Source organism: Ambystoma mexicanum, chromosome 7q (assembly GCF_040938575.1).
Source record: "Ambystoma mexicanum isolate Mex_15411 chromosome 7q, UKY_AmexF1_1, whole genome shotgun sequence".
In the NCBI taxonomy this organism is placed as follows: domain Eukaryota; kingdom Metazoa; phylum Chordata; class Amphibia; order Caudata; family Ambystomatidae; genus Ambystoma; species Ambystoma mexicanum.
Window position 1 is genome coordinate 437249518 of NC_090941.1, and position 72089 is coordinate 437321606.

The window sequence follows — 72089 nt, forward strand, 5'->3', positions numbered from 1 at the left end:
AGTAACAAAACCCCTACAACAAATTAATTTATATGAGAGCATCATAATTCAAACAGTACACCCATTTCTAGCAATTATAAGCCTTCAACCAAAAACAGCAAAATTACCTCCTTCTGAATTGGTAAAAGGCATTCGTGGAAAAGTAGTTTATTTACCATTAGATCTAAAAGAAAATGTGCATACTCTAGGAGTGCAACGTCCAATGCAGCAATCTTTAATTATCTTAGTAAATGGAGTACCTACAAAAGACAAAAAAATATGGCAACAGCTGGTAGATTTATATAAAGTTAGACAAGCCTTCCAATATCTTAAAGAGAATAATGCATATTACAAAGAAATTAATATTGAAGAAAACGTGAAAGATACAACTGAAATAATTCAAGAAACACAAGAAGCTGGTCAATTTGAGCTACTAGATGGTGCTACAATATCAAATACTTTAGACCATTATACAATTCATCCTTTGCACTGTAATGACACCGTAGAAGATGCACTGGAAACGTACCAAATGCGTCAAACAAAAAGATTGCCAATCAGCATATGGGAAAAAAGTATAGAAGCACCTGCTTTTCCCCTACTCATTCCTACTGGCAAAGGAGGAAGGTATGATGATAGAAATATTCAAATATCAGCTTCAGAATACCGCTCATTACGGATGTATTCTGAAGATCCCAGATTTAGACAAATGGGGTCATTACACCCCAGGCGGTAAGTACACCAACTTTACCACCATGGTGTAAACTATGTTTACACCATGGTAGATGGCGGATTTACCGCCCCATTCCAAGGTGAGTGGGGCGGTAAATCCCCATTTCCCATTTACCCTTCCCCATTCCCATTTTTGCCCCATAGGACATAATGGGAGTGGGGAAGGCGCTAATTACGGCACCGTAAATTGCGGTGCCGTAATTAGCACCAAGGCGGTTTAGCACCATGGATTTTAACGCCTTCTAAAAGCAGCCGTTAAAATTGGAATCAGGCGTTAAGGGTTAACGACGGCGTTAACCCTTAACGCCTGAGTTGTAATGAGGCCCACAATGTGGAATACATATTCCACCTACTCTTTGAAAGTGAACTAGCAACTTTATGTTACGGAGTTGCACACTTATTAAAATCAGGATCGCACTTTCAAAATATGACAGCTACACAATTATTAGAAAAAGTGCAACAAAAGGATGAGGTTTTACAATCAAATATTACAAATCTATTAGCAAATATGCGTGGAACTAAAGAGTACTGGTTTCAACGTCATGGAGATGTACGTTGTATGATCAGAAACCTTGGCCCACCCACTTGGTTTGTTACATTAAGTTGTGCAGAATATGCATGGGAAGATTTACATGATTTCCTACGCATATCAAATAAAAACAAAACAAACATAGATATACTAACACCTGGAGAACTTTGTTCTTTGGATCCTGTTAATGTTTCAAGATATTTTCACAATCGCTTCATTGCGATGCTACATTTTATTTGTAATAAAACTGTTCCTCCCCTTGGAGAAGTGCAACACTTCTTTTGGAGAAAAGAATACCAAGCCAGAGGAGCACCACATATCCACATGTTTTTATGGATTAAAGATGCTCCTAAATTTGGTCAAGACAGTGATGCCGCTGTTTTACAGTTTATTGAAAAATATGTCACTTGTGAAATTCCATCAGAAGCCACAAATAGTGATCTTCATGCACACATTTTACAATTTCAAAGACACAAATGTGGAAAATATTGTCGTCGTAAATACAAAAACAAAGGGAAATACTACACCAAATGCCGATTTGGTTTCCCTAGACCAGTTACAAATGCAGGTCAAGTGAGCAACCTCATGTCTTCAGTTAGACATAGTGTTAAAGGTAAGTCACCTAAAAATACATATTACATAAAAAGAAAAGAAGAAGAAAAATATATCAATGATTATAATGCAATCATTGCCCACTTATGGAATGCAAACATAGATGTGCAGTACATTGCAGACAATTCTACTGCAGTTGCACAATATGTCACAGCATACTTAACTAAAGCAGAAAAGACAGAGCTCCAAGACCTCTGGAATGACCTGTCATCAGATAAAACAGTATCTTAGAAATTATACAGCTTGGGCATAAAAATGCTCACCCATAGAGAATGTGGATCATATGAAGCAGCTGATCGTTTAACTAGTACTGCATTGTATGGTAAATCTGAAAATATAGTATGGCTAAGTCTTGGTCCAGCTAAATCTAGAAAAAGAGTTCTAAAATCATATGAAGATATAGACAACCTGCCAAGACATTTTAAAAAACAATTTATTGGAAACATACTACCCAAACAGAAGTAATACTTTGGAAAACATGTGTCTATACCACATAGCCCAAAACTACACATACAAAAATAATATGAAACCTGATGAAAAAAAAGGTAAATATAGAATAACAAACCGTGAAGGCAGCTTAGTTAAACTCACTAAACCAAATGTAATTAATCATATCAAATTGTCATTAAAGACTTCTCAACATAAAGAAGTATATTACATGTCCCTGCTACAACTCTTCAAACCATGGAGAAAAGAACAATTACTAGATAACTATGACTCATATGAGGATGCTTTCAAAGCAAATGAAAGCAATGTAACTGATGTAAACTTTACACAGTACAAAACAATGTTGCTCAATGAACAGCAACAAGAAGAAGAACTCTAAGCCCAACTAGATAAGGACACTCCTGACAGCAGTCAACCTTCTGTAACAGGAAGCCAAGAACCACTGGGAGAACCACTAATAATAAATGAGGCAGAATTAGCTATGATAGAAGTAGAAAACACCATGGGGGTAATTCATAGAATTTAGCGCACAAGTGGCGCACGCGGCTTGCGCACAGTGTGCGCGTGCGAATCCCTGCGCCAGCCGCATGCGCCAAAACCCATTTCCGCGCACCGCGTATTCATGGATTCCAGCTACCAAAACCAACCGTGGTGCACAGTGGCGCAGCGACCCTGCAGCTGCGCCAGTTACACCCCCAAGAACGCCTCTCGCGCAGGGAAAAAGGGGCTGCGCTAACCCTGTACCAGCACGGCAAGCGGGCTACGTGTATCACTGGGGTGCGTGGGAAGTACCTCACGTCATTTCAGCTGGGTACGTGTATTTCAAGGGTGCGCTTGAAGTTCCACACGCGATTCCATCAGGGTACGTGTGCATCAGGGGTGCGTGGGAATTTTCACACGTGAATTCAGCAGGGTATGTGTATATCAGGGGTGCGCAGGAAGTTCCACACACGAATGTCCTGGCTACGTGTATTTCGGGGTGCGCGGGAAGTTTCACACGCGATATCAGCAGGATACGTGTATTCCAGGGGTGCGCGGGAAGTTCCACACGCGAATGTCCTGGCTACGTGTATTTCGGGGTGCGCGGGAAGTTCCACACGCGAATGTCCTGGCTACGTGTATTTCGGGGTGCGCGGGAAGTTTCACATGCAAATCTCCTGGCTACGTGTATATTGGGGTGTGTGGGAAGTTTCACACACGAAGTCAGCAGGGTACATGTATTTCAGGGGCGCGCGGGAAGTTCCACACGCGAATGTCCTGGCTACGTGTATTTCAGGGTGCGCAGGAAGTTCCACACGCGAATCTCCTGGCTACGTGTATTTCGGGGTGCGCGGGAAGTTACACACGCAAATGTCCTGGCTACGTGTATCTTGGAGTGCGTGGGAAGTTTCACACGCAAAGTCAGCAGGGTATATGTATATCAGGGGTACGCGGGAAGTTCCACACGCGAATGTCCTGACTACGTGTATTTCGGGGTCCGCGGGAAGTTTCACACGCGATATCAGCAGGGTACGTGTATTCCAGTGGTGCGCGGGAAGTTCCAAACGCGAATGTCCTTGCTACGTTATCTTGGGGTGCGCGGGAAGTTTCACACGCGATATCAGCAGGGTACGTGTATTTCAGGGGTGCGCGGAAAGTATCACATGCAATTCCATCTGGGTACGTGTATTACAGGGGTGCGCGGGGAGCACCACACGTGAATTGCACGTGTGGGTCCTCCCAGGTGTTCCCTCTACACCCTCCACGGCCCCTGCAGGTGGCTCACACCACAGGGGCCTACCCTGCACATGTCCTGCAGGCACCCCATCCACCATGGCCATGCCCCCCAGCCAACCCACATGTCAACTTGCACTACTGCCCACCAACGTGTGTCCCCCTGCACCCCCAGCCACCAGGGGCAGCCTCCACTAGGCCCCCACCCATGTCTCCCACCTCCAGCAGTGCAGAAGCAGCCTCCACCAGGCCCCCACCCATGTCTCCCATCACCCCCACCCCCCAGCAGTGCAGGGGCAGCCGCAACCAGTCCCCCACCCATTTCTCCCACCACCCCTACCCTCCAGCCGTGCAGGGGCAGCCTCCACCAGGCCCCCACCCATGTCTCCCATCACCCCCACCCCCCAGCAGTGCAGGGGCAGCCTCCACCAGGCCCCCACCTATGTCCAACTCATGTTCCCCCACCACCCCCACCCCCCAGCACTGTGGGGCACCTGCCAGCAGGCCCCCACCCATGTCCAACTAATGTTCCCCACCACCCCCACCCCCCAGCACTGTGGGGCACCTGCCAGCAGGCCCCCACCCATGTCCAACTCATGTTCCCCACCACCCCCACACCCCAGCACTGTGGGGCACCTGCCAGCAGGCCCCCACCCATATCCAACTCATGTTCCCCACCACCCCCACCCCATAGCAGTGTGGGGCTCCTGCCAGCAGGCCCCCACCCATGTCCAACTCATGTTCCCCACCACCCACACCCCCCAACACTGTGGGGCACCTGCCAGCAGGCCCCCACCCAGGTCCAACTAATGTTCCCCACCACCCCCACCCCCCAGCAGTGCAGGGGCAACCTCCACCAGGCCCCCACCCATGTCTCCCCTGACCCCCACCCCCCAGCAGTGCAGCGGCAGCCTCCAGCAGGCCCCCACCCATGTCCAACTCATGTTCCCCACCACCCCCAACCCCCAGCACTGTGGGGCACCTGCCAGCAGGCCCCCACCCATGTCCAACTCATGTTCCCCACCACCCCCACCCCCCAGCACTGTGGGGCACCTGCCAGCAGGCCCCCACCCATGTCCAACTCATGTTCCCCACCACCCCCACCCACCTGCACTGTGGGGCACCTGCCAGCAGGCCCAACTCATGTTCCCCAGCCAACATGTCATCACAATCTAGATCCCTGGTCCCTATGGTCAGCCTCCAAATGCAAAACACCCACCCGAGTATTGCATCCACCCACTCAGAAATGGCAATTGCATGACAGAACACCAATTGCAAGTTTCGAAACAAACACATGTCCCTCACATACACCCAATGGGTGTCAGTGAATTTCAAAACCCATATCATGATATGCATGATATGCATGAAACCAATGAGATGATACTACACATGGACATTCAATCAAAAAATATGTGTTAAAGGAAACATAAATAGATTCAAAAATAAAGAAACAGAAATGGGAATGTACAAAAATGAAAAGAAACATGTCCGTGAAAAAAAGCAAAACCAAAAATCATAATCCAAAGGAATGGTGTCCAAAGTCACAGTCCACAAAAGAAAATCCAATGGAAAATTATAATTAAAAGCCATTGCTCCATGGGTAAATTGTGAACTATGTACAGACGAAGAAGCCAGGGTCCATTATCCCAACAAAAGAAATGAAACCTATCTAACAACACTAACTAATAAAAAAAAACTATATACAAAAATGTGGCCCATTGTCCAAAAGGTCCAAAATAAATTCAAAAACAAAGGAAACCTAACACTAACTACATAACTATGTACAAGGGCAGCGGGCTAGTCTGACGGCTCACTTTTGGATGTCCCGGGCCAGGGCATCATCGAACTCCTGCTCAATGTCCCGGAGGTGGTCCTCCTCCATGGCCCCGAGGGTCCGCAGGGCCGTCGACGTGTCCACCTCCAACCCCCTGCGGATTGCCTCGAGGCACTCGGCCTGCCTCAGGGCCCTTTGCATGGAGTTCTCCGCCCTGACCATTGTGAGCCATGCCTCTTCCACCCGCTGTCGCTCTGCATCTATGGTGTGGCCCAACCGCTGCCACACGGAAGACACTCTCTGTCCTGGGTCCTCCTGCCCTCTGGCCGATGCCTGCCCCTCCGATGTTGAAGGCCCCGAGCCTTCATGTCTCCCACCACGTTGCTGCTGCTGCTGTGCCTCTGCCCGTGCACTGCCTCCTGCTGCCTGCACATCCTCCGCCGGCTGGGGTGCAGTCGTTGATGTGGCCACCCCTGCTGGACGTCCGACTCCCGACTGCGGCAGGGATGCCTCCTCCACCAGCCTGGCCGCACCGTCAGAGGCAGCTCCACAAGGCACCCAGGTGACTTATGGGTGGGAAGATGGCACAGAGGACGACTGGCGCGTAGGGGGTTCAGTTGAGGAGGGGGTCGTAGCAAGCCCCATCAAACGGAGGAATCCGGCCTGGCTGACCTGTCCCAGTAGGCTGACGCGGTCAACGAGCCATTCGAGATGACATGCATTCTCCTCATGAAAAGACTGCAGGTCACCTCGCATGGCCTGTTAACGCAATGCCACACCAGTCAGGACAGGCTCAACCCGGACCTGGATAGCCACGTCCGCAGGCAGAGGAAGGCCAGTTGTCATTAGCTCATCCCCTGCCTGAAAACGGGTCTGGACGTAGGCATCCCTGCTGGTGCAAGATGATGCAGGGACAGGATCAGGGACAGGATTGCACACAGGCACCTCTGCGGCGGCCTGTGCTGCCTGCTGTCCATGGTCCTGCACTGCACCACTAGCACCAGTGGGATCCCCACCTCCAGACCCCGTCTCTGTTGCTTGCACGGCCTCCTCCTCCACCAAACCCCCCACCAACCTGGATGACTACGTGCCATCTTCCCCCGTTGGGCCCTGTGGGGTCCCAGCTGCCCCTTCTGCTGCCGAGGAGTCCAACTCCAACCTCCGCCTCTTGGACCTCCCCCCGAAAGCTGCGGCCTGGGATCCCTGCCGCTGTGCTCCACAGCACCTTCTCCGCCCTCTTCATCAGTTGACGCTGCAGACAGGGAGAAATAAAACACAGGCATCAGGGCACTGTACAATGGACACATACACACATGACAGTTGTACATGAGTGGCATTGGCAAACCTCAGACATGCCATCACAATCCCCAACACACATGTCATTTCAACTCGCACACATGAGCCATACCACAGCCATATCGCAACTGCCAGCACCATCCATACACATACAACAGCCTGAGCAGGCAAAGCTGAGCCAGACATCACATGCAACACAGGAAGTGCACTACACATGTACACACACCACCACACTTGCATGCATGTGTACACCTCTGCCAAGTGTCGCAGTGTTCAGATGGGCATCCATGTCACATCTGCCAATCAGGCTTCCACATCCCGCTGTCACATGCATCCATGTTGTATCACTGTTGCACCCTTGTCAAATACACACAAATGCACATGTACACAGTGCTGATACATGCAGCTGAAAACAACATGCATGCGTGACATCACGAACATGTCTACTTACATACACATTCATCCAAACATGTGTGCCCACACAACTGCATTTGGCATGCAAGCCTACACACACAAGCACCATCCATGTCTCACACATTACAGCCCTCACATGTGTTAGCCTCAAGGCCCTGTACACCCCCACCCATACTCGACCCCATACAAACAGATGTGCAACCTGCACACTACTGAAACATCACCACACGCACAGCTCACAATCATGATGCATGTACACTTACCGCTCGACTCCAGACGGGTCTGCCTCTCAAGGACCTGGACGTGGAGCGCTAGGCATATGCGTTCCAGGACCCTCATCTGATCTTCCGACAAGTGGCCCCGGTGCCCCTTTGCATCCGCTGCCTTCAAGCGGCGCCGGGCCTTGTTCAGGGTCCTGGACCTGAAGTTCTCCCAGCGCTTCTTGACATGTTGTAAGTCGCGGAATGCCACCCCCTCTGCGTTGATGGCAGTCACGATGTCAGTCCAGATCCGAGTCCGTCCTTCCTTGTCGGCGCAGGAACTTCCGAAGAGGGCACCATACTGCCCCAGGACTTGCTCCACCAGGACACCAACTTCCCTGGCACTGAAGCTGGTGCCCCTCTTCCTCTCTGGCCGGGGGTTGTCAGTGGTGCCAGATGTTGCAGTGCCCGACATGACAACCCCAGAGGCAGGAGTGGGTGGGCAACTGGGTCCTGGGGCTGGGCTGTGGAGCGATGGAATCCCAGTCAGGAGTCTTCGGTTCCAGCAGGGGTGGTCACGGCAACAGCACCCCTGGATGATGTGCAGGCAGCAAATGGCAGGGCACGTGGGCAGCAGGCAGTCAGGCAGCAGCAGATGGCAGATGGGAGCGTGCTCGGGGCTCTGGGGGGCAGTAATTCGGCTTTCTGGGCAGGAGCGTGGTCTTCCGTGTGCTTACACGTGGCCAGCTTGATACGGAGTGATTTGGCACATTAAAATTCTGCACGTCAGCGTGTAATTCGAGGAAAGGCCCTTAGCGCGTAAGCGCTTCTGCACGCATATGCAATTTCATTGGACAGAAGGCCCCTCAAGCGCAAGCGCCCCTGTGACGTGACGCGCACAGGCGTGCATGGACATTTCAGCGCGCGTGAAAAACTGCACGTCCGCGTGTAATACGAGGAAAGGGCCCATGCGCGTAAGTGACGTGACTCGCGCGGGCGTTTCCCTCTGCATGGGTTAAAGGTGAGCGGGCCCAGCAGTTCGCTGTACGTGCCTTTCGTGGAGACCGACGTGTGTTGGTGTTTCCTGTTGTTTCGCGCGCCATCACAACTTCACAGCTATCAAGGACGTATCTCTTCTTTTGGCGGGGGTATTGGCTACGCGTGTTTTTCTGCATCGCGCTAGTCAGACGGTGAGCACACACTCTTTTTCCCACTGCGGGTGCCCCTGTGTATCGCACCCATTTTCGATGTCATAGTAGCCTGCGTGTCCCACGCGTATGCGTTATTCATGTTACTGGGTGCCACCGTTACTGCGGGAAGTTGAATCCACGCACGTAGGCTGCAGGGTTGCGTGCACGGTTTTACTGCAGTTTTGGGGTGCCTGAGCATTGCGTGACCCGTCACTACATCACCGGGGTCACATACAGCCTTGCAGGTGCAGGGGGGCTGTTAACATCTTGCTTCCCACCCCCCTCACCCAAATTGCCCAGGTCAATTGTGGTGTACACCTCCCATTGGCACCACTCCATCTGTGCCGGCACTACTACATCTGTGCCATAGTTGGGAGGCCACCAAAGGTGAGGGGCGCCTCAGCTGGGCGTACTCCTTGTGGAGGGCGTGGTCGGGGACGTGGCCGTGGTGACCAGGGAGTAGGGGGACTCCAGGGTGTCCAGGGCGGCCACAGAGGGGGAAGAGGCAGGGGTGCGCCACTTGAGCACAATGTTGTGCCATGTGTCGGTGCAGTCATGCCACCACCCCCTGTGGTTCCGGGGGATGCAGCTTCTGCATCTGGCACTGGCGCCCGTGTGACCCGGCAGTCCGTTCCATCGACTGCCACGGGCCCAAGGGTAGTGGTAGCTGCAGGTGCAGCTGTGGACACCGCCACCCAGGCTCGGGGTCTGCCAGCGCAGGCTGCGTTGGCACTTGAGGAGCCCTTGGTAGATTTCCAACAGGCCAGGGGGGAAACCATAGGGGCAGGCCGGGCTGCTCAGACCAAGACATGTGTCCCTGGGGCAGTCTTGTCATCTGCTGCCACGAACAGCCGGGTGTTAGCAAGTGCAGGGGCAGATGCACCCAACAGCACCGTGGTTGTGAGTATGCCAACCAGGACCGTTGCGGTCAATGACCCTGTCACAGCTGATGCTGCTGCGCAGGGTCCATTAGTGGGCACCCAGCTGCCACTGACACAAGTCAGGCCTTTGGTCATCCCTCCACCTGCCACTCCCTTGGCTCAATCCACCGAACCCACTGGCCATACTGGTCAGAGCTGCATTAGCCAGCCAGGGTCTGTGCCACAGTCCAAGAGGAGGAAGGTTGCACCTGCAGCACAGGCTGGGACCCCACACACAGCCACGACCTCCTGCACGTCGAGGAAGAAGCCTTTCTGTAAGCAGGAACTGGACTTCCTCGTGGACTACGTGCGGGGCCACATCCGTGACATGCTAGTGGGTGCCAATAGTCAGACTACGACTGCCCAACGTGACACCCACTGGAAGCATGTTGCAGAACATGTCAATTCATTCAGCCATGAGGTGCGCACGGCGCAAGAGTGCAAAAAGCGTTGGAATGACATCAAACGCAGCACTAAGGCTAAGCGTGCCTCTAATTACAACTTGACTCTGGTGACTGGCGGTGGGCCTGCACCAGAGGAGGAAGAGCTCACTCCGCATGAGGCACTCGTTGCGGAGTTCATACCACCTGAATTGGTCGAAGGAGTGGGAGAGATGCTGGACTTTGATGCCCAGTCCAGTGAGTGTTGATGCGTGTTTGTTGAGGACGTGTGTGTTTCACTTATGGGATGTGTTGTGCATGATTGACGCTACATGTGAAGTGTACATGGTTCTGATGTGTAAGTATTGCAATGCTTCCGTCATGCATGTCTCCTCTGCCTGCATGCGGGGACTCCATGTAGGCATGCTCCCTTGCCCCTCCTCCACCACTATGCACCCCAGTTCCACCTTTGCACTGGTGTTCTTCAATCTTGCCAATGTGAACTTTCTTGTTCATGCGTCCTGTGTAGATGCTCACTTCCAGCGTAGAATCTGCCAAACATATGCCGTGTGGTACAGCCTTAGTACTTGATGCAGGGTATCTCACTTGTACTGTTCATAGGTCAGATGTCCCGCAGGGACATGAGTGCCCATTCATGCTCCATTTGCATTGCACGCATGCCCCTATGTGTCCTTGACTGGATGATCACTGTAATACAAGTCCTTGGTTACATACATTGCCTGCCATCTCATCAGCCTTCCCATGTCAACTGTGGCTCAGTCCTGCGTTGCACACATGTTTAGGGTCTGACAATCTGTGTGGCTCACAGGCCTCGGCCTGTTCAATGGCCAATGACTCAGTCCAACTGTTGTTGTGTCTTCTTCACACATCTGCGGAATCCAGATTTTTCATCATGTGTCCTGCTTACTGTCCCAGCATCATTTGCAGTGTTGTCACTTGAATCACATTAAGCTGTTGATGCCAGTTAACACTGCCTGTCAATACACAGGTGTATGGTCAGCCTTTTGATACCATGCTAGGCATCCCTGCTTTGGTACTGGGGTGGAGGGGTGCTTGGCTTCTAGATATGGTACACATTGGATGCACAATGCACGTGATGTCTGAATTTGACATTGCACTGCCTTCACATTTCCTGGCACACACCATGGAGTCCTTGTACATGTAGGTAGTGAGTGGCGTACACATTTTCTGCACTGCATAGACCCACTTCCATGGAAACTGCCACCTTTCAACAGGTCTGATCACAGAAGCAATTCAAAGTTGACCCAGCATGCATGCCATGTTATATGTTGTGTGTCACATGTCTGCCTGATGCGTTTGCTGTCGGTGTGTGTGTGTGTGTTGTGTGCTTCTGACATGTGTAGTGACCTTTTTTCTCTCTATTTTTCAGGTGATGACGCAATGGAGGCGGAGGATGGTGTTGTCATGCCAGAGACAGGGTTGTTACCACTACATCAACCCGGCACTAGTGGGGGTCGTGGGGTGGTAGGCCACGAAAACCCCCAAGTGCTACAGTCCATCTTGTCTCTGGCTGCCTATGAGTCCAGCCTTGATGACGACTCTGACGTCCATGTTGAGTTGGATGAGCATCCAGTCCATGTGTCAGGGGTGAAGGATTCTGATGTGGACACTCCTCTGTCTGCGACACCTGCACTGAGGGATCAGACAGTCTTGGTTCCTCCGCCCGTGGTGGATCGGGACGCAGGGTCACCCTCCACACCAGTCACTGATGTGCCTGGGACATCACGTCGACGGGGGCATGTAGTCGTGCCGCCGCGGGCGGTGCCAACACAGCGAGGACCCCTGGTCCTTGGGTCCCGCAGGGGTCAAGCCCAGCAATGCGGTCGCCGCGCGCAACCGCAGTATACTGAGTGGGAGCAAGACATGACTGCCAATTCAGAATGGCAGGGGGCAGCAATGGAGAACATCGCTGAGAGAATGGAGCGTGTGGCCCGATCTGTGCTCCCCCTGCTAGGCAGGTGCTTCTCCAGCAGCAGGCGGCACGGTCCACAGCCCGCTCGCTCAGGCTGGGCATGGCGGCTTCAGACAGGGCTCGTCAGGCTGAAATGTCGTCTCTGCGTCAAGCAATTGCTGCTCACGCAGAGGCGCACATGGATGCCCTGAGGGAGGAGTATGCTTCCCTCAGATCCACTCTGGGTGTCCTTATGATGTCCCAGAGGCAGCAGGCAGAGGAGAGGTTTGCACAGCTTGAGCGTACCATCTCGGCTGAGCTACAGGCTTGCCGAGAGGTGCAGCGGTTGTCAGGCCAGGCCTTGCAGGAGGAACTCTGTGTTACACGTGCTACCTTGCAAGAGGAAGCACGTGTATCACGTGAGGTTCTGCATGCAGACCTACGTCACATCGCCACACAGAACCAAGCTCACCCATCCGGCAGACTTGCTGCCGACGAGGGGCAAGCTGTGGCTAGGCATGGCCAGGCTACTGTGCCACGTCCTCCTTTCCAGGATGAGCCAGACTCGGACGACCATCTATCTCCCACATAGGTCGGGCTGTGCAGGCGTTGAGCCCATGGAGGTTTTTTTTTTTGGCTCAGCATCATCGCATGTGGATGTTGAGCAGCACCCTGTACCTCCCCCCTCCTCGGTGCCTCCCCTCCCCCCCGGGTCGTATGTGGCCATTTTTGATTTTCTTTTAGCTTAGTTAGTTAAGTTTCTGTTTGATAGTTAGTTTAATTAGGTAATGTAGGTTTTCCATAGTTAGTGTAATTAGTTAATATAGTTTAAAATTGCTTTTCTATTGTGCTTTCATGTGACGGTGCAGTGCTTTGTGGCTTTTGAAGGCATCCACTGTCTGTTCCAGCTGGTACCTTCAGGCTTGTCTTGTGTATGTGTTTGGTGCTTGGGGTCCTTGACTCACATATGCCACTCCTGCCTCCCTTATCCATGGGCTCGCAAGGATGGTTCGGTGTCACAAACTTTTACACAAGGGCTTTGGACTGTCATATCTGTGGCATGCCTGGTGCTGTGTGACTTGTGTTTACACCCCTAGTGGGGATGATTTTGGTGTTATTGTCCACTGTTAAGCTTTTGCTAGATGGGGTGTTTCATGATTAATGTGTACATTAATTTCTATGCATTGTGTAGTATGTTTCTTATCTTTACTGTACACGTGCTTGTTGCAATTCATGCTGTAGATAGTGTTCCACACTTTGGATGTGAAAGACAGACTGATGGTGTGATTTATGCTGTGACTCTCTGACATGGTCAAGTAATGAGATGCCTGAGGAGACACACACAGATGACTTTGAAGCATTAATCATGTGTTTCATGCCCTTTCTGCAGGGGGATGAGCCTCCAGAGCAACTTTGCCAGCAGCCATGGCCCATTGAACGACGGAATTCTGTACACGTTTGTTGGTGCCCACATGCACATGTGTGCACAAGCAGAGGCACAGGGATTGCAGACCTACATCCTAGAACTGCTGACGTGTTCCAAGGAACTCCAGGCAAGGTGAGCAGCACAGGGGGGCCACAACACAGCAAAGCTTGCACCAGGCGAGTTGCACATGCATGCTTAGTCACAGCACTGAGGGTGAGATTGGACGGATATTGGTGTTGAAGCACACAATGCAGCTCAGATGTGTTGGTGGACTGATGGCTGTTGATTGTAAGGTTGTCCGGGACACCTGCAGGGGCAGTGGCACATACCCTCCGGTACACCAAGGTCCATCGAGGCACTTGTATCAAGCATGTAGCCTTTCGAGACATGGAAAGGGGCAGCTCACATAGACATACAGCAAGGGACATACTCGGGTGCAGTGCATTTAATTTCCATGTACTTTATGATGAATGCACTGCCAACTTTGTTTTGGTCATGGTGGTACGCAACTTGCTCTGAAGTCATGGCTTGCTATATGGGTCTGTCTGCGTACCCAGGGAACATTGCATGTTGTGTGAATTGTGACACATTGGTGTTCCATTTGCCACGCACCCACCAGCAGCTGACTTACTGCATTGACTGTTTACGACCCGTCACAGGGGTAATGTTATATATGGGTACGAAGCATCTACACCAGATTGTCTGTTTGTAGAGTAGTTTGTTGCTATGGGGCATGTTTGGTGGTGTGTTTTTGTGTAATTGGCACATACAGGTTGTTGACTGTGGCTCTCTTTGCAGCATTGCAGTGCTCCTGTAACCGGACCTGCGAGTGCGCAGGCAGGAGGCCAGCACTCAAAACCAGAGCTAAGTGTCTTGTTGTTTTTCTTTCAAACTGCTCTGCATAGGCTTGCTGGGGGGTGCACTAATGCATGGGTGTATGTTTGATTCAATTTAGTATGTTTTTCCCCCCCTAACCACCCAGAATCCTATGCAATTTTGAACCCTCTACCCGGTGTTCCTGCTTCCCGTACCTATCCAAGCAACGTTCCCTACCCTCTTTCCCCGCTGGGGTTGCGGATGCCTGTGTAAGCCCCGAACTTGCAGGTGCCAAAACCCTAGAGGGGGTGGTTGGTTCGTACCACTCCTAAGCCTGGACTACAGAAGGCCATGACAATGATGTCCAAGTTTGTTTGGATTGTGTATGTGTTCATGCAGGTAGTACATTTCATGCATTCCCTACTTTCATGTGTCATTCCTCCTCCCCTCTCCTGCCACTCATTCCAGTTATCCAGTGTGCCAACACCTGTCCCGACTGCATATCCGTGACCCTCCTTCCGCACCAGGGTCTCAGGGGCCTGTGTGAGTTTGACCTTGCAGGCACCCGGGACACAGTGGGGATGGTTGTTTCGTGACACTCCCGCACCTGTACACGGGACCTGTGACAGTACACATCCGTTCATGGTGCATCATCCTATGTTATGTACCACAAATGGTTCACATCCTGTTGTGACATTGTTTTACTGTGCTACCTTGGTTGTTGCATCATTGTGGTAGTACTTGGCCTTTGTGAGGTACTGCTACGTCAAGTCATCTACTGGAGGGTGTTCTGGTTTGTTTTTATGCCTTGGATTTTGTGATTTTAGAAATGAGTGTGGATTCTGAGGGTGCAGGCACCTTTTTACACACAAGGTGGGAGATGGTGACGAAGGGTAAAGGTGATCCTTTTGCCAGGTGGAATTAAGGGTTGAAGGCTCCATGACCCAGGTGCAGTTGTTCAGTGGGTCATGGTCATTTGTGAGGGAGGGGGGGTTGTTGTTGATAGTTGCCTTGCCCTGCAGTGTGATGAGAACTCTGACATTGTAATGGTGGTATCCTATGTACATGTTGTGTTCTGCTGATCAATGCCTGTTCATGTGTTGTGTTTACCTTTCAGGTGCGAGGGGATAGTTGTGGTTTGACATGCTGGGGTGTACACATGGTGAATGTTCACATGTGCTGTGTAGAGAACACTGATGGTGACTTGATTGCACATGCATATGTTGAGTGCATGTCCTTGCAGACCCACACACTTGCACTCTGATGCACTACATGTACTCCCACCCTTGCATATCCATGTGTACACTGTTTGCCTTCTGGTGCCCACTGTGTCCCTGCAGCACATGTTCTGTGACCAATTATGGATCCTGTACATGCCTAATTTGCTTTTTGATGTGGTCTGTCGCTTAGATGTAATGCTCAGGGTGTGCATCACACACAATGGCTGTTCACTGTGCTGTGCGTTGAGCAGTTAGATGCAGGAGTAGGACACAGCACACAGAAGCTGCAGTGTTGATTTTGCAATGCACAATGTGCATGTAGACAGACATTCATTGTTATGTTACGTCTACAACTCTTGTAATGCATTTGGAAATGACTTATTTTGGGTGGGAGGTTGTTGGTCTGTCATTTCATCTGATTCCAGGTCGGGCATCAATGTCTGATGCCACTGTACATTTTGGACATGGCAATGTGTACCTTATTGTTACTGTGTTGGTGTATGGGTATTGCTTGCCATGTCATGTTGTGGTTTGGGAGGGTTTGAGTGACATAACAGTGATGGCCATGGTCTGTTTTGCAGGTGTGTGTGATGCACACCTTGCATGTCAGGGTCATCCGCTTATCAGAGCAACTAGCTGGGGGTAGATCTCTCTCCGCGGCAGGGCCCTCCTTCTGGAACAGCCTTCCTGCCTCACTTGAACTTGAGGGGAACCATCTCTGGTTCGGGAAGCACCTCAAAACCTTCCTCTTTTCTTCTGCTTTCTCTCTGCCTCTCCCTTGCGAAATTCTGCACTGGAACTGCACTGGATCTGCAACTGGGCCACTCTCACTGACCTCGGTCCCTGGCCCAGCCACTCTCCATTTGCACTGCCTCCCTGGCAACTTCTGCACTGCGGTACTGTCTCTCTATCCCTACAGCCCCCCCTTCCCAGCACGTGTCTGCACTTACCTTTGCAGTTGCCACCAGCTGACCTATGTATTTGTTTTTTGGTCTACTTCCCCTGTACTGCACTCCCCCCCTCCCCTTCCCCTTGCACTTTTCCCTTCCCCCTACCCCTGCACTTGCACAATCTAAATGACACCTGGCCTAGTAGTACCGTTGTCTGTCTTCCCTTGTTCTCCCCTCCCTGCCTCATCGCACCTTGAAGTACTTGTGTATAGGCCATGTCATGTCATATGTGTGCCTTTTGGTCACACAGGAGAGCTTGTGTTTAAATAGCTAGGGATGCAGACAATGTGGCACTTCCATGGCAACTATCTCAGGGTGGTAGGGTTGTGACAGTTGACTGTCTCTTTGTCATCATCGATTGTCACCTGGTATGTGCCAGGCCTGTGTGCACTCCGCAGGGGTGGGAGTTTAGGTGAAAAATGTGGCCACAAGATGGGTCTGGGCTCCCTCGCCACGTGCACTGTCCCCTCCCATGGGCAGCACCTGTGCCTGTGGTTGGGGATGTGGGGGCACCACCATGTCCACCGGGACGCCCTGCCGTGTTGCAACATTGTGCAGGACACATGATGCCACAATGATCCTGCACACTACTGGTGGTGCATAGAGTAGCTGCCCGCCAGAGCGGTCAAGGGAGCGGAAACGTGACTTGAGCACTCCGAATGTGCGCTCCACTATGGCCCTGGTTGCAATATGGGCGGCGTTGTATCTTACCTGGGGTGGTGTTGTGGGGTTCCGGATTGGCGTCATCATGTGGTTGCTCAGAGAGTAGGCACTGTCCCCTGGGGAGGTGATAATAGTTGAGATTATTAGGGTTTGGGTATTTGTCTGTGTGTGACTTGCATGCATGTGCAAGGGCATTTGTACTCACCTAGGAGCCAGGTGTCGCCATGCTGCCCAGCTTCCAGGGCCCGGCTCAGGGCGGACATTCTGTATATGAAACTGTCATGGGTGGAGCCAGGGTAGTTTTCATAGACAGAGGTGATGATTCCCTTTGCATCGCATACCACCTGTACATTGATGGAATGCCAGTGCTTGCGGTTTCGTTAGATGTGCTCAGTGGCCCTAGGTGGACGTAGGGCCACATGGCTGCAATCTATGGCACCGAGCACTTTGGGGAAGTGTGCCACCCTGAAAAAATCCAGGACAACGGCCTGCCTTTCTGCGGGTGTTCTGGGCATGTATATGTGCCTGCGGACTGAGGAGCGCGCTGTCATGATTGCCAGTACCTGGTGTAGGCAGCGTGACTGCGTGGCCTGTGAGACCCCCCCCACTATGGCAGTAGTCCGCTGAAATGACCCAGTGGCCAAAAAATGCAGGACATTGAGCAGCTTCTCCAAGGGGCTCAATGCATGGGAGCAAAGGGTTGGGGATGTAAGGTCATCTTCCCACTCCCTGACCAGGTCTAGGATGATGTGGGGTGGAAACCTATACCTGCCATAGACCTGGTCGTCAGGCATCCCAAAAAGGCTTGTCCGTGGTGCGAAAATGCGTGCCCTGGCTATTCTCCTCCTCCTGCGGTGTCCCACGATCAGTGCTGCGACAAATGGGGCATTCATCGTAGCTGTATATACGTGTTTGTTGTTTGCGCGCACTTTTGTACTGTGCGTGGGGACGCTTCTGCATGCCTTCGTGTGGCGGACGCGTTGACGCCTGTGTGCGTCATTTGCCGTGCGCAGGCTTCCCGTATTCGGATCCATGAATACGGGTTGTTCGCGTGCGTGTGGGCGTTCCGTGTAGTTCCCTGCAGTACTTCTCCAGTTACGCCTTCTTTTTCACGCGTTATTCCCCATTCCGTGTGATACGCCCACTGTTCCACCCACTTTGGTTGTGTGCGCCGCGCTATGTGTGCTTTTGCTGTGCGCGTAGCGCACGCCGTGTATGCCTGCGTGCGCCATGGCTGGACTGGGCGCACGGACAGCGGGAAACACGCGCAGCGTCTTCCTTGAATCGCAAACGTGCGCGTGCGCTGCGTTTCTCGCGCTTGCGCTACCTTGCGCCTGCTTGCGCATGGATTTTTGGCGCACGTTTGTTCCATGAATCGGCCCCCATGTGTCAGTATGAAGATAAGGAAGACTTAACTATAGTACAATCTAAACTAAACAATGAGCAAAGTAGCATTTTTCAAGAAGTAACAAAACAAATTGCACATGTAAAACATGAAAATAAAGAATGTTCCTGCCATAATTATAACCTATACTACTGAACATCAGTGGTGAAGCTGGTTCTGGCAAAACATTCCTAATCAAAATCGTTAGTAAGTTCCTTCAACAATTGACAAACAACAAACTGTCACCTGTTGTCACTGCCCCCACAGGTTTAGCTGCCTACAACATAGGTGGTGTTACATTACACCGATTACTACTATTACCAGTAGAACACCAGAACAAATTAGACTATTACAAACCATCTGCAGAAGCTGCAATGGTATTGAAGAGTATTGAAACAAATGAAAATGCTACTAATAGATGAAGTGAGCATGGTCTCCAACCTGATGTTAGCTTTGATTCACCTCAGATTACAAGAATTACTCAAAACAGACTATGAAGAGCTCTTTGCAGGAAAACACATTATTGTTTTTGGAGATCTGCTTCAATTAACACCAGTAAAAGGTGAGCCTATTTTTAAAACATTAGGACACAAACTCTGCCGTAAAACTATTGGCGGCATTGGAAATGTCAACCTTTGGCAACATTTCCAATACAGAGAATTAACAGAAAACATGCGGCAATCTGCAGATCTCACTTATGCCAACATTTTAAAAAGTATCAGAGTTGGTATACTTTCTAAAGAAGCAGAAGCAATATTGAAAACCCGGCACATTAATGCACTTTATGGTGATAATGCATGTGCTACAGATGTTATGGAACAATTAGCCTACAAAAATGTCAATTGTATGGCCTTAATGCCAACTCTTGCAAGCTGTTTCAAATTCAATGAAATCATGCTAAGTAAAGAAATGCAACCAATCATGGAAATTAGCACCACATACAAACTAGATGTACATGGTATCACACTACCCATGTGTGACCAAGCCACAACAAGACTGAATAGTTTATTAAAATCAATCTCAAACACAGCAGGCTTAGAAAAGATATTAAAATTATCCTTAAATTGCAGAGTAATGCTTAAACGTAACCTTGACATGGACCAAGGACTAGTTAATGGAGCACTGGGTACAGTTGTTGGCTTTCAAACATACCGACGTGACAACAAAATTCAGTTTGTCAATATACTCTTTGACAATCTTTCAGAAGTAAAAAGGATAGGACGCTCAACAGCTAGATTCCTTCTCTTCAAAGATATGTATGTGAGCAGAGAACAATTTTCTCTAACTCTTGCATACGCAGTCACGATTCATAAATCACAAGGTCTTACCCTAGACAAAGCAATGATAGATATTGGTAACACAGTCTTTAAAGAAGGCATGAGCTATGTAGCACTATCACGCTTACGTACACTTGACGGTCTATTTCTAATCAACTTTGATGTAAGTAAAATAAACGCTGATATTCCTTGCATTTTAGAATACAATAGACTTCGCTCACTATACACCCCCAACCTAAACACATACTCTGTTCCACAAAAAGTAAAACATTATAAAAGAAAAATAAATCAAACAGAAATGCAACAGGATGTCACTGCAAATCCTCCAAAAAGAGTAAAAGAAACAAATACTTCATCAAGTACCACAAGCAAAAAAGAATCAATTAGGGAAAGTAAACCAAGTACTTCTTTAAAGAAGGAAGGCAAAATCCAAAAAAAGCAGTTAGATACAGAACTACCTGAACCATTTAAATTCTCAAATATAGTTGGTGTAAGTTGCTACGCAAATGTAGCAATGAATATTCTATTTCAATTACCACCAATTGTTGACAACATTTACTTACACAGTACAGACCCATTGTGTTTGCAAACGTTAGTACTTCACAGAAATGCAGCAAACAATCCTGACAACACGTATAGTGTTTTTGGAATAAGACAACATTTGGACTACTGTGCTGGAATTGTGAAATTTACTATAAATTCACAGGAAGATCCACAAGAATTTCTAATGTACTTACTACAAGTACTGGAAATCAAAAACATACCTATAAATGAAATCTTTCAGATTTCATACATGTGGAAACATACATGCACTCTCAGCAACAATGTGACACAAGAAGAAATCCCCAATGAACGATTCATATATATATCGATACCAAATTGTGAATCCATTCCATTTCAGCGACTTGTACAAAATGCAAACCATGGTAGATTATGCTCTACCTGCAATTCAGATAATCGCTCCACGTTAGTAATACAAACAAATAGTAAATACATAATACTAATGCTTCTACCTTACAATGCAGATGGTACCAAAAACAACTGCAAGCTGACTGGATTCACACATGGTCAAATATCACTTGGTAAGAAAACCTTCACAACAATAGGTATAATCTACCACGCAGGAGCCACAACCAATTCAGGGCACTACACTGCATATATAAAAAAGAAATGTGGATGGTTTGAATGTAATGATAGTACCATTACTCTAAAGCAGAGATTACCAGGAAATCTTACAAACGCTTATTTGATGTTCTTAAAACCAAATTTTGATAACTAAACTGGATTTAAACCCTAAGTAAACTTGTGTTAAAAAAATATAAACTATTAGAATACTCCAAAAGCTATCTAACTGCTCAACGATTCTACAACAACTAATCAGATGAATGAAGACCACTAAATTAGACCAAAAAATACACAGTTAGAATACGCCAATTGGTATCTAACTGTCCCAAAATTTAACAATATCCAAATAGATAAATGAATACCACTAAAATATATAAAAAAAAATAGACAGTTAGAATACGCCAATTGGTAACTGCTCAAAAATTTTATAATATCAAAACAAATAAATAATATGTTACTGCTCCAATAAAATACAACAAGCCAAAGTATTAAGCATTAGCCAGAAACAACAAGTGAACACTGAAAACAAACAAACAAATAAACTGTAGCATAACAGAAAAAGGTTTTTTTTTTAATCCACCATGGATTTGTTTTTCTCCCACAGACCCAATGATTTTAGCAACAAATACAGAAACTGAGCAAATTGCACAGTACTCTGATTTGTAATCTACTAAATATGAGGGTCAAAAAAAAAAAAAGTATATTGATTATACAATGTAATAAGTCATTACAAAATACTAATACTAACATGCTATTTTCTTTTATCACAGAAATTAACAAGAAAAACATGGACTCCCGTAACTAGACCAAACAGTAAGTATACAATAATAAGGAGAACCATAGCAGCGTTTTCAGGACACCCCCTACGACCATTTCAGAACAACGCGATAGTTCCTAGAACACTTTCAACTTGACAACGAACAATACGGACAGTGTCCTCAGGACACCCCCATTTTGTTTATTTGCGAACATTTCAGGACACTGCGAGTGTTCTCAGAACACATTCAACTTGCCAGCGAACAATACGGACTACGCCTTCAGGACACCCCCTACGAACATTCCAGAACACCGCAAGTGTTCTTAGAAACGTCTTCAGAACACCCCCATTTTGTTTATTTGCGAACATTTCAGGACACCATGAGTGTTCTAAGAACACATTCAACTTGACAGAGAACAATACGGACAGCGTCCTCAGGACACCCCCATTTTGTTTATTTGCGAACATATCAGGACACTGCGAGTGTTCTTAGAACACATTCAACTTGCCAGCAAACAATATGGACAGCGTCCTCTGGACACCCCCATTTTGTTTATTTGCGAACATTTCAGGACACCGCGGGTTTTCTTAGAACACATTCAACTTGTCAGCCACAACCCCATTCATATTTGCGAACATTTTAGGACACAGCGAGTGTTGGACAACGTCTTCAGAACACCCCCATTTTGTGTATTTGCGAACAATTCAGGACACCGCGAGTGTTCTTAGAACATATTTAACTTGACAACGTTTTGTTTATTTGCGAACATTTCAGGACACTGCGAGTGTTCTTAGAACAGTTTCAGTTTGTTTGTGAACAAAACGGACACATATTGAGTCCTCAGAACACCCCCCATTCAGTTTATTTAGAAAATTTCAGAACACCTGTGATGTCTGCAGACAAATTGTACACAAAAACAACGTCTAACACATAAAAAACACAACTTTCATCCTATCTCATACACTCCCACCCTCCCCAAACACTCCTACACACCAACAAACTCTACTAAATACAGATTTTGAACAAAGTTTCACCGCGCTGTCTGCGGACGACCGCGAATCCAAGATGGCGGGCGCTACCGAAAATCTGACGTGCTTCACGCTCCACGCCGTCCAATCAGCAAACACGTTGCATGTCTGCGAACGTCACGCAAGCCGATTGGCCAATCAGGACACTGTCCGCGTACCGAACAGGGACGTCCGTCCGCGGACCGAACACATATTAAAATTATCCTCCGCGGACCGAACACAGATATCATACATTTTTTTGGACCTACTTTTTGGTCATTTTAAAAAAAAACTACGGGACGGATTTTCACCAAATTTGCAAAAGCACGCTTTCGGGACCAAGCCGCTGCTCCTGGTCCAAATTTGGTGAAAATCCTTCCAGCGGTTTGGGCTGTAGACGCGAGCAAACATTTTTTCCCATTCTGTCTATGGGAAAAAAAAAAATGTTTTGGGACCCCCCTATAACTTTGCCCCCCCTGGACGAATCCTCACCAAACTTTGCAAATTCAGATTGACCCAAATACTTTTTTTGCAAAGTTTGGTGAGGATCCGTCCAGGGAGAGCGAAGTTATAAGCCGCCCAAAAAGTGCTCTTCCTATGGAAACAGCAACTTAACCATAACCATATATATATGGAGAACAAAGAGGAAAGAGCGAATCGCACTCCCGCAGGCACAAACATAAATGCCAGGTTCAAAAAGGTTCGGAAAAAACAAACAGACACAGTATAGGAATTACTGATGTCTTTAATGTTTTGATAAGTTAAAAAACAAACGCATCGTGCAAAAAACAAATACACGATACATGGCAGCACATAGAAGACAGAACAACAACAGGACGCCTAGGGGCAGCAGCCTGCAAACAACGCGTTTCGCGCTATACTAAGCGCTTGATCACGTAAGGGGGAGAAGGTTGGACAGTGTAAATACATCAACAGTAATGGTCCCTCAACTATGTCAATGGCAATGGCTATTTCCAATTGCAAGGGAGCAGGGGCGGCCATGTTGGAAGGGAGTGTGCATATATGCTAAAACTTAAAAGATTAGAGCACAGTGCTTTGCAGATGCTTTTATCAATGATCAGTCGAGAGAATCTCAGACTGACTGGGATTTTAAATTAAAGAGTACAACACCATAGTCTCTAAGTTAAGCAAAAAGGACCTCAAACATGTAAAAATACATATAAGCTGACTTGACAACATTTCAATACACAGTGTATGAAACAGCAGTGTGATAATCGCATAGCATAAAAGATATAATGAGCCACACTCAGAATAAATAAACCAATATTAAAAATACCCCCATATAAATACATAGTCAGTCCAGTGAAAAAAGTAATTCCCAACACTAAAAATAGACAATGCAATACAATGACAATAAAACTAGTCAACCAAGATTAGATTTAAGAACAGGTTAAAAACAGTAGGACTGGACCTAAATGTTAAAAAGTAGCAGCAAGATAATACAGCCAGCTAAATATTTTTTAGTGCAAACAGCAGAGATAGCAGCTAAAACATCAAATGTCAATTATAAAGTGCAAAAGAGCAAAATAAAGCAGCAAGGCACCAGTATGCCTATCAAGCCTCTGAAATGGTGGATGTAATAAGGTGCTGGTGCATCAATCTGATGAACTGTGCAAAATTGCAAAAATTAGCAGCTAAATCATCAAAGTGCAAGTGCAAACCATGATGGCAAAATATCTAAAGCTGAAGGCACAAACGTAATATAACAGATCCAGAACATACAACGGACTAGAACAGAAATTTCAAGGCATTGAAAGGTAATAAAAAGCAATGTCAGGAAATGAAGGGAACGACACAAATAACTAAAACAAAGGACTACATATAAATTCCCAAAATAAGCAAAACATAGTTGAGACAACACTCCCCCTGTTGCAAAATAATCAGCTAAAACAGACAGGTAAGACAAAATAATCAGCATAAGTGCAAAAACAAAAAAAGATCAGTCAATACCTGCGAATAAACCATCAGAAATAGAACAGGAATACAGAAACACAGAAGTAATAAACCAGAGAGACAAAATAACCCCAACGATGGAAAACATAGCATAAATGACAAGAAAGAAGCAATAATGAAAATGAGAATTAAGCATGGGAACAGAATTAGGTTCCCAGAAAGGTATGCAATTCCTTGTCTACATTGTGACCTCTGGGAAATTTGGTGTCAAGATCCAAGATGAATCTGGTTTCTAGTTGTCTCAGCCTCAAAGTACGATCACCGCCCCTCGGATGAGGGGGTACATGTGCCACAGCGAAAAATGTTAATAAATTAGCATCATTGTTGTGTACAGATTTAAAATGCTTGGCCGTAGGATATGTCGGATCAGAGTTTTTGATGGCTCTCAGATGTTGGAGAATTCTGACTTTTAGTTTGCAGGTAGTATTGCCCACATACCAACGTCCACAAGGGCACGAAAGCACATAAACGACAAAGTTTGAATCACAATTGATAGAATGACATATCATCTGCTGGACTTGTGTGATAGGATGCAGGAAGAATTTCTTGACAATAGCATGGGCACATGCTTTACATTTCATACATTTAGTAAATCCTGTATTAGAGGCTGGAAGCCATGTATTGGAACGCTGGATCTTGCCCATTGGAGGTAGAAAACTAGACACAAGTTTGTCCCTTAGGGAAGGAGCACGTTTGTAAGTCACAGTTGGACGCTTGCCCAAAATGGGCTTCAAATCAGCATCAAGGGTAAGAACATGCCAATGTCTTGCTACGATTTTGCGAATGTCATTGGACGAAGTGTCAAATGTAATGATGAGTCTAGGATCATCATTTGAAACAGTTTTGGAACCAGTGTCATAAATCAAGGTATCTCTAGACATGCCACGAGCTCGGAGATATGCCATTTCTATTGTTCTTTTTTGGTAACCTTGTTTTAGAAAATCCATAGCTGCTTGTGCACAATAATAATCAAAACATGCAATGTTGGAGCAATTGCGACGATATCGAATAAATTCCCCATAAGGGATTGATTTTTTGCAAGATGTAGGATGACAGCTATTGGCATGAAGTGGCAAGCCGGTATTGGTGGATTTCTTATGTAATGCCGTACTGATACCGGAGTCATCCATCATGACGGTTACATCCAGGTAAACAATTTTAGTACGGCTGTGGCATTCAGTAAAGCTGAGATTGACCTGGTTATTATTGATACTTTTGACAAATGAAAGCCAATCAGTTTCGGTGCCCTTCCAAATGACAAAAACATCGTCAATAAACCGCCACCAAGAGATGATCTGTGTCGGAAAGAAAGATAGTAATAGGTCAGAAAGGAAAGTAGCCTCCCACCACCCCATTGTGAGATTAGCATAGGATGGTGCAAAGGTACTTCCCATCGCAGTCCCCCTTACTTGCCGATAGAAATGGCCTTCAAAAAGAGAAACATTGTTGTGTAGACAGAATGAAAGCATATCCAAAATCATAGTGCTGTGTCCAAGGTAATTTAAAGAACGAGTGTCCAAGAAGTATTTACATGCAGATATCCCAACAGTGTGGCTGATAGATGTGTACAACGAAACTACATCTAAGGTGGCCAAAAGTAAGCCTTCCTCCCAAGGTATATTAGTAACGTGTTGTAGAAAATCCTTAGTATCCCTCAGGTAGGAAGGTAATCCCGTGGCAAATTTGATCAATGTTTCATCAATAAATTGGGCTAGATGTTCCAATAATGAGCCACAGAGAGTAACAATAGGCCTACCTGGGGGATTAATGAGGGATTTGTGTGTTTTAGGGAGGAAATAAATGGTAGGAATAGTGTAGCATGTAGGAGTGAGAAATTTAACCAAATCATCCTCAAGAAGACCTTCATTCATCCACCTGGTACAAAGAGCAATCAATTCTGTCCTGATTTCTTCTGATGGGTCTTTCAACATTTATATATATATATAACACATGTACTTTGTACATGGAATACTTATTCAGATAATGGTAAATATATACACTCTAGGTGGTACCACAGACTACTTAAATTCAGTAAGAACTGCACTAACTGCAGACAGTTTTAAATGGCAGGTGCATTCTTAAATAAGGTGTAATCAGAATAGAATAGGAAAGAAGGGCAGGTTAGTTATGAACAGTGGCAAAATGCTAACTTTAGATTAGACAAGTAATTCTGAGTGAGGATCCTCCATCTGAGAAACCTGTAATAGAAATGATAGGGAGTAATTTACAATGATAGGGAGTAAGTCTTTTACAGCCCAGTCCAATAATTGTTCAATAACTTTGTGCTGTCTTTTAAAAGGTTCTACAACCCCAAAGTACCTTAAAGGTCACAGTAGAACAGTATCCAAGAGAAATCGGGGATCCCTGGATAACTCTTGAGGCAAGACAATGTTCTTCCTTGTCACAGTACCTTTGGTGCCTTGGCAGGCGAAGTGACAGAGTTTCTCAACTTTACTTGATGACTCCATCCGAGGATGGGTCCCCTTTGGAAGAAGGAGCCATTAGAATGCTAAGTCCAAGAATAAAAAGGAACCAAACTCTTTCAGAATGGCAGCAGTTTATGAACTACGGTGATGATACTCAGTTACTGTTAGAACTGACTGGAGATTGAACAGGCTAGCTCCATGTTAAATGCAGTTTTTAAGACAGTAAAGCAATGGTTGCAAAAGCACTGGATGGGTCTCAATGATGCAAAAGCTTAGCGGCTGATCTTTGGCTCCACTCATATGAGAACCAAACTAGATCTCATGTATGATAAATTCCAGCTTGAAGGAAATATCATAAAAACGTGATCTAATGTAAAAACACTCAGTACTTACCTTGATTGCTCTGTCATTTCAGAGGCTCAAGTAAATGGAGTAATACAAAATACCCACTATTATCTAAAACATTTAAGGAAAATCAGACCTCTGATATCCGACCACAATTGTGAAAAACTGACGAGAGCTACCATCCCATCTAAGATGGATTTCTGTAATGCTCTTCTGAGTGGGGATTCAGGAAAAGACCTGCATGCCCTTCAAATTTTATAAAATGATGCCTTTGTATCATAAAACAAGTGCCACGAGGAGAACACATTAGGGAACATCGAAAATCCTGCCACTGCTTGCAAATCAGAGCTGGAATACTTTTTAAGATGCTTGAATTTGTGCACAAAACAATATTTGGCAATGCTCCTGGCTATCTGAAAGAGCAAATTATCTTACATTAGCCAAATAGAAAACTTAGATCATGTAATTCTATGCTACTAACATGCCCTCACATTAGGAAAATCTAAAGAAATGGTAAATACTTTGCTTGTACAGCCTCTGTGGCTTGGAACACCTTCCACTAGATTTTGCTTTTTGAAATGGTCTGAAGACCCATCTATTTGAATGACGTAACACAAAATTCCCCTTCTGTTAGGACCATCCCCATTGTCCTGTGTGTTTTTGTGTCTTCAGTGTTTATGTGATCCACTCTCTGATACCTGTAGAGTTACCGGTGTGTTATGAAACAATATAAAATAAATGAAATAAAATATATAAAGCAGTTTGGCTCTTCCTGGTGCTTTCCTTTGGTCGACCATTTCTCTGACTGTAGAAGTCCTGTGAAGAGGAAATTTGCTGTGGTCTCCTTAAAGGCTTGGTGGAAGAAGGTAAGACCATTGAGACCCTTCGATTACTTCTGGCGGTGACGGGTGTATAGGTCACTTTTGGTGTTTGGTTTTGGTATTTCGTGGTTTTCTGACTTTCAGACCTCTAGACAGCTTCTGGCAACCTGGACTTGACCACTGGAGTTGACCTCGGACCCTCCCTAAGTCTGGACCTTCAGGACGACTTTGTCACCCAACAAATCTGGGCTCTCTCCGGGGGGAAAAATTTGGTCAGTGGTGACTGCAAGGATGTCCTTTCAAATATTCTTAGGCAGTTTGGAACTTTTGCAGCTCTGGGTGTCCAGCAGCACTATGCCAGGATTCCCCCTCTTCTGGGCCGTAGACAGCAACGGCTCCCATCGGTCACGAAACACACCTCCAGACAATGGGTAACACCAATGGGCTTTTCTGGCTCGATTTGTCTTGCACTCCTCCTCTGGACTTCGAAGAGCCCTTCTCTGGAGCAGCAGACACACAGGAATGGCTTCCAGGATACTTCGATGAAGAGTAGCAATTTTGCATGATGGTCCCTCATAGCTCGGAGAGAGGTCCCCTTTACAGGTCCTCTTTGGACCAGTCCTTAGGAGACACAACAGCTTTCAGATTCTTGAAGGAATGCAGCAGCAAACTTCTCTTCCATCAGGTTTTCAGGGAGCAGCTTCTTCTTGCTAAGCTTCGACTTCCACTACTGAACAAATTGGTAAGTGAGAGGTCCCCATATATACACATCTGTCCCGCATTCACTCGGCCTGAGCCAGGCTCAAACAGCTAATCACACAGTAGGGCATTCATGCTGGCAGACAGCCAGTTAGGCGCACAGGCATTCAGGCCATTCACTCCATCCAGACACCTATAACAACGGAATGTGGATTGGGGCAAGTACCCAGCCTTTCAGCACAGTACACTGCATTCATGTCAGGTTCAGGCAGGTCTGTCTCATTCATTGTGTCACACACACAGAAACCAGACACCCACAACAGAGAATGTGGGTTCACTTCAGGCTACATTCACACAGGTCCAACCCCTAGGGTGGACCCAGAACACACAAAACCTGGGAAGGCTCCTGTCAGTCTGACAGGAGGCATCCCCAGACCATTATATGATATATCCACCCAACAGCCAGTCAGGGGAAAAGAGAGCAACAGAGACAAATATAGTATTTCCACTCAACAGTCATTCAGGAGGAAGGGACAGAGTCAGGGATTCCTGGGTCTTTGGGAAACAATATAAAAAGCAATAAAAACCAAGAGACCACATGGGCCATCTTGCCATCTGTCAGGAATCCGCTGATTCCTATGTCAGGTCCGGAGTATCCCAAAATGGAGAATATTTCGAGCCACTTTGAAGTCAGCTTGTAGCTGCCACTAGCCCATACCCTGCTCTGTGGGCAACACACATGTGCCCAAAAACACACATATGGGGTACAAGGATGTACCCATACCACTGGGTGCTATAAGGGTACCCCATGGTTGATGTTAATCAAATATAAGAATGAAGAGCTGCACTACCAGAGGTCCAGGTGGTGCCTGAGTGACAGAAAAAAAGAGAAAACACACACAGAGATGTGATAGGGCATGGACGGGAGGCCCTCTGCCTCCAGAAGGCATTTCCTGCATCACACATGGGAATGTCACCTTCTCCAACAATACTACAGCTGAGTTATGGCTTGGTGGCTCAACATTCTCAAGATGGCCTTTTGACATTTTGCACTGATTTCTTCTCTGGTTTAGTGGTCTAAGGTTGTATTAATGGTATCAGTTGTGAGAGTTTGTATTCTGAGAGTTTGGCTTGGTGGATGCAATTTACTGGGGCACTGTGGTGGCCTCTTCGGGTCAGTTATATTGATCAGAGAGTCAATGATGCAAAGCTGGGTATACAGTTCTTATGTCTCGGGCTTGCAAAGGAATGTCTCTAAAGCAGTTGGATTGATTCATTGAGATTGGTCAGTTCAAAGGAGTGAAGTAGGCTTGAGGTCTCAGGTAATAAACTGGCTTCTCAACTTGGCTTACTTTCATGTCAATGTCTTGATTGTTCTGATAATTAATAATTCTCTCCTTCTTGAATATTGGGATTACTTTTCAATAAGCCACTGAAATTAAAACTCTTGTGTGTGTCTTCCTTCACATTTTAAAATTGACTGGGGCTTCTCTGGGGACAAACGTGTTTGGGTGAATAGTCCTCATCAGAAGATAAGTGACCATTAGTTTCCAGCAGATGTCCCTTCAGATTCCCATGGACATTAAGTGAAAGGTCTCCCTGTTATGATGTTATTCTTTGATCATGTCGAAGAGACTTGGAGCCCGCATTAACCAGCATAGTAAAGCAGCTAGTAAAATAATGATATGCTTCTGTGTTTCTCGCAAAGATTCAGCACTTCCCGATATAGTCACTAACTAGAAGGAAATAATAAGGAGAACATATCTTGAAAAGAAGCACTTGCTGTATTTGTGTTTTTGAGGATGGGGGTCAGGGTGCACTGCATAAACAAAAAAAAGCCCAGTTGTTATGCTAACACGGTAAACATCAACCTGTCAGGGCTGGATAGACAGACCTAACACAAAAGCAAGAAGCCTTTTACAGAGAGGTGGGCAACGGGTGGGTTTGATATCACTATTGCAGGTTGGTCTGGTGAAGGACTGTTGGAGTTCAGAGAGAAAAGGAAACATGACTTAACATCTCGGATTAGGCCCCAACCACAGGAGCCCACACCTCAACTGTTGTGATTCTAAGCAACAAGAGCAGTTGAAAACAATTACAAACTGCTGGAGGAGTCACTCCAAAGAGAACTCGCAGCATGATGCTAAACCCCCTAAACCACGGAAGATCACGGAAGTATTAGCACAGAGCTCACAGTTGTGTTTTATGCAGGAGATATAGAAGGAAAGTCAATTGGGATCTGAAGTGTCTTCCATTTAGTATAATTTATAGAATATGCTTATGTTCCTGTCTACAGTTCAGCTCCAACATGTTTTTGCTTTTCTTCTTTTAGTTGACTGCTTCCTTTGTGAAGTCCGTTTATGTTGTGAGCCTGTCTTTCATCTTTAACAATGAACAGGAAAAAAGTAAAACATTACAAATATAATAATAGTAAATAATAGCAAATAGGTAACTGCAAATAAGGGATGTTGACTGACAGACTTTCCTTTATTTTTTAAGAGGGAGGATTGATGTTTCCTGGTAACAAATGCATCCATTCACTGACAATAAAAACATGTTACCAAAATATGGGAAGTAGGAGATGCAATTATTAACATATTATTCCTTTACAGCCTTGTGGACAGATGCACATCTATGGGGGATGTCAGATACCTGCTATTTGCATATATTAAGTTGCAGCACCATATGACAACTACATGTGTTTTTCTATATATATATACATATAGTTTATTTTGTTACTATAGATGGAGGGTGAATCCCACGCTTCTTCTGTCCTAGCACCGGTTGCTCAGCTAAATCCACCAGAAGGCTTTTGATATTAGATCTCCAGGTGTCCAGATAGTCCATATATATACAGAACAAAATATATTTGTGAGAGAAATCCATCACATTAACTTTTAATGGAATCACACACGTATTTAACTGAGGTGCAGCTATTTGAAAAGCACAAACAATGTTATGTATACACAAATCAAAGTAAGAACATTGGATAAAAACATACAAATCTACAAAGTCATTCAACATTACAATAACCCTGATTTAATTACAACTTTAAATCATCTTCAAAAGTTGCCCTAACATAAAGATATGAACCATTGTTGCCTTTACAATGGAATGCCGCTGCCTAACATGCCCAGGTAAATGCATGAGCTAGCCTATACTCTAACTTAAAAAGTTGCTGTAACAGAAAGGCACGAAACAACTTTGCTTTTACAATGGAATGCTGCTGTCTAGCATGCCCAGGTATATCCATAGGCTAATATATACCCCAACTTCAACACTTGCCCTAACATAAAGACTAACAATGGTATCCCCATATTTAACGTTCCCATTGTTGTTTGCATGCATAGTTGCAATATATTCCAAATGGTTTTGATTGAGTGCTTCTTCCTCAGCGAAATTAATAGTAAACTAAACACAAACCGAACATGCTACTACGTTACAATGCTAAACCAAAATAAGCATACATAGGTATATTTTTATTTTATTTTATTGCCGTTATTAATGGAATTAACAATATTTTTTTTTGTAATCCCTAAACATTTCATAAAGTGCAAGCATTAACATCTGCAACCCACTTCACACTAAACCGTGATATGCAGCAACACATACATCTACAGAAAATCTAACTATTTACCAACAATGGGTTCTGCTATGTTCAAGGACCAATATGTTGTGCAAACTAAAGGAATGGCTTTGGTCTCATCCTTTGCCAGTAATGTTGCCAGTTTGTTTATATCAGAATTTGAAGAAACACATCGTTTTTCAAAGAATAATACATATCAGAATTCCCAAATCCTCTATTGGAAATACATAGATGATTCCCTAATAATTTGTCACGAGACACGCTGTGCTCTGGATACATTTTTTATTTGAATTAATTATTTTGATGTTAGTATGCATGAATGATGGCCCATGGTACATCTGAAGATTCCATTGTAAAAGTAGCAGTTGTTATTGTCTTTATCTTTGGACTAATTGTACAGGTATTGTATAGAGACTACGCATGTAAATGGTCATGGTATATGTGTTGATTCCAGTGCTCCGTTGATTCATGAACCTAGGTCTGCAATACATAAATACACTATTTAATATAACAGTAATGATAATAATAATAATAATAATAATAATAATAATAATAGTTTCTTGTATGACGGTAAGTTTTGAAAATTATTTAAGGTTGTAAAGGAGTCAGGGCTTTAAGTCCACAGCATATTTTAACATGTTGCCATGCATTATGCTAGAGAGTTTCCACTATAAAGCAATGAACAAGCAAGGACAAAGATATCTCTTCTGGTCATTATGGAGCCATCCATTAGCATTAGACATAAAACTGACCCTGTTTTAATTTGAAAGGAGTGTTTACTACTGTATTCCAGACAAAGTATAGTGACTGAACTGCACCATCTAAACTCGTTGATCCTGCTTCAGAACGGTTGTCTCAAACCAAGAGCAGACTCTGGCTGATGATATCTGAAGAGTGAACAAATGACGACTTTTGCGGATGTTAATGGAACATCATTGTGAATTTCCTTGTAGGAAAAAAATGACCGGTGCAAGTACCTAACCTGTCCTTGAGTGGATGTATAAAAACATGTTTTTTTGTGGAAATAGAGAGGACGAACAGTTTAAGGACAACATTACAATGAATTGATCAATGCAGATGTGTCCAAACTCTGAACATGACTTATGATTTTTCAAGGGAGGCAAATGTCCCCCTTCCCCCCGAGTACAATGGAGCAAGTGAATTGCTCCTTATTTGTGAGTTCCCGTTTCATAAGTAAATCTAAACGTTTGCATTGTCTTTTTCACGGCCAATGTGAGGCAAATTATCGGTCCAACTCCACCAGCTCATTAAATCACTTACATATGTGTGTCCAGATTGTGCAAATGTGGTGTAACGTCTGCAAACATATAACAATCAACTGAGTAAAGAGTTGCTTCCAATTACCCTTTTGTGAAATGCCTGCAGTTAGGCCTGGTGTATTAATGTGTGCCACCCTAGCTAAAATCTCTGTCACAACCACAATTGTCCACTTTATGTACCACTTCATTGGATCCTACTCACATACATAACCCACCCATCCATGGCACCTCCAATGAGGATTACCACAGCTCTAATACATCACCCATGACTTCTGCTATGAATCATCTTGCACAGTCTTACATTATGACTGCAGGGTTCTGAACTTCCCTACCCAAGAAGGATATGTGTAGTATCCAGTTCACCACTTTTATCAGTCCATATAATACATATGATATGATATGGCATTAATAACATGCCTATACACAGATGTTTCAAGGCGTGACAAGGCAAAGGAGGGGGAACAGAGGGAAGACAGAGACAACGATCTTAATAGGCCAGCTGTAATTCAGATTGCACAAGTGCATGGGAAGAGGGAAGGGGAGAAGTGCAGAAGGGGATGGGACAGTGCAGTGCATGGGATACATAGAAATAAATAAAACAATAATAAAAAATACAGCCAGCTGGTGGCAAGTGCAAGGGTAAGTGCAGGCATCAAGTGCTGATAGGAGGACTGTAGGGATACAGTAAACAGTCCACAAGTGTGGGGGGTTGCAAGGGAGGCAGTGCCGGTGTGCAACTGGTGGGGGTGGTGACCTGGGCCCAAGATCAGAAGGTGGCCAGGTGACCAGTGCAGTTTCAGTTTCAGCCAGGAATTCAGCAGGGGAGAGCAGGAGAGAATGCAGAAGCAAATAGGAAGGTTTTGAGATGCTTCCGGAACCGGAGATGGTTCTCCTCAAGTTTCAGCGAGGCAGGGAGATTATTCCAGAGGGAGACCACAGCTGAAGAAAGAAATCTACCAACCAACTCGTTGTTTGGACAAGCGACTGACACTGAGGGAGTTGGAGGCGGATAAGCGAAGAGCTCGAGAAGGAAGATACGTAGGAAGAGAGAGTTGAAGGTACTGAGGCCCTAGGCCCCAGAAGGCCTTGTGGACAATGCAGAGGGTTTTGAACGTAACCCTCGCAGCCACTGGGAGCCAGTGCAGAGATTTCAGTCCTGGAGAGATACGATCCCTGGGCATGAGGCCAAGGACAAGTCTTGCAGTCCTGTTCTGGATGAATTGCAGAGGGCGGAGAGTAGAAGCAGGCAGATTTAGAAAGAGGCTGTTGCAATAGTCTAGCCTAGAGAGAACCAGAGCTCCGGAGAGAGTGAGCTTCTGGTGGAAGTAGAGGAAAGGAACAATACCTCTGAGGAGGTGCAGCTGGTAGTGTGACTTCTTAGAGATGTCAGAGATGTGAGGAGAGAAGGAGAGTGTGGAGTCGAAGATGACCCCAAGGTTTTTAGCCTCGCAGGTGGGAGCAGGAAGAGGGCCAAGAGAGGCCGAACAGAGACTGACAGGAAAGGAGCTAGCCGTTGTCCCTATGAGGAGAGTCTCAGTCCTACTGGCATTAAGGCAGAGATCATTGGCAGCACACTGCTCCTGGATAGCAGACAGACCGCCAGAGATGAGTGAAGGAGAAGAGGTGGCTGAGTGTAGCCTGAAAATGAGCTGAGTGTCATCCGCATAGCACTGATCCTCAACTCCAGGTCAGTATTACATTTACATAGAGATTCCAGGGGTGCATGGCTCACATTTACTTCCCCAGGCATAGGGTGTTCTTGGCTTCTGCAACCATGTCTGGTGTGTAAGCCCAAGTATATGCACTAGTATCACTGGTAGACGGCCTGAGCCTGGGTCTACCATTCAGGTCTTAACTGAATTTACAAACTCTGGCTTCTACCTTATATATTGTTTCATAACGTAGCCTTCCACCCCAGGCAATGCTGTAGGATTCATGTCTTCCACGTCAGATAAGGCAACATTCGTAGGCCTTGCATTCAGACATTCCACCTTAGTTAGGCGATTTGTGTGCACTTGCAAAGACTCTTCACTAAGCCAAACTTTCTTACAAAACCTGACGCAGAGTTGTCTCTGACATAAATATGAACAGATTAAAGTAAGTAGTACACTTCCTTTGCTTTATCGTAATAATGGACCGGGGCAGGCTTTAATCTCCAGATGTATATCAGGAGAGTAAGCAGCCAAAATGCTACAATACTGTAAGTACTAAAATAAAAACAATATCCAAGCAAGTCACTAAAAAAACAGCAGTAATCACTAACAACACAACAGGCATGATTATGGAGTTGTTGGTAGTTGTAAAACATCTATGCGTTTCATTACCAACGCTCTTTGTAATGCCTGCTTTTGTGTGTAGGTAATTACATCCACACAAAATCATTAACATATTTGGTCATTACTAAATGCAGTAATCACCACATGTGGAAAATACCAGATCCCATGGAGTCTTATTGGACTCCAACATAATGGGAAATAACAAAATGTCTGCATAACTTTGAATCATGCTCATCTGTATGGACATCTGGTACTTGTTGGTAAATGTGTTTGGTGTTATTACTGTAGGTAATACTGCCCAATTCATAATCAGCCCCAAAGTATAAATAAAAACAAGGTCCACCCCTGCCAGGTCAAGTGCAGCAATACAAGCTAAACATTCACTTCTGGGCAGGGTGTGCTGGAAGTTGTACTGCAGAAGGAAGATCAACAATTAAGCAAGTGAATGTGTCCTTCAGTTTTGCACCGTATCATTACCTGCAACTACTTTTGTACAAAACCCACCTAATGTGACTCTGTAGCTTCGCGTTTCATGCCTCAGCTTATGTTCCAAGACTATCTACTTGACTGCAGCAGTTGTCTGGTGCAGCGCCCCCATAACATTAGGAGAGGCTTGCGCAGAATATACTTTTAAAACAATGTTTGTCTGCATGCCTACATGTATTTTCTGATGTATAAACCCTTACCTGATTGGCAGCTTTCCCAGATCGTACTTTTACAACCAATGGTGTCTCTATTCACCCTAGGCCCTGCCCTTCATCTGTTGGCTAAGCCTCCGCACTGCTACTGTAACCAAATATGCTTGTAACTGTAATGGTAAAAAAAAATATGATTGAAACTTCTCATGCACAACACTCTGTAACTAGCGCCCTGATGCCTGAGAGTTTGGTGTGCGCTATAAATGCAAAAATAAATAAATAAATACATAGGTGATTAATGAAAAAGAAAATCAAATAGTGTGTAATTAATGTTGGAAAAATGTGTGTTCAGACTCTTGGGCCCAAGGTAAAGGTGAATGTTCAGGGTACCTAGGATGCCTTGTGTAAAGACTGTAGTCTGCCCCTTATTTGGTAGGGGGAAGGCACAGAAAAACCACAGCAAGGCTCTCAATTTTGTAAAATGTGGCGAGCAGCCAGGCTAATGATTTAAGGAGGTGATTCACGCAGGTTCTTAAATACAGTGTTGCCCCAAAGCCCCCAGAAAAGAATGTCCACACACTATGTTAGGTGATAACACAGCTTCTTTACTTAAAATAAGGTTTGCTACTGTTAACAACAGTATATATATATATATATATATATATATATATAACACTTTGTACATGGAATACTTATTCAGAGAATAGTAAATATATACACTTTAGGTGGTACCACAGACTACTTAAATTCAGTAAGAACTGCACTAACTGCAGACAGTTTTAAATGGCAGGTGAATTCTTAAATAATGTGTAATCAGAATAGAATAGGAAAGAAGGGCAGGTTAGTTATGAACAGTGGCAAAATGCTAACTTTAGATCAGACAAGTAATTCTGAGTGAGGATCCTCCACCTGGGAAACCTGTAATAGAAATGTTAGGGATTAATTTATGTTGTCTTTTACAGCCCGGTCCAATAATAGTTCAATACCTTTGTGCTGTCTTTTAAAAGGTTCTACACCCCAAAGTACCTGAAAGGCCACAGTAGAACAGGATCCAAGAGAAATCGGGGATCCCTGGATAACTCTTGAGGCAAGACAATGTTCTTCCTTGTCACAGTACCTTTGGTGCCTTGGCAGGCGAAGTGAAAGAGTTTCTCAACTTTACTTGATGACTCCATCCGAGGATGGGTCCCATTTTGAAGAAGGAGCCATTAGAATGCTAAGTCCAAGAATAAAAAGGAACCAAACTCTTTCAGAATGGCAGCAGTTTGAGAACTACGGTGATGATACTCAGCTACTGTTAGAACTGACTGGAGAATGAACAGGCTAGCTCCATGTTAAATGCAGTTTTTAAGACAGTAAAGCAATGGTTGCAAAAGCACTGGATGGGCCTCAATGATGCAAAAGCTTAGCGGCTGATCATTGGCTCCACTCATATGAGAACCAAACTAGATCTCATGTATGATAAATTCCAGCTTGATGGAAATATCATAAAAACGTGATCTAATGTAAAAACACTCAGTACTTACCTTGATTGCTCTGTCATTTCAGAGGCTCAAGTAAATGGAGTAATACAAAATACCCACTATTATCTAAAACATTTAAGGAAAATCAGACCTCTGATATCCGACCACAATTGTGAAACACTGACGAGAGCTACCATCCCATCTAAGATGGATTTCTGTAATGCTCTTCTGAGTGGGGATTCAGGAAAAGACCTGCATGCCCTTCAAATTGTATAAAATGATGCGTTTCTATCATAAAACAAGTGCCATGAGGAGAACACATTAGGGAACATCGAAAATCCTGCCACTGCTTGCCAATCAGAGCTATAATACTTTTTAAGATGCTTGAATTTGTGCACAAAACAATATTTGGCAATGCTCCTGGCTATCTGAAAGAGCAAATTATCTTACATTATCTGGACCCAGAACACACAACACCTGGGAAGGCTCCTGTCAGTCTGACAGGAGGCATCCCCAGAGCATTATATGATATATCCACCCAACAGCCAGTCAGGGGAAAAGAGAACAACAGAGACAAATATGGTATTTCCACTCAACAGTCATTCAGGAGGAAGGGACAGAGTCAGGGATTCCTGGGTCTTTGGGAAACAAGATAAAAAGCAAGAAAAACTAAGAGGCCACATGGGCCATCTTGCCATCTGTCAGGAATCCGCTGATTTCTATGTCAGGTCCGGAGTATCCCAAAATGGAGAATATTTCGAGCCAGTTTGAAGTCAGCTTGTAGCTGCCACTAGCCCATACCCTGGTCTGTGGGCAACACACATGTGCCCAAAAACACACATATGGGGTACAAGGATGCACCCATACCACTGGGTGCTATAAGGGTACCCCATGGTTGCTGTTAATCAAAGATAAGAATGAAGAGCTGCACTACCATAGGTCCAGGTGGTGCCTGAGTGACAAAAAAAAAGAGAAAACACACACAGAGATGTGATAGGGCAAGGACGGGAGGCCCTTTGCCTCCAGAAGGCATTTCCTGCATCACATTTGGGAATGTCACCTTCTCCAACAATACTACAGCTGAGTTATGGCTAGGTGGCTCAACATTCTCAAGATGGCCTTTTGACATTTTGCACTGATTTCTTCTCTGGTTTAGTGGTCTAAGGTTGGATTAATGGTATCAGTTGTGAGAGTTTGTATTCCAAGGGTTTGGCTTGGTGGATGCAATTTACTGGGGCACTGTGGTGGTCTCTTCGGGTCAGTTATATTGATCAGAGAGTCAATGATGCAAAGCTGGGTATACAGTTCTTATGTCTCGGGCTTGTGAAGGAATGTCTCTAAAGCAGTTGGATTGATTCATTGAGATTGGTCAGTTCAAAGGAGTGAAGTAGGCTTGAGGTCTCAGGTAATAAACTGGCTTCTCAACTTGGCTTATTTTCATGTCAATGTCTTGATTGTTCTGATAATTAATAATTCTCTCCTTCTTGAATATTGGGATTACTTTTCAATGAGCCACTGAAATTAAAACTCTTGTGTGTGTCTTCCTTCACATTTTAAAATTGACTGGGGCTTCTCTGGGGACAAACTTGTTTTGGTGAATAGTCCTCATCAGAAGATAAGTGACCATTAGTTTCCAGCAGATGCCCCTTCAGATTCCCATGGACATTAAGTGAAAGGTCTCCCTGTTCTGATGTTATTCTTTGATCATGTCGAAGAGACTTGGAGCTCTGTTAAACATTTTCAGTATCCAACAGACTGGAGGTCTGTTACTTCATTTTCAAGTCTATCCCATAAAATGGTTGGTAGCTTTCAAGCCTCACACCAGGGTCCAATGGGCCCATCTCCCTTGTGGAGTGTCATCCATCATTTGCAGTTATTCAGACAGTGCATTTCTCCTGGTGTAGTCGCTGTGTGCCAGAGTGATGCATATCTGGATTTCAAAATGTTGCAAGAAATCTACGCTGTTCCTGAGCTGACTTTTCCAAACTTAATTCCAGCTTCCAAAAGAATAAAGGCCCCTGAGTACAATTAACTCCACCCAGTGATCAAGTTCCAAACATCTATTTTGTGTTCAGCACACGGTTTGAAATGAACCACTTCAAATCCATATGAATTGGCAACATGTAATTTGAGGCCAGAAGTCCTGGAAGAAGGGTTACGTTCTCAATCTTTGAATATTTTCAGTCACAGGAACTCAAGCGTGGATAGTCCTGCTGACCCTAACTTTCCCATGCCACTCATTGATCCAGTGTGGGCATGGGACCTTAAAGAAAACTCTCGGCTCCTGTCAGTTGAGCGCACAACATTAAAACAAATCTGTGATGTAATCCCTCTACCAAAGTCAGAGACCCTCAAGTTCTCTGCCGGTAGACAACACGGGATTTAAAGGGGAACCCACATTGCTTTTACCAAAGTCAAATTTCATTCAAATGGTACCAGTATTGTTTGTTTGAATTCTGTTGCAACACAGTTTGTGGTCTCAGTGAAATAATATAAAATCACCTGCAAATAGCCAATCATCTCCGGAGGCCCATCCTTTATCTAATATTGCACGTTTTCAGTTGCCGGACTGTGGGTAGCTCTCCATGTGAGCTTTGGAGACCTGCACAAGTTTGCAGTTTTCAGACCACAGGTTTCTTCTCATGTGATATAAAGTTATACGTTATTGGCTCACAGCAGATAATTTCATCATTGAGGATGAAGAGTTGAAAAGTGCTTGTCTGAAGTTTACTCAGATACCATTTACATACTGAGGACACAGGATACCTAGGTGTTGAAACTAGAGCTTAACAGAAAATAGAGAGTGGAACACAAATTGGAAGAAAGGGATTTAGGAGTAAGTAGGGTGAATTTCAAGAATTTTAGCTGCACTTCAGACTCAAATAGTGTATGCCAGTGTATAAATAATGATGGTGTGGCAGACAGTGTATGTGTCTTAGCACTGATGCGAGACACTGATGACAATCATGCAGACCAAATAAAGAAGTTGAGCATAGCATGGCATAGTAGAGCATAGCATAGCATATAATGAAGAAATAACTAATGACTGATTTTGTCCGTAGGAACGCCAAGGCGAGTAAAGTAGAGGCAGCAGATAAGGAGCTTGGGATTGAACCCAATCTAAATCAAGCAGAGCAACAAAATCAGTCATTATACCTAAAGTCATTGGACAATAAGGAGCCCAGTTTTGAGGAAGTCTTCATTAAGCCGAAACACGTGTCAGAAGAGGGCGTTTTTTGATTTAGAGGGCATTTTATGATCCAAATTTTGGTTGAATAAAACATACAGTCTTCGAAGAATTACTTGGCGCAGAGTTATTTCTTCATTCAATGCATTTCTAACGGTATAGACTTGATGCCGACAACTCCGAGAAATTGCGACATCATGTGGAAAGTGTAACCTACAGAACATCAATAGCAATAATAAGGGAGATTAAGGAGTCGCCCACGAGACCAGCTGTAGACAGTGAAAGCCAATTTCATATTTAGCATAGCATATAGTATAGTGTAGGGACTAACAATTAACCTGACCAATTATTAATCCACCAACCAATAACCTTAACAAAATAAACTATGCGTAATTAGAAGGCCACAGTGCATTCTGTGGGTGAAAGGTCACCATATACACAGTGATTTGGGTTTAGAAAGAAATGCAGAACATTTGAAAACTGAGACTGGAGTGCAGTGTACGTGGCAGAAAGCAGAATGCATTTAGTAAAAACTCTTTGTTAGAGCAAGAGATTGCAGGAAGCTGGAATAATAATTGTTGCATCTTCATCCGGGCCTGAAAAATCAATGCTGTACAAAGGTATTTGTCAAGAAGCTAAAATAATAGGCTTCTGGAAATTTACTGGGAGAGTGGCCAAAGGAGAGGATTGATGGGTGACCTCACGACAAGGGTGGTAAAATCATATGCTTGCTTTATGAAGGTATAAGCAAAGTGGGACATAGTAAAAAAGTCTTTAAAAGGAAGTGGAGGAGTAAACAGGATAAAGGCTGTTGACAGAAAGAGGGAGATGAAAAAGATTTGAGAAAAGAAGAAGAACAAATTGAGGGATTCTTGCATTGCTGGTAGCTTGCTCTGTGTATGTTGAACTGAGCTACTGCTGCAGAGTGAGATAGAGCACAAGAAGGAGTGTGTCAGGTGACCTTCTCTGAACTGCAGCAGTCGGCAGTGGCAGAGAGAGCCTTTGGCTTTGTGGAAGGGATATCGCTGTCAGCAACACTGACGTAATTCCGCTAAGCTCTTAGTAGGCATAAGTGACAAAATTAAAGAATACCTAATGTAGGGGAGGCATGGTATCACAAGTATGACACTGACACAATGGGTACAATTTGTAAAACCTTGCTTGAAATTGTTGGGGTTGTAGAAACTCCTATTTTGCCCTATAACTAAAATGGGAGTTTTCGACCATCAAAAAATAAATAACACAGTCCTATGTATGGCCTATGGTAACAAAACCCAATGCCTTCCCTATCTCTTGTACAATAAAAGTGTAAAAAGGAGAAATGTATGCAAAAGAAAAAAATCAGTGTTCAAATGAATACATGTTGTTGAACTAACTCTCCTCCCCACGCTAGACCTCATGGAGGAAGAATGTCCCCGTAGGAAGGATGATACACTCTGGCTCAGCTTCCAACACAATAAAACGTTCCAAAATGTGGATCAAGGCCCGTCTGGCCGTTCACATTTAAGTCTCTTTTCTAGACTTCCAAAATAATGTTTCAAACAAAATGTTCACAAAGGTCCCCCTCTGTTGGGCTCAGACCTTTCACCACAAACTTCTTGTAGGTCCCCCTCTGCTGGGCTCAGACCTATTACAATAAAGTTCAACACAAAAATACAAGCTTATTTCACAGAGGTCTCTCTATGTCGGGATTGGACCACCTTTGATACAGTTCAACACAAATTTGCAGAGGGAGGGGGAACTATCTTCCCCAAGCTTATTTCACTTCGGGTCTACCTCTTTCATGATCAGACCATTTTCAGATGTCGAAGACTTTCACATTTCCTGGCTTTCTTTACAGAACACTGCAGGATCACTTTGACTCAAAGTTTACAGTACAACTTTCACTTTCCCCTTCTATAGGAGTTAAACATTTTTTTTCACTTTTGCTATTCATACACTTTTATTGCTTCAAACAATTTACTTTTCACTGAGACCTTCGAGTGGGCAACTCCCTTTCGCCGAACCACTTAGTATCACTGTTTTCACAGCCTTTCCTCATGTTTCATTCACACGCATACAGCCTTCAGTTACGATATAATGTTGCTACTTTAACACACACCAGTCTTTCAAGTCACTTAGCAACTCTTCTTGGTTTTGCGATTCCCAATTCACAAGTCAAGGTTAGTACCACAGGCTTGGCTTCGCCTCCCCAACTCTTCCGTTCACCCGGTAGGGTCAGTGGCATCTTTGAAGCACAATGCAATCTTCACTTGTGGGATCTGGCCTTATCCATGTGTTTTTGGTGGACTGTCTGAGTCAACAACCTCCAGGAGGGAACTCTTGGGGTTTTCGACCCGCTGCTCAAATCCCATGGTCCATCGCTCTGCTCTGGTAGGTTTGCTTTCATCCCGTAAGCCCTGCTCGTACTCGTGTTCTGCCTTGCTCAGAATGTATCTTTGGGTTCTGCCTTTTATTTGTTTGAGGAGAGCTAATTGGTATCAGGTGTATGCACTTAGAATCAAGTACCTGACTTTGGGGGAATATCGCATCTCACCATCGGCTGCTCCACCCCCACTCCTTGAAGAGCCTTCACTCAGGTGATCCTCCCGCACTGGTCCACCCCAAGGAACTGGATCCAAAAGTGATTGCCAATGTCCTGGCCACCTGGATGACACGTTCCCAAGGACTAGCAGGTGAGACACCCTTTGGTTTCACACACTAAGTAGAGATGATATTTTAATTAGTGAATTGTCATAGTAGTCACAAGGGAAACAAAAAAAAAAAGGTCTCATGCTCTTCTCATGCAATAGGATATAGTGGTTTGATCCCTGTGCCCGGTTAGTCACTTGCAGGCTTGCAAAGGTATCTAATACATTTAAAAGTTGCAGCGATAACTTCACATTGCCTGTCAAGTTTCTCTTGTGGGAGGTTTGGTGTTAACGCATGATGAGGGGCATCAAATTGTAGGTCAGCTTTGCCGTGCTGAGCTGATTGTGAATATATTTCTCATTTTATCATTTGTCCAGAAACGGTAAATGATAAATAAGGCTGAATACTCTGAATAATATAGAATGTTTTCACTCCACTGTAAATGTGAGATTACATGTATTTATCTTGTTATTTCCTTCCTATGATTGCCAAAAGCCAGAGCTACATGACATTATTCTTTTGAATGCAGATGTTCTATACTGTACTAAGACTTTCCAACTGCATTTTGATAAGACGCATTTTGACTCTGTACTATTTTTAACAAATACAGATAAAAGCCAAATGACACTATTGTTAAAAAAAAGATGTGTGTGTGGCCTGTCATTGTGTGCTGTTTATTTTTGTGAGGCATAGAGTGTGAAGCCTGGGGAATTTGATACTGTCAGTGGCAAAATGAGTGTGCCTGGCACTGCAGTAGGTCTGGTAAGTGTAGCCACGAGGTCCCGAATAAACATACATAATAGCAAGCTAATTCCCCATGCTATAAAAAAATCGAATAGGAACATTGAAGCATGTTCTGGCAGGTGTCGGTAGCGACCTAATGGTATAAAATATCCTGCATGTTTTGGTGGAAACTACAGTCAAGCTTCTTTGGCTAGGTACAAGTGTCAAGTTGTTGGTAAAACATAACTTCTGAGATTGTTCGGGACGGTCCTGAGGAGCTGTTTGGTGATGGAAATGTGTTACAAATGTGTATTTTGAGTCTATTTAATTCAGATGATCACAAAGAACAAACAGACTGCCTAATTTGTTGCAAAGATGTGGTTTAATCTACATAAGTCTTAAAACTGAGGGTGAAGGACAGTAAGATAATTGCAGGCTTGCACACAAACCTGGCAGCTATGCACAAAGAATTGTTGTAGTTAGAAGAGAAATTGAAACAGGGTAAGCCTCGTGCACAGCTACAGGCCAAGTATGATGATGTAAGTGCACAGTTGGTACAGAAAGAGAGATTGGGCCTCATTACAAGGCTGGTGGCCGTGGAATGAACGGTGCCAGTAAGGGATCGCACCGTTCATTCCAGGCTGCCACATTACGAGATCTGCACAAGGTCACGCTCTGGACGCCGGGCCAGACCAGACGTGCAGAGCAGGACCTGCTAGCAGTACAGGATGCTAACAACAAGCCCGTTATTAATGGGCCCATTGTTAGCATCCTCCCCATTCCCATTGAGCCCTATGGGGGCTCAAATGGGAATAGGAACGTGCCGGGTCCCGCGAAAGGGAATTACCGGGCTTGCTAAAGTCTGTGTGGCCTGGTAATTCCCTATTTTTGGGACCTGGGCCCGGTACCCTGTTTGGGGGTAGCCATGCCAGTAAGAACGGCATGGCTACCTCCAAACTCCTAATGAGGCCCATAGTCTACTGAGAGTGAAGGATAAATTGATCATTTAAAAACTGTTTTGGAGGGTGTTTGAAAAGATAGAGATGTACAAGCACTCCGAAAGTGTGGTAGTCAGTCCTCTAAAGAATTACAGGTGATGGAAGATGACATTTTTAGGCTGATTGATGAAAATGATAACAGGTGGAAGCTATTAATCATTTTAAAATGCAAGTTACAGAAATGAGCGAGGTAGTGGCTAAGCTAAGAAAAGAAAACTCTACACTGCATAATGAAACACAAGAGCTGCATGTACAGTGTAGGTAAATAAGGTGAAACAATTGAGGTGTCCGGGGTGTAAGAAGTAGAGAGCTGTTCTTCCCCTGTGAGCAGCAGGGCATTACCCTCATTGAGGGTGAATGCAGCCACGGTCTGGGAAATTTGCCAGCTGCTGTTCATTCAACAAGAGCTGGCTGCTCTCCAGTACTCGAGGACGAGTCTGCTCACCCAGAACAAAGAAAGGAGAGTGATGCATCGTACACTGCACTAAAAATAATGAAGAGTATTGATAGATTGATGATTGGGTGTTTCTTATGTGCCAATACACAAGTGTTTCAAGGCACAACCAGGCAAGGGAGCGGGAGCAAGGGAAGACAAGACAAGCAATCTTACTGGGCCTGGTGTCATTTAGATTGTGAAAGTGTGCAACAAAAAGTGCTGGGCAGTGCAGGGTGCTGAGTTAAGTGCAACAAAGGCTGTGGCTACAGGGAGCAACCCAGCCAGGTTATGCAAGTTAAGCCAGGTGGCAGTGCAAGGTGGGCCAGGTGGCAAGTGCAGTGGCACTGGTTGGGGCCAGGTGCGCTTTAAGACTCAGAGGACAACAAGCAGCCAGTTAGCAATCAGATGAAGGAGCAGGGGTAGGTTAGCAGGTGAGAGGGAGCGAGAAAGAATAGGAGAAAAGGAAGGTCTTGAGGAGCTTCTGGAACTTAAGGAGATCGGGCACAAGGTGGAGAGAGGGAGAGAGGCAGGGAGGCCATTCTAGAGGGAGGCACCTGCAGATGAGAGAGATCGAACCCCTTTTCTCTGCTTGGAGAATCGACTGGCCTGCAGAGAATTATTGGTAGACAAGCAGAGGGCTCTAGAAGGAATGCATCTAAGAAGAGATAGTTGAAGATAGTGAGGGCCACAGCCCGAGAAAGCCTTGTGGACAATGCAAAGGGTCTTGAACTTGATTCTTGCACCCACAGGTAACCAGTGGAGGGATTTCAAGGCCGAGAGACGCAGTACCTGGGCTTGAGGCCAAGGATACGACTTGTGGCCCTATTTGGAATGAGTTGAACAGGGCGAAGTGTAGAGTTAGGCAGATTGAGAAATATGCTGTTGCAGTAGTCCAGCCTAGAGATAACCAGAGCTCTGGAGACAGTGAGCTTCTGGGGGAAGGTGAGAAAAGGGAGAATACCTCTGAGAAGGTGAAGCTGGAAATGGGCCTTTTTGGCAAGGTCTGTTATGTGGGAAGAGAAGGAGAGAGTGGAGTTGAAGATGACCCCAAGGTTTTTTGCCTCACAAGAGGGTGAGGGGAGAGGGCCCAAAAAGGGCGGCCACAGTGACAGAGGAAAAGGATCTCAGTCTTACTGACATTAAGGCATAGATCGTTAGAGGTGCAACATGCCTTAATAGAGGATAGACAGTCATGGATGAGCGCGCAGGTGGGGTTAGCAAAGAGGCTACACGTCATCCGCCTAACACTGAAAGTGGAAAAGGTAGAGATCAGGAGGACCAAAGGTGCCTGACAGATATTCAAGAGCCATACAGAGTTTGATTATGCTATTGAAAAAGGATTCAAGTGTATCCATAGAAGAACACCTCAAGAGTGTTACTGAGCTTTTTCAGATGCTTGAAATCCCTAAGACCCAATAGAGCACATTTTCCCACCTCACCTTCATACATGGTTTAAACAAACAGAAAAATGTATAATCAGATTATTTTGAAAGAGAAATTAGGAAACAATTCCATAAAAGATTCTAAGAACGTTGGTTGGCTCAATTAGATGAGTCGCCACACAATTTCTTGCAAAACCTGAAAAAAAGCCTTCTCAAGTTTTGATGTGGCCTGTGACATTCATTCATCAGACTTCAAGATGCCATTTTGTATTCGGATTGCAACAGGATATAGTTTCAAAATTCTCTTGTGTACTCAATATGGATCAAAGCTCGGAATGGATTCTTGAACAGGACAAGAACATCTTTGAAATAATCGCTCATGAGAAAGGGGATGTTAGAAATGATGAATCCAGATCACAAAAAGCTAAAGAACCTGCCCCTCAGTTCTCGAAGCACAGACTGGAAAAATGCCATTGGAAACAGCTCACATTCAAACAAATAATGACACACCACATAACCAGAGGGGTATGGCCATGCAAGGGAAGGCAGCACCACCCGAACCACCTTTGTTCCAATCAATAAATTGCAGTGACAGAAGCTCATAAACTAGTCCTAGGTATCTTGGTATTTTAACCAAAGTGGGATTTCGCTATGGTATGTCATGTCTAAATAACACCCAGATTCAGAAGCATAATGGACCACACCAGACATTGGGGGCCTAGAGTAGGTTTAACCCTACCACAATGGTATATGGCAATAAGGCAAGAACAAGGTATGTAGATAGGTTCATTGAAAATGGAAATCAACAAAAGAAACAATTTCAGTTAAATGAGAGACAAGTGTGGGACCTATGCCCCTCACCATTATATTCAGTACTCTCCACCAGTTGCCCATTATCAGAGGACGGTCACACAGGCCTGCCCACCACCTGTCTCCCGGAACTTCAGGGGAAACACAAACAGGAAGCATTCTCCTGAAAGAGCCATAGCAGGCCTGATACATGTGAATTCAACCATTACTGGCCTAGAGCAAAGAGTAATGAGTTTAGGGATATGGACAGATTCCAGTGATTGGAGGTGCATGTGAAGATGTTGTCTGAGCAGCTAGGAAAACTGTGTGCAGTGCTGAAACAGCAGCTGAGTGAGAGTTGTAAGGAACTGAAGGTGGCAACAGTAAAGACTGAATAAATGATCACAGTTCAAGGGTGTTTATTGAAGTGTTAAAGTGGGTAAGGAAAACACCTTCTAAACCTAGACCTAAAATCAGAGCAAGCTACGACCATCAAATAATAATAAGGCAGTCCTAGTGGCGTCTTGTCAAATAAAAAGGGCCTATACTAAAAAAAAAAAACTGTTGTCAATCCTTATTGCTATGTTACAAAAGAGTGGGGGATAATGTTCATCAGAAAAGAAAGAAGTGTTCACAAAATGATAATTGAGTATGGTATAACTGTGGTCTCCCTACCCCACGTTTTTAGGACAGGACAAGGTGGGACTCTCGAGCACAGCACACTCCTGGGATCCTCCAGCATGAGCTTACAGTTCATTTCCAAAATGTCAGGGCCTTCTGTGGCAATGTGGGCTCCCTCGGTGGGGTTCACTATAGCGTTCCATTCAAGATCTCAGCAACTTGTAAAATTCAAGAGTCTTAGGGCCTGATTCATGGAATTAAGTTGCACCAGAAAAGGGGCACTTGCGGGCAGAACGCGTGCAAGCGCCCGTTTGTCGATTCATGGAACACAAAGCGCAGGGCTTACCCGAGACTTGCGCTGAATCCCTGCGGGTCCAACATGTCACTGCAACACCACAAAGGCCTTGCACTAGACTTCCACCGAAGATGCATGCCATCTTGCACAGTCACCTAAAAAGGGGACGGAACACGTCGAATGGGGAACAACAAGCGTAAATGTGGGTGTTACGAGGGAAGTACCACAGTAAAATACTTGCAACGCCTATACGTGCGCTAACAACATATATTCATGGAATCGAACAGGGCTCACTGGCACACGGAAAAAGACGTGCAAATCCGGGAACACGTCCGCCAACTGAAAGCTGGCGTAAGCATCATTGCACACTAAAAACAATGGTAAAAAAGGGCACGCAAAAAAACAACAAATGTAATATTTTTCGCAGCAGTGAACGTGGAACACCGCAGGAGGAGGATAGCCAGGGCACACATTTATTTTTACCCAGGACCAGCCTTTTTGGGATGCCTGATGACCAGGTCTATGGCAGGTATAGGTTCCCATCTCATATCATATTAGACCTGGTCACGGAGTAAGAAGATGATCTGACATCACCAACCCTGTATTCCCAAGCACTGAGCCCCTCGGAAAAGATGCTCAATGTACTACATTGTTTGGCCACTAGGTCATTTCAGCAGACAACTGCCATAGCCAGGGGCATTTCACAGCCCACGCAGTCACACTGCTTACACCAAGTGTTGGCAATCATGACTGCACGCCCCTCAGTCTGCAGGCACATATACATGCCCAGAACATCATCAGAAAGGCAGGCCATGGTCCAGCACTTTTACGGGGTGGTGCACTTCCCTAAAGTGCTTGTTGCCATCAATCACACCCATGTGGCCCTACGTCCACCTAGGGCCACAGAGCACATCTATCGCAATCGCAAGAACTGGCTCTCCATCAACGTACAGGTTGTATGTGATGCCAAGGGAATCATTACCTCTGTATATGCAAACTATCCAGGGACCACCCATGATAGTTACATATTCAGAATTATTCAGAATGTCACCGCTACACCAGGCCCTGGAAGCTGGGAGGCATGGCAACACATGGATCATTAGTGAATACAAATGGCCCTGCAAATGCATGCATGCCTCACACAGACAACACCACACCACTGACAAACCATGTCACCTCCACAGGGGACAGTGCTTACCCTCTGAACACCTACATGATGACTCCAGTACGGAACCCCACCACACCACCCCATGTAAGATACAACTCAGCCCATATTGCTACTAGGGTCATAGTGGAGCGCGCATTTGGTGTGCTAAATTCACGCTTGCGCTCCCATGACCACTCTGGTGGTGAGCTACTATATGCACCACCAGTAGCGTGTAAGATAATTGTGCCAGCATGTGTCCTGCACAACGTTACAACATGGCGTGGCATACCGGTGGACATGGTGCTGCCCCACATTCCCAATCACATGCATGCCGGCTGCACATGGGAGGGGAAAGGGCACATGGCACGGCTGCCCATACCCAGGTTGTAGCACAATTTTTCACCTAAAACCCAACCCCTGCAGAGTGCACACCGCCCTGGCAAATTCCAGGTGACAATCGATGATGACAAAGGGACAATCATCTGTCCCAACCTTACCACCCTGAGAATCTGTCCTTGGAATTGCTACATCGTGCGCATCCCTTAGAACTTAAAATTAACTTTCACAAAGCACTCAACGATCAACTGAACAAGTTCAGAAATAACTCACTCTCACACAACAAAATAATAATGTACACAGGAACATCAGTTGGCCAGTACAACATACCAGAAATACAGGACCCAACAGTGAATCTGTCTGATGACAATGTCCATTCATAATTGCACATCACCCTCATTGTATAGAGCAGGAAGGCTAACAATAATGGAGATATTCAAGTTAATACATGAAGATGGAATATGAACAAAGGATGGATCTCAATGTCCAAACAAAAAGGATGCTAACCATACACTGGACAAACAATTATGAATCCCACTAAGGGTGTATACAGAGGTCGGACTTGAGACTGCCCACAGATAAAATGGAAGCCCGATGCCTCTGTGTAAGTTACTTTTACATGCTGCACTCCTTGCAAGCCCATGGAAAGGGGAAGCAGGAGTGGCATATGTGTCTGGACCCTAAGGCACAAACAAGGAGTGTACCAACATGAGACAAGCCTGCATGGGTCTAGCTGGAACCTACAGTAGATGCCCTTGGATGCCACACAAAGCAACACACTGTCACATAAATGCACAATAGACAAAAACAAGTTAAAACAAATGCCCATGGGGAGGAGGGAGGAGGTGCAGGGTGCACTTCAACACCCACATGTGTGGATGTTTAGAAGACAAAAGAAAATCCATGTGTTAATGGGCCGCACAGCTAGCATGGATCGGGAGACCAGTCACTGCTGTCACTACCTTCTGGTGTAGCCGTAGAATGTGGTAGTGGTAAGGGAGGATCACCACACATATCACTGGAGCACTGGCCTGGTCCTCCATGGCAGTGGCCATGCAGGACTGAGATGATTGCATCTGCAACATGATGGCTCGGAGGTCCCCATGCAACACCTCACGGGATGCACAGAGTTCCTCCATGATGCTATGAGTCAACTGTTGCATCTACTGCTCAGACCATCTACTGCGTGCTGCCTCGAATGCAGCCAGTGTAGTTCTGAGGGACCTATAATCTAACCTCAGGGCATCCCTGTGGGCCTGACCCTCTGCAACCAGGGATGTCTACAGAGCACTGAGATCCGCCCATCGGCTCCTGTTGCTGGCCTCCATGTGCAGCCTGTGTGAGCGGCATGTGGACCGTAATGCCTGCAGCTCGTGCTCCACCTGTCTTTCTGGGGGATAATGGAATTGGCCACCCTATCCATGCCCTGAGCCAACATCTCATATGAAGCACCCTGCTGTTGTGCAACAGTATACATGGACTGCTCCCACACAGTATCTCCAGCTAATAAACGGCCACCGTGTTGGTGGACCCCATGCCTGCCTGGGCCAAGGGAACCTGGCCCTTGATGGGATTGCCCTGTCTGTGGCTGTAGGACTGCCTCCCTCCCTTGATCAGCTGGCCCATGACCAGGAGTCAATACTGTGGACCGTGACCCTGCAGCCATAACCACCACAGATGGACATAACAACACTGACTGGCCCTGTGAGGGGTTATCCCCCCTTCACACGTTTGGGATACAACAGCACCCACACTTGATGCACTCAACTGCAACAGCACAGAGGAATCGAATTCCGCTTCACCACCAGAGCCATAGGTATCATCAGAGTCAGGCCCGGGATGGACATGATGGAATGGTTCATCATGGGCTTCCACACCACATCCTCCACTGGTGTCTTTTTGTGGATCAGTATCCTGTTCCTCCTCCACCTCCTCCTCTGAATCCAGTGCCTCATCTCCTACACATGGACAGAAAAATACATGAACACCCATGTAAATTGCATAGCCCACACACATAGGCATCACAATGTTGTCATGCAACACATTAACCTGCCATGTCACAAACTCATGCTAGTACGCATTGTCAATGGAAGGGTAGCATGAATGTGGCCATGGTTGTGTGTGGAAGGCCTCAATACCACATGTAGTGCATGGTGCATAGCACCTGCTTCACACCTGCTTCACACACGAGCACCTGACTGGTATAGTTCAGTCACCAACCTCACTGATGCAAATACACAGATGCCACTTAGCATAGCCATGCCTGAACTGTCAAACTGCATGAGATGGACCTTGCTGACTACTGTCCCAGAGCCATGTACAATGGATGTGACATGGCATGACATGTAATTAACAAACTCAAAACATACAAGTGTCACAAGGTGCAATGATGCAAGGATGTTGGAAAAGAGTGAAGCCAGACACACACATCCCATGAGGCCAGGTCACATTGACATCACGCAAGTAACTAGGTACGGTGAAGGGTAGACCTGGGGTTGGAAGTGGGAGTGGGTAGTGCAGTATATGGGAGCGGCATCCAAATAAAATACAACTACATGATCAGTATTGAAAAAGTGGCGGGCTGGTGGCAGTGGAAGTGTAAGTGCAGACATCAGGTGTCAATTGCTGGTAGTGGGCTGTAGGGATAAAAGAAACAGCCACCAAGTGCGGGGGATGGCAGGGAGGCAGTGCATGGGTTCAACTGGTGGCTCAGAGGCCCATGTGGTAGAACAGAGTGTGGGCAGGTGACTAGTGCATTATCTCAGTCAACCAGGACTCCAGCAGGGGAGAGGAGGAGAGAAAACACTACACATGAGGAAGCATCAGAAGTGCCTCCAGACCCGGAGAAGGTTCACCTCCAGTTCCATTGAGGCAGGGAGGCTGTACCAGAGGAAGGCCCCAGCTGAAGATAGACATTAACTACCAACTAATTGCTATGAGAAGCTACTGACCCTGAGGGTGTCAGAAAGGGATGATTAAAGACCATGAGAAGGAAGCGAATTTGGAAGATGGAGTTGAAGGAATTGCGGCCCCAGGACCCATAAGGCCTTGTGGAAAATTCACAGGGTTTGGAAATGAGCAGCCATAGCCACTAGGAGCCAAAGCCATCATTACAGTCCTAGGGCGATACAATACATGGCCTCACAGTCCAGTTCAGGGTGAGTTGCAGAGCAAAGAGAGTAGAAGCACAGATATCTTGGTAGAGGTCGTTGCAGTAGCCCACCATAGGAATGACCAGTCCTCTAGAGACAGTGAGCTGCTAGGGGAAGGAGAGGGAAGGAAGAATACCTCTGAGGAGGTGCAGCTGGCAGGGTGACCTCTCAGAGACATCAGAGATGTGAGGAGAGAAGGCGAGTGTGGAGTGGAAGTTTATCACAGGCTATTCACAATCACAGGTTGGAGCAGGAAGACGGCCAAGAGAGGCTGGACAGAGAGTGACATGGAAGGAGTGAGCAGGTGTGGTGATGAGGTGTGCAGCAAATTGTTTGGATGCAGTCTGTAGGGCAACACACACACGTCAGTCCACCATGACATGGTTCACCCATTGCAGTCATGTAAATGCAGGCAGAACTGCAGATAATCATTACACTTCATCCAAGCAACATACACATGTCCTGGACACACACACATCACCACTCACTGACAATCCCTCATCAATTGGCAGGTCTCCCACACCTTGGAACTGCTCCACATCAATCATATCACTAATGATCTCTTCATGTGGAGTAGTCCCTCGTCCTCTCATGGTGACCCACTTCCAGTCACCAGAGTAGAGGCGTAGGCGGCACCCATCTTATCTTTGGCTCTGCGCCAGAGGTCATTCCAATGCTTCACTTCCTCACGAGCTGTGCGCTTCTCATTGCCCAAGGAGTTGATTAGATCTGTGACACGCTGCCAGTGGGACATACGCAGGGCAGGCGTATGTGTGCTCCCTGCCCGCACAAGCATTTCACTTTTGTGTTCCCGCACGTATTCCACAAGGATCTGGAGTTCCTTATCACTGAAGCTCCGCTGCCTCGACGTGTGGGTCTCCTGTGCCGAGCCTTGGGTTTGAGCCTGTTCCCCTACTGCACGCTTTGCCTTCTTGCAAGGTCATGCAGACCCTGAGTGGCTGTGAAAACTTGGGTCAGTAGGGGCTGGAGCACTGGTGGACTGGGCTATGGCATCACCCACTGATGCTTGGACAGTAGGTTGCCTTTCAGGCATGCGTACCTGGGTGCTGGTGCCAGAACCTTTCTCTGCATGTCTCTTGCCCTTAGAGACCCGGACATCTGCCTCTAGGTCTCTGTGGGCCTGAGCCAGGACCCCTACAGGCCTGGCTGGTCACCCTAAGCATAGGTAGTGGTTGCTGCAGCTGCCCCTGCAGCTTCTTGACCCTGGCCGGTGTGGACAGCAGATGACAATGCTGCTCCTGGATCCCGGGTGCTGGGGACATGAGCATCAGCTGCATCTCCTTGACCCTGTTGGGTGGGGTGCATAGATATCCCTGCATGGCCTCAGACACCTCAGACACCTCAAACACCTCAGCCACCTCAGCCACCTTGTCCACCTCAGCCACTTGTTGCCCTCCCAACCATGGCACTGATGGAATGGTGCAATGGGATGCGCAGGTATCAATTGTCCTGGGCAATTTCAGTGAGGGGGCAGTGTACCTGATGTTAAACGTACCAGTGTGCTCTTGCAAGGCTAAAAATAACCTCTAGGAAAATAAACAAGCTGCTTAACGCACAGGCACCAGAAAAATTTAAAAAATGTGTATGCGAACCCTCGGTAGCCCACACGAAAAAACATTACACGGTACACTGTGTCACCCAGCAAGACAGAAAATGCGTATGCGAAGAACACGTAAGGGACTGTGATGTTAAGAAAGGGGGTTTGCGACACACAGGGGCACCCACAGAATGCAAAATGCATATGCAACTCACCGTCAGCCACACAAGGAAACGCTCATGTGCACAGAGGTAAATCCCCCACCAAAACAAAAAGCTTGCACCATCACAGTAGAGAAGAAATCATGTGGAAACAAAGTCAACACATCCATCCGCTATAACTCGCACAAGCGTGTGATGGTCTCCTACGCCCTGATTTATCCCGATCCTGAACACCACGCCCAACATTTAGCACATGTCACGTAACTTACGCGCTTAGGCCCTTTCCTCTGATTTTACACTAACGTGCTTTCTGCACGTGCAGAGTCCGGCTGCCCACAAAAGTAACACGGAAGACCCATGCTCCTGCCTACCAGCCCATTTACCTGCCTCCAACTGCCCTGAGCTGCCTCCTACGAGCCATCTGCTGCTGCCTGCCCACTGTTTGTGCCTGCTCCCCATGTGCCCTGCAATTTGGTTGCCTGCTATCCAGCCATTGCCAGTGCTCCTATTGTCAGACCTGTGACCACCTCTGCTGATCCCAAAGACTCCCAATGTGCCAGACCACCACTCCACAGCCCAGCCCCAGGACCTCCTTGCCCACCCACACCTGCCTCGGGGGTTGCCATGTCAGAACCAACATCATCTGAGGCAAGTGGCAAACCCACGACAGCAAGCGAGAGGGATGCCAGCTTCAGTGCAAAAGAAGTTGACATCCTGGTGGAGCAAGTCCTGGGGCATTATGATGCCCTCTTCCATGGACCAATGCAAGTCAGCAAGGAAGGACGGAAGAAGATCTGGGCCAACATCTTGGGTGCCATCAACGTGGAGGGGGTGGCACCCTGGGACTACCACCATGTCTGCAAGCGCTGGGAAGACCTCAAAGCTAGGACCCACAACAAGGCCCAGCACTTCCTCCAGGCTGGTGTGAACCAAAGAGGGTGCCGGTGCCGGTTGAACAACACTGACATGCAGGTCCTGGAGTGGTTTTACCCAGCGCTGCATGCCCAGGTCTTGGATTTGCAGCTCTGTCTGGAGTCGACTGGTAAGTATCCATGTGTTGGTGCCCTCAACAGTGCATGTGCATGTTGATGTGTGATAGGAGTGTGCGTCTTGTCCATATTGCAGGTATGCCTCTTGTACAGATGTATGTGTGCATGTCCAAGACAGTGCTGCATGTGTGACCATTGAGACATGTGTGCTACCAACAGTGTTACTGTTGCTATGTCTGATGTGATGCAGCATGTAACAATGTACATGTGGTTGTTTATATCTGTCTGAGACATGGTCGTGTGAGAGGTGTGACACATTGGTGCTGTTGTCAACATCATGGACATGCATGGCCACCAGTCCGGGATGGATGGAACTGGAGCATTTGAATGTGTGCAGTACTCCTGCTGCCTGATGGACGTTGAGGGGACTCTGATGTCATTGCTCCGTGCACTGCTTCTGGGCTGTCAGGCTATGTATGTGATTGACATGTCTATGTCCCATGATGCATGTAAGGAGCATGCACAATTTGTACGTGCTGACAGTGCCTTGTCCAAGGATGTTATTGTCTGTTGTGAAGTACAGACATGTAAGTGATTGTATGTACATTGCATGTACCTGTGTGTTGTGCAGGGTGATGATGGTTGGGACCTTTGGCAGTGTACTTCATTTGCATATGCATTGTGCAAATCATACATAGGGACAGTACCCAAATGTTCATCTTCTATGTCTCCTTATCCACAGTGACGTTGGAAGAAGTGGGTGGAGAAGGTGCTGTGGAGCAAGGCAGCTGGGATGCCTCCACCAGGCCCAGGTGCATGGCCCAGTCACACTCCCAGGTAATTACATCTTCGGGGAGCGAGGAGACTGGTGCTGCATCAGTGACATCGGCCACTACTGCTGAGGGGAACTCCAAGAGGGCGAAGGTGGTGTTGGAGTCCTCGGCAGCGGGAAGGACAGGTGAGCTCACATGGGGCAATCCACTGCAGAAGACGCTGAGGAGTCAACCAGGTTGGTGGGGCAGGAGGAGGAGAAGGAGGCTGCATCAGCTCAGCCCATGGGGCCCGGCAGGGGTGAAAAGGTGGGTGTGACTGGAAGACTCCAGACTCAGGGTCAGGAGGCAGTGCAGGTCGCTGTGGAGGGGCCTGCGCATAATACTGCCCCTGGGCCTGCAACTGCACCAGTATTGTAAGTGATTTTTATCCGGCACACACCCAAGTCTCGCCCAAGCATGTAGTGCGCAATTGAAGCCCTTATTTATTTATTGTCTATAAGTTCAATATTCAGAACGATATACCACTCATATCACACCCGTCTCCTGAGACCCCACCGGTCACACTGAACCAGGAATCAGGCTAGTTTGCAAAGGTAAATATTTATTTATGTATTTAAAATTGAATCACAATATATTTTAATAGGTAAACAACAATCACCAATGGGGTGACAGAACACCGAATTATATCTTTAACGCACTAGGAATCAAGTAATGAGCACCAAACCAATGCAGCACAGAAAATAATATTTTTGCGTTGGTTTGGTATAGATGGCACTATGGTTAGAGGTCCCCCTACAACACCCCTCAACCCCCGAATAGGCAACTAAATAGATGTGAGGAGAGAGCAGGAATTCAGGAATAGCACAAATCAAAGAGAATATCAGTCCCACCTTCCCCCTTCAAACACAAGAGAAAAACGGAATTGACTTTTCAGCTGTCAGAATTGGCTTTTAAATTGTCTTTGGAATTGACTGAGCAAAAACACCAAATGTGGTCAAAAATACTTAATTTGTTATAAATTCCTATGGGAGCCGCTTTGAACATTTGCACACAATCACAAACAATGGTTTAGTCAGAAGAAAACAATTGAAATCTCAAAGTCCAAGTTGGGAGCAGTTTAAAGCTATTTCACACGTGTAAAATGTCTCAGAATGTAAAATCGCAGCAAACTTTTCCTTACACGATATTCACTTTAACGGGAGAATCACACTGTATTTGGTTCTGTGGAGAGCTAAGGATGTTTGTTATAAGTAGGGGTTGACATTTTGTTTCTATCATAAAAACTGAGGGAGTTATAGAGGTTTTAGTAAAGGTTGTTTTTGTAAAATAGGCGCGAGAATGGAAAACAGAAATTCGGATTTAGAAAGGGTATATTAAAGACTACAAAAATTAGAATGCCACACTGGAAGGTCATCCACGGCCGCTCATAATAGTACATGTGTGATAGTCTAGTTTCTGTTTGGTTTGAGAATTACCTTTCTTAATCAATCAATAAGAAATGAGGGTTTAGGAACACAGATGAGAAATGAGTCAGCGCAAAGATAGTTCTAGCAACACAATGGTTCTGAATTAGAGAGGGGATGGGTTTGAGATTGGGATCATACAATGCAGATATATTATGGTCACTTTTCTTCCTGGATTCTGCAAGAACATCTGATCTCTCAAAGAATTCAGGAGTCAGCTACAAAAGGAAGAGTTCTGCAATAAGGTGCTGTGTGGAAATCTGGATGGGTTCTGGAAGCAGGGTGTTCTGGAAGCAATGTGTGGTGTCCCTATGTGTAGTGCCCTTCCTATATTTATCCATTACAAATGTTATGGCATGGGCAGAACTTCAGAACACACCCCCCAATCTCTGAGTGGCTACAGGTGTGTGTGCTTCGTTTTGGTTGGCAGCTTCAACAGGGCTGTCATTTTATGACAGGATTTGGGAACTCCCACCTGGATTTTACCCAAAACATACTTTTGCATGAATGTACATTCTTTCCATTACGTACCCTCACCAAATTAGACACATAATTTTCACATTTGATGGTCTACATTACATCCAATCTCCATCTTTGTGAGAACTGTATTGGTCATTTTATGGATTTTTATCAATTTTACCCAGAAAACTTTGGATTAATCATCTCTAATTCGATACACCTCTGGGTGCTGATCAGTGGATCGTGTACATACAATTTTAAGATTGCAACATTAATAATTTTGCCACAATCAGTGTTTTAGTGTATCTTTGGTGCCTTATGTAGTAAAATCTCCTACCACATCTTCAACTGTCTAGCATGAGTTCAGGTTTATAAGTTTGTATTTTTCACTTGTCTACTTATTTTGGCTGTCATGGTAAATGTTATAAAGTTCTGGTGCAAAAACAAGTAATTTCCATTCAAAAAAATAATAATTCTTGCTTCCCAAAGTGAGCAGATGGCCTGTTCTTTGAAGTTCACTGAGAAACCTTCCCCATATCCTGCTCCTCTTTGCAGAGGCCAATTCTCAGCATGTCCTTTGTTGTTTGGTCAGTCAGCAGATCAATTTCTAATGCAGCCCCTTTAAGTGACTTGCTGGGATTATGCGTGACCCATTAACAGCCATTAGCCTTCCTGTCTCAAGGGAGTGTCAAGCGGAGATGTCAGTTTTCCCAGGCCAGGCCATGTCAGATCAGAATGTACATGTGGATTGGCTTCAGACGGGGCTCTTGGACATTCAAATCTTTTCAGTTCACATATACAATATAAGTAGAGTGTAAAGGATTTAACCATTTTGAAAAAATTAGCCCTTCACCAACATACTTGAAAAAGTGGATTTTGCAACTTTTCAGGACAAATAAATACATTTAAGCTAAGTTTCACAGCCAATTTCTTTAGGCAGTTGTCAGGCTGTGATGCCTGGATTCCTCTGACTGTCTGGATTTTTCGATGATTCTAGTACATTCTCCTTTGAATAATTACCTAGGGAACATAACTGAATTTAGCACCAAAACAGCACTTTGAAGGTTGCCCTTGATTAGGAACTGTATTTAGGGCATTTTCAAATTTTAGCCCTTCTGTGGGCTTGTTTCCTGTGACAGATGACAGATGACAGCAGTGAATGCTGCTTTTACACCACTTTTCAAGTGTATTTGGCAGGGCATACATCTCTATTGGTGTGTAATGAACTCTGCATAATTTAGAAGACTTATTGAGCACAGCGGTTATTGCCTCCATTCTTGGCAATTTTCTTCCCCCATTGGCAAAGGGGTACAGTGTGGTGCAGTGGCGTTGATAAAAATACTCAACATATCCCCCCCCGACTCCATCGTGACCTCCGGTCATGAGGGAGTGGGCAAGTGGTATTATTTGTCTTCTGGTCCATGTGAAACATCCGGTTGCTTCTCCCATCAGCGAAAGATGCGACACGGTCTCCTTGCTGGTTCTGGTTGGGAGTATGGCATGACACTCTGGGCTCTTGGTTCTTTTTCCGGTCCCCGAGGAATCCTCCTTGGTGATTACATGATCCTTGGTTCCAGTGCTAGAAAACAGAACATAGCATGGTTATGGAAATGTACCCACTACTACTCCCCGAGGGATGTAGTGGGGCAGATGCATGCATTGAATTGCAATATTCAATATTCCCTGCCTATGTTTAATCATGGTCTTAACACTCTTCTCGCAAATACACAATGAACATTTAGTAATTCTTTTATGTTTCCGGATTTCCCCCTCTGGGTTTCCGGTCGGCTCCTCTATTTGCTGTAAAGTATGCCTGGGATGGCAACTTTTTAGCTGGTTTATGTGTGCCCACTTGTCTTCCCCTTCTGTCAAACTGCCCTTGGGGATGCAGATTCTGTAGGTGACTGGTGAGATTCTGTCCACAATTTCCAAAGGACCCCGCCAACATGGGAGGAATTTGCGCTCTTTGGCTTGGTTCTTTTGGAAATTGTTTGAGTAGACCCGGTCTCCTACTTGATATTCTTTTTTAGTTGTTTTAAGATCATAGTGGGTCTTCATACTGTCTGCAGATCTTTCTAGATTCCATTGAGCATAGGCAAAAGCACGTTGAAGGTGTTTTATCAGCTTCTCAACATACTCAGTTGTGGAGGCATTTCTCTAGTTCTGCTCTTGGGTTCTGTAGAGCAGTTGCTGGGGTAGCACCATACTTCATCCAGTCATCAGCTCAAATGGAGACATTTTTGTTGCAGAAGAACAGGTAGATCTGATGGCCATCAGGACAAGGGGTAATCGAATGTCCCAACTTGGCCCAGATTCTGCCACAAACTGTTTTAATATGCTCACAATAGTTTTATTGTACCGCTCAACTCCACCAATAGAGGACTTCCGGTAGGCAATTTGTAGTTTCCTTTTTACCCCAAGTATCTCCCACATCTTTGTCATCACTTCACTAGTGAAGTGGCTACCTCAGTCTGACTCAATCCTTTGGGGTAGTTCAAAACGCGAGAAGATGTGATTGATCATCACTGCTCATGGCCAGATATGGATCTCCTCACCAACAACCTGTCTTAGATTTGGAACATTTTGGGACATTTCATCAACACCCTGAGGTCCTCTTTCCCAATGTAATCAGTATCCGTCAGGGGAAAGTTCTCAGGGTCCTCAATGTGTTGATAAAACTTGCCAATTATTGGATCCCCTCTTTGAATCGTAATCACATCAGCATCTGGGGTCTCCTTACTCCATTGTGCAGTTGAGAGTTCATTGTGAGCATTTGCCTGGGACCTAGTGATAGCAGTGACCTGGATTTCCCCCAACAGGCACTAGATCTCAAGTAGATCCCCTTGGATGGCTACGGTTTTGGCCAGCTGATCAGCTAGGTCATTGCCAGTTTTGTCTGGTCCCTCTACTTTAGAATGACCATTAATCTTTTTCCAGTAGATGTTCATCCCTTTCGAGGTGACCAGATCATCAATATTTTAGATTCATTTTCTTTGTTTTAATGGTTTATTATTAGCACATACCATGCCTCTGGTTTTCCAGTTAACCAGGTGCTCCACAAACCCGTTCTGTACATAATCTGAATCAGTGATTATGACCAGTTTGTGGAGTTGGTGTTGGACAGCAGTGAGGATGGCTTGATGCACAGCCATCAGCTCTGCCACTTGACTACTTCGGTGACTGATTTTGTACCCATCGGAGGTTTCTGGGGCATCATTCACCCATGCATCCCCTACGCTGGCCACAAGTTCCTTTTCCCCGCTGTTGTCAACATGGTAGGGGCACTCATCCACATAGACAGTAGGCATTCCTTTACACTTGTCTTTTTCATTGACTTTGTGTGGGGAATTAAGGTATGCCTCCATGTTGTCCTTGATTTTAACGCTTTCGTCCTCCAGACAGTTTTCTCTGGCACAATCATGCAAGTCAGCCAGACCTTGCGTGAGGGGACTCTTCTTGTTTTGGCCATATCTGACCTCCACAGGAAAGCCTTGCATTGACAGAATCCAGGAAGTAATTTGGGAATTACTCACATTTCCGGCCTGGATTCCGTCACTTTGAAGATATTGCAGAGGCTGGTGTGGATTCTCCACTATGATGTGTTCCCCTGGATAAACGGGCGGTAATTCTTCAATGCCCACACAGTTGCCAGGAGTGCCTTCTCACAATCATTACATTTTTCCTCCACAGAGGATAAAGTTTTACTCGCATAGGAGATTACTTTATTGACCTTGTCATGCTTTTGATGTAATACTGCAGTCAAGCATGTATTTGAGAACCCTGTCTGCAAGAATAACTCCTTGTTTTTGACAGGGTAAGCTAGGCAAGGTGCTTGTGAGAGGCTTCTTTTGAGTTGTCTTACTGCCTCGGCTTGTTCTGGACCCCACTCCCACTTGACCCCCCACTTCAACAGATGGATCAGGGGTCTTGATATCTCTGTGTAATCCTCAATGAACATTCTGCTGTAATTAGTCCAAGGAGGCTCCTTAGTTCCCGCAGAGTTGTGGGGTCTTTTATTTTCTGGAGCGCTTCCACTTTCTTTTCCTGGGGACAGAGACCCTCAGGAGTTATCTCATGCCCCAAGAAATTGACACGGGTCCTGCACCACTTTGCCTTTCGGAAAGAGAGTTTTGCTCCGGCATCCCTCAACTGTGTCAAGACATAAGGGATCTCCGATATGTGTTCCTCCACAGTTGAGCTTTTGATTAGAACATCATCTACATAGGCCAGGTTGCCCCTTTCACCCAAGTCGTGCATGGCCTTATGCAGAAAGATGTTAACTGTATTGCCACAGTTGATGTATCCAAAGGGAGTCCGGTCCAAGTGTACTGCTGCCCCCCAAAGGTAAAGGCCAGCTTGTATTGATCCTCCATACTGACAGGTACAGTCAAGTACCCATTGGTCAGGTCAATGGCAGCGTATACCTTTGACCCCTGGATCTGAGCCAGCCCTTGGTTAATGTAGGGAAGAGGCCACCGGGAAGTATGGACCGAGTCTCCACTGGCCGTTTGATTTCAAAATCCCAAGCACGGGATTATTGAAGGTGCTGTGGACTGGAAGAATTATCCCATGGGACCCAAGGTTCTTAATTATTTCAGTAAGGGAATCCATTGATGCGAGAGGCAAGTGATATTGCTTCACGAACACTGGAGTCATGTCAGGGTCGGTGGGAATTGTTGTTGTGTGGATGTCTTTGCAACCACATTCATTTGAGTCCACCGCAAAGAGATCTTGAAAATCTAAGAAAACTTGTTTACATTTTTGCTTTTGCTCCAGAGTCTCACAGGCATCAGATAGGTTTACTCTCTCTTCAACCATATGCCTGAAGCACGGAAAGACATCTGGTTTGGCTATCTCAGCAGCCTCCTCCAGCTGGGTGGAGAAGTCCCTGGTCAAAGTACTGACTTGGATTGATGGCTTCAGGTGGGGATGGCAGTCCTGGTGGACTTGAAAGATCACCTCATCCCTCCGGAAGTCACAGGTCAGATCTTCATTACCATAAGGGCAGGAAGAGTACACCAGGAAATTCCTCCCATGCCGGGTGAAGATCCTGTCTGGTATTGTGTCATTGTCACTATCACTGTCAAAAAAGTCATTGGGGATCCATCCTATCAGTTCGTACCTAAATCTATGGAAAAATGTCAGTCATCAACCGCCATTCCAATAATGGTGCCTGCGCCCAGTGTGATACTATTTAGGTCACTGTTATCCACCTCTTTTGGAATGGTGTTGCGTTCTGTATTGACTAATGGCGGTGGGTTTAACCCCGACCCTTGCTGTTGAAAATGGGCATTGAGATGAACATAGGCGTCAGGAATCTTCAGTTTCTGTCCTCTTTTAATTTTTACTTTAAGTGAGAATAGTCGGGTCCGTTCTGGGATTGTGACTTCCTTTGCAATCTGAATTTCAACTGCATGTGGCAACAGTTGAGCTGACCGAAATGCTTTCTCTGGATCATCAAAGTCCATGGGCTTACCCTCTAATCGGGACAGGCTTTGAAGTTGATTAGGTCCAAACTAATGGCAAAGTGATTGAGAATGTCACTGCCTAAATAAAATGCTGCAGGGACATCTCGCACGACCCAACAATTGTGGACTATGCTCTTGTTGCCTATGGACATTTTGAGCATACACCTGCTAGGCAGGAGATGTTTGGGATTGAGTGTGTCCAGGTCCATTTCCCATTTGTCTATCAATTTAAATGTGGGAATGGCTGGATCTTTTGGGAGTTTTCGGAACATGGCCTCGTTGATGAAGCTCTTACCATTGTTCATGCACATTCGGGCGCGAACAGGGTCCTTCCCCTCATTTAACTGAATAGGGATGAACAACTGTTCTCCAATTTTCTGAACTGAATGTCAGCCAAGCTTTGAGCTGGTTTCTCATCGTTTTGGACTATATGAGTGGGATTTTCTGATTGTGACTTTGTATAGAATTTCAGAGTTTTCCCTTCCAGTGTGGAATGCCACTTGAGACTGGAAGGAAGGTTGATTTTCAGAAATAGAGAGGACTTCTCATCATCAGTTTGTTGTCCTACTGCAGAGGGATTTGGTTATTTTGGAAATGGAATTCAATTTGGTCAGGTTTTTGTTCAGCCACGTGGCATGTGCCATTTAAACTAATATGGTTGACACTATTTTTTAATTTTATTGGTCGGTTAGTCTGGGTCCAGAGGACCTTGTTTACACAATCTATGAGGGCTGACAATATATGCAGGATGTCATTCCCTAGTAAACATGGTGTGCCCTCTGGAGTCATAACTATGACGGGTGCTTCACCTTGTGTCATCCAGTTTTCATGTCTAAATTCAAAGTCCCCTAGACAGGAATTTCATTCCCATCGAAGTTCTGAAGTTGTCCAGGAAGAGGGGTGAGAGAGATTTGGCATTTCTCCCCCCTTCCCGAATTCAGCTGATCAAAGGCCCTTTTTGACAGAAGGGTGGCTTGGGATCCAGTGTCCACCAGTGCCAACATTGCCCCTGTATTTGGACCGGGGCATAACATCTTCCCTCCTTCTCGTCAAGGGGGCAAAGATAATGCAAATGTTTGACCAATTGGTGGGTTCATTTCTTTGCATTGGATTCTAGCAGAGGGGTGATTTGGGCCGGTTTTTGTTTGGGATCTTTGGAACCTGTAAGAAAAAGGTGGCAATTGGATATGGTGGGAGGTTTGGACTCCTCTGGTTCTGATTCTGGGCTGCCCACCCCTTTTTGGAGGCAGTCATCAGAAATGGTTTGAACAAGGTGATTTTCTTGCTGGTCATTCTGGGGTTTGATGATGGGCGGTTTTATCTCAGTTCCCACATCTACCCAGTCTTCATCAGGATCTCTTGGGACCCATTTATCTTTGGGAGGAGTTCCCCGATCCCTGAAGAAGAAAATCATTTCCCCAGAATCCTCTAAGGACACCTCTCCTTGAAATTGGAAGATTCAAACCTCCTCCACAAAATGTGCCTTTTTAGGCTCTTTATTTCTCCTACCCGTCCTCTGTTCCCTAAATTGCAGATTTTCGGGGGCAGGAGATTTTTGTTCTGGTTCCTTGGTTTCCAGGGGCTTTTCACAAGTGGGGAAGGAAGCTTCCTCTGAGGCTTTACACCCCCCTTGCCCCTGTGCCTCCACCCTGGGAACCGGTGGGTTGTCAGGGTTCTCTCCCCGTCATTGCTCTGGAGCCCCAGACCCTTGATTTGTGGAGTTATGAGTCGCCATGCTCATCTGAGGGTTCTGTTGAGCCCTCAGCATGCGACTCAGATCCTGTGCCAAGTTCTGGACCTGACGTTCCAGTTGGGACACCCACTCTGGATGGTACGGGGTCCTCTGGTCTACCCCTGGTTAATTAAGGGAAGGGTAACTGTCCCTTCTTCCATAATACCCTTGGTTGGGATAGTTTTGGTACCCCTACACCTTTGGCCTCCCTTCCACCGGATTGGGCTGTCTGGGCTTAGGAAAGTGTTGAAAGAAAGAAGGGTTGTTTTGGTGTTTGGCGGATCCTTGGGAAAGAAACTCAACCCGGCATTTGGGGGGTTACTGCCCTCCTGGGGAAAGTGAGGAGGGAAGTTTCCTGGGTTGGCGGCTGCCTGGTTGGACCCCCCCCTTGGGCTGGGGGAGTCCACACATAGCCCAAGATGGGTCTGTTGCCCTTGTAACAGGGGCTGATGTAGTCAGGGGAGTTAGGGGTCCCATTTGTGGGGTTACCTCCTTGATTCCCTGTTTGGGATTGGCCCGAGGGCCTTCTGGGTCTTTGATATGTTGGATTTTGCACAGGAATGTTATTAGGCCCCTCATTTCCAGCTCTAAAATGGGGGCAACCTTCACCTCCACCACCTTAGCAGCAGCAGGGGTGTTGGTTGGTTTTGGGCTTTTATTGGCACTTTTATTTTCTACTGGCTTCTGCACTTCGTAGATGCGTGTTGCTTGTTCAATGAGCCAGTCTAGTGATCTGTTCTCATGAAAGTCCCTCACCAGCTGGGTCATAATGTATTTAGGGAGGGCATGAAAGAAGGTATTGATAAATTCCCTACTGTCTGTGCGCACCCTCCTGGTGGTCTGCACAAAGGCATGTTTCAGCTCTTCGACAAATTCTTGTGGGGCCTGGGTCTTCCCCACAATACAGATTGTAGGCCGCCTTGCGGGCCTCTTGAGGGTTCTGTGTATTGAGAAGTGCATTAAGATGCCCGCCCTATAGGTGGACCATTTCAATGGTTCTGATCCTCCTGTCCCGCAAAGAAGCTGGAGTATTGAGGTGAAAATGTCCACTTGACATACTGAACACAGTTTTGGCTGTCCTTCAGGTGGAAAGTTTCCATCAACAATTCGAGGTGCTCCCAAACTGAATATTTGGCTTTTTTATGGTTGGGCGTTATTACGCTTCTAATAGCCTTGATTGGCTTCAGGGGATCTTCCAAAAGGGCTCTCTTAATTTTGTTGGCCTTTTTAGTTGTGGTCACCCTTGTCCACTCATCCGCTGACTCAGAGGCACTTCTACCAAAGGTGGCTGTCTGATCCTCTAGGCTTTCCCTGCTTCTGCCGGTTTGGGAATGGCTGGCAGAATGTGGGGGCCTAGTCTCTTGAAACCTGTGGCGCTCAGAAGAGTCTTCTGACTCTCCCTTGCTTCTAGTATTGGCTGAGTACGCTCACCCCAATGTTCTAGCTGAGAAGAGGTTTTTAAAATGCTCTTTGTGGGCCTAGTCTCATGGAATTCCCCACCAAATTTAACTGACTGATCTCTTGTTAGGTGATATTTTTGAGGATTCAGATCTCTGATTCCCCCCTCACTGGAGTCTCCCTGATCAGAGAGGTGGGCCCTAATATTTGGGAACCTGTACATAGATTCCCGCCCATCCATTTCTGGGAGGCGCTGATCTGTCTGTCCCATATTTCCCATTGTGTTGAAGTCTACCATCCCTGTGGCCCTTGGTCCATATGAGCCAGTGGACATGAGGATGGCAGAGTCCATGGAACTGAAGGGATTAAAGTCCAGGTGTCCCGAGGTTATGCTCAGGGGTTTTTCTTTCCCATATTACCTCATCTCTTTCAGCCCCTACTGCCTGATGACATTCCAAAAGCTGACCCTTCTGTTCCTCTATTAAGGCCTTACAGGTCTCTATGATTTCTTCTTGCATAGCTATCTGTTGATGAAGCCTGTAATTCTTTTCACAGAGAGCCTCATTGTCCTGCCTGCACTGGGAGAATTGGGCCAATTTTTGCTGCAGGATACTCACCTCCTGAGTTTGGTCCTTACTGGTCTGTTTATTCTTTGCCAAAGCATCCTCCACCCACCTGGTGTGTTCTAACAGCTTTTCATAATCAGTTTTGATTTCCCCAAACTCCTGAAGGGCCATCTTACTTTCTTCCAACTTTATTTTTAAATGGCTGACTTCCTGGCCTAAGGCGTCCCTCTCCTGATTTAGCGTGCACCTCTGTGCATCCAGGTCATCCCTCTGCTTTTTAAGTGCCCCAGATTTCTGGCACTCCTCATCAAACTCTGCTTGGGATTCTAGGTCTTTAATAATTAATGTATTATTTCCCTCTTTTAATTTGTCTATGCGGTTCCCTAAAGTGACCTTCTGTTCTGTGCATGCTCTGTTAAAGGTTATTTTCTGCTCCAGCTTTTGTTCACTCTGTTGTAGAGAGTCCAACCTTTACTGAGACTCTTTGTGCAGTGTATGTGTCTGGATGACTTGCTCTGCATGCTTTTGCAGTAAGAGAGCCAGATCTTCTTGGAGTTTGGCTGCATACTGCCTAGCCTCTGTTTCAGATTCTTGGCTACCCTGGAGCTTTTGCTCTGCAGAGTCCAGAGTGCTCTGGATTTTCTGCAGTGCTTCCCCTTGCTTGTTTGTAAAATCTACATGGTCTGTGTACTTTTCCTGTATGATTCCTATGTGGAGGTACAGGTAGGCCGCTATTTTGGCAATTTTGCACTGCTCCTCTTTTATTTTAGGGGTCATATACAATTTGCTAAGTGTTTGATGTAAAGGCCCCTTGTCCTGCCAGGTATCAAGATTGATTTCAGTGATTAGCTGTTTTATTCCCTGCAGCCATACCTGTTCATCCTGTTCTGGCCATTTACCCCTGACAAACAATTTGTGCAGTGTGTGTTCCCTAGAAATATTGATTTCCACTGGGGTTGCCATTCCGGAAATATTAATTTCCTTCGGACTTACCTCAGGGTTCTTTTACTTTTGCAATCAGGCCCAATTCCTTTGAGTATTTCTTTTGAGGGGTGCTTGTACAGTGTAGTACAGTATGGTGACCCAACAAGGTGTATGTACCCCGCCCGCTAGCACGCTGTGTTAGACTGTCACAAGTGATATGTCAAATTCAGGATCCCGCAGACGAACCCCCAAGCTGTAAGTGATTTCAATCAGACACAAACCCAAGTCTTGCCCAGCATGTATTGCGCAATTGAAGCCCTTATTTATTTTTGTCTATAAGTTCAATATTCTGAACGATATACCACTCACATAACACCTTTCTCCTGAGACCCCCCTGGTCACACTGAACCAGGAATCAGGCTAGTTTGCAAAGGTAAATATTTATTTATCTATTTAAATTTTAATAATAATATATTTTAATAGGTAAACAACAATCACCAATGGGGTGGCAGAACACTGAATAATATCTTTAACGCACTAGGAATCAAGTAATGAGCACGAAAACAAATGCAGCACAGAAAAGAATACTTTTGAGTTGGTTTGGTATAGATGGCACTATGGTTAGAGGTTCCCCATGCAACACCCCTCAACCCCCCAGTAGGCATTTAAATAAATGTGAGGAGAGAACAGGTATTCAGGAATAGCACAAATCAAAGAGAATATCAGTCCCACCTTCCCCCTTCAAACACAAGAGAAAAACGGAATTGACTTTTCAGCTGTCAGAATTGGCTTTGAAATTGTCTTTGGAATTGACTGAGCAAAAATGCCAAGGGGCTGATTCATGGAATTATTTGTGCCGAAAACAGGGATTTGTGCGCCATTCTGCCTGCAAATCCCCTTTTGTTAAACAGGGATTTGCAGGCAGAATGGCGCACAAATACCTGTTTTTTGGCGCAAATAATTACATGAATCAGCCCCCAAATGTGGTCAAAAATACTTAATTTGTTATAAATTCCAATGGGAGCCACTTTGAACAGTTGCACACAATCACAAACAATGGTTTAGTCAAAAGAAAAGAATGGAAATCTCAAAGTCCAAGTTGGGAGCAGTTTAAAGCTATTTCACACATGTATAATGTCTCAGAATGTAAAATTGCGGCAAATATTTCCTTACGCGATATTCGCTATAACGGGAGAATCACACTGTTTGGGGTTCAATGGATAGCTAAAGATGTTAGTTACAAGTAGGAGTTGACATTTCATTTCTATCATAGAAACTGAGGGAGTTATAGAGGTTTTAGTAAAGGTCATTTTTGTGAAATAAGCGTGAGAATGGAAAACAGAAATTTGGGCTAAGAAAGGACAGATACGTTTTCTTATGCTATATTAAAGACTCCAAAAAGGAGAATGCTACACAGGAAGGTCATTCACGGCCGTTCATAACAGTTCATGTGTGATACTCTAGTTTCCGTTTGGTTTGAGAATTACCTTTCTTAATCAATCAATAAGAATTTAAGGATTAGGAACACAGATGAGAAAAGAGTCAGCGCAAAGATAGTTCTAGCAACACAATGGTTCTGAATTAGAGAGGGTATGGGTCTGAGATTGGGATCATACAATGCAGATATATTATGGTCACTTTTCTTCCTATTAATACTCAAAGAATAAGTTATTAAATTGGACCGTCAGTTCTGGTCATGGATTGGGCAGGTCCACCGACAAAGAGGCACCTCTGGAGGGATTTGGGTCAGTGGCATGGTTCTGGTCAAGTTTGGACTGCACCTCAGACTGGATTTTGAAGGGCCCCTTCTGGTGACTGGACGCAGTAGATAGCCAGATACAAGTTTTCAGCGGGCAAGCCTGGTAGCCAGCCAAGCTGAATTGAATTTAAGTCCCTCCAGGTTTGGGATTTTTGCAATTGGGTCAGACTAGCAATAATTTTGCAATGCTAGAGTCTGGATTCTGCAAGGTAATCTGGATCTCTCAAAGAACTCTGGAGTTAGCTACAAAAGGAAGAGTTCTGCAATAAGGTGCTGCATGGACATCTGGATGGGTTCTGGAAGTAGGGTGTTCTGGAAGCAATTTGTGGCGTCCCTATGTGTAGTGCCCTTCCTATATTTATCCATTAAAAATTGAATGGCATGGGCAGAACTTCAGAACACACCCTCCTATCTGTGAGTGGCTACAGGTGTGTGCTTCATTTTGGTTGGCAGCTTAAACAGGGCTGTCATTTTATGACAGGATTTGGGAATACCCACCTGGATTTTTACCCAAAACATACTTTTGCACAAATGTACATTCTTTCCATTATGTACCCTCACCAAATTGGACACATATTTTTCACATTTGACTGTCTACATTTACATCCAATTTCCATATTTGTGAGAGCTGTCTTCATTTACATCGAATTTCCATCTTTGTGAGAGCTCTCTTCATTTACATCCAATTTCTATCTTTGTGAGAGTTGTATTGGTCATTTTATGGATTTTTATCAGTTTTACCTACAACACTTTGGATTTATCATCCCTAATTCAATACACCTCCGGGCGCTGATCAGTTGATCATGCACATACAATTTTAAGCTTGCAACATTACTAGTTTTGCCACAATCAGTGTTTTAGTGTATTTTTGTTTCCTTATGTAGTAAAACTC